Below are 71,574 nucleotides of genomic sequence, written 5' to 3' on the forward strand. Positions count from 1 at the left end.
GCCTTTGTGACTGTGTTTCTGTGGCTCTAGGTCTGGAACCAGCTCCAAGTCAAATATATGTACAAAGAGGAGGCTCGAACCCCACCTCGCTGGGCAGGTCTGGCCGTCTCTCAGCCTCCACTGGAGAGATAAGGAAGCAAAGACAGAGAGGTTAATATAGTCATGTGAACATCAATAGGTTAGTGAAGAATTAACCCTATTAGGCCAACACAGAATTCCTGACTTCTTCAAACCACCAGGTTACTGAATTTCTGCCAAACTGAGGTTTCCACTACCTTCCGGAAGGGCTTGTGATCAGACCAGACAGTCTTCAGCTTGGCACTCTGACACTCTTCGGTTTGTTTGTTTGTTTGTTTGTTTTTATGTTTATTTCTTTTTGAGACAGAGAGAGACAGAGCATGAGTGGGGGAGGGGCAGAGAGAGAGGGAGACAGAGTCCGAAGCAGGCTCCGGGCTCTGAGCGGTCAGCAGAGAACCCGACGCAGGGCTCAAGCCCACGAACCATGACATCATGACTAGAGCCGAAGTCGGACACTTAACCAACTGAGCCACCCAGGCGCCCCTTGATATTGTTCAGTTTAGATTTTTGGTTTTAATTATTGCACGCACCAGAATGCTCATGGCAAGTATGGATATGGCATTGTGCTGAGCCCCAATTTCCATCGCAGCCCTGGGAAGCTGGTGTGCTGGAAATACTAACAGCCAGTAAGTAAGCCCAGCCTGCTGCCCAGTGGCTACATTTCAGCATTGCTTTGTTGCTATCACTCGTCACATATCCTGAAATACCCAGGAGGTAGTGTAAAAACAAAAAACAAAAAAGCAACCAAAAAAGAAATCCTTGACGGTTTCTTGAAAAATAAGCCAACCTGTGTTGGTGATAGAAGGGAAGAATAAGAGAAGTGCAAGTTCATGCTGGTCCCTAAGCCAGAAAAGAGAAGTTCTGGATAAACTGCAGAATAGAAGATTGGACCCAGTGGGGGCTCAGATCCCAAAAGTGACAAAGTTCACCTTCTCTAAATGGTAACTTTATTTTTTTTATTTGTTTATTTTGAAAGAAAGAGCACAAGCGGGGGAGGGGCAGAGAGAAGGAGAGACAGAATCCAAGCAGGCTTCACACCATCAGCCCACCAGCACAGAGGCTGAGAGGGGTGAGATCATGACCTGAGCTGAGATCAAGAGTCAGACACTTAAGGGACTGAGCCACCCAGGCGCCCCTCTAAATAGTCACTTTAAAAAACAATTTATAGGGGCGCCTGGGTGGCTTAGTCGGTTAAGCGTCCAANGAAATCACCAGAGACAACAATGACAGCACTACCCAAACAATTCTAAAGTAAGCAAGAGAAGAAACTGGAGAGAATTTGAAAACGCATTTGATGTGTAGACGCAAACCTTGATGGAAATGGGGAGTAATGCAAATACTCGAGCAGACTGCCACACGTACAAATGTAGGGCTTGCAAAAGTTTCCAGCTGTGAGTATGCAGGAGACTGGATGTCTCATGGGAGGTCTGGCCTCACCCCATGAACTTGCACATCCTTCAATTTTACCCCCACTCCCTTCCCAGCTCTATTGAGATGTCATGGTGGCATGCCACCTAGTGGTAAAAATGATTACTGCAAGTAATTGCAGTGAGGTTTTGGGTGGGTTTTTTTTTTCAATTATTCTTTCTCTCTCTCTCTCTCTCTCTCTCTCTTAAGTGTATTTATTTATTTTGAGAGCGCATGAGACAGGGAGAGTGCCAGCGGGGAAGGGACAGAGAGTGAAGGAGAGAGAGAATCGGTGCAGAGCCCAAAGTGGGGCTCCATCTCACTAACCGTGAGATCATGACCTGAGCCGAAATCAAGTCTGACACTTAGCCGACTGAGCCACCCACGCGCCCCTGAGCTTTCTGTTTTGATTTCATTACATCTTCGTTCATTTACTTATTCATTCAGTGTGTTGCTGTTGTGTGCCTGACGCTGAGAATATAATAGAGAACAGTATCGATACAGTCTTTCCTTCAGGGACCACATAGTCTGGTGAGAGGACACATAAACTACAAGTGTAAGATCATCACATCCTGCAGGCAGCTTAACAGAGCACTGTCAGAGGGCACGTAAGCTAGATTGGGTGCTCAGAGAAGACTTTCCAGAGGAAACGTAACCAAACTTGGGACCTATAGGATGAGTAGAGGCTTGTTAAGCAAAGGAGAGCAAGGGAAGAGATAGCCTTCCAGCTAGAGGGGACCGCGTGCCTAAAAGCTGGGTGTCAAGAGCACACCCAGCTCACGCTGGGCTTTAAGCTTTGTTTGAACTTTGAATTGCACCTCTAAGAGCAGCGAGAGCCGTTTCTTTTCAGGGGGAAAAATTAAGAAACGCCATCGAATTTTAATTTCCCCTCGTCCCTGGCTTACACCTTTCCCTCTTAAAGTCCGTAGTCTCACACCAACCTCATGCACCACACACGCACCCCTGTTCTTCAATTTTTTTTTTGTTTACCACCCAGGCATGAGTTGCTCATCCCACATGCCCTTGATCTATTGTTTCCTTCTGTTAGCAAAGAAGCTTGTCTTGCACCGTAATCATTCTTAAGCTAGTGCAGAGTTTGAGCCCTGGCAAGAATAGGTCTGGCAATGCTGAATTGCTTTCTAGGACCAAAGTCCTGGAGGGGAAGACAGTGGCTACTCTCAGGGGGAGGCCCTGGGTACCTCTGGCATCAGTATCCTCTGGGGCATTTGTTAAAGAGGTAGATCTCCAGGTCCCGTCTCAGGCCTGCACTGTACTCATTCAGAGTAGGGTGGCCCTGCAATGGGCCCAGGTGGCCCTGCTGCTCTGTCAGGGTAGAAGTGCAGGTGCAGCAGCCAATTGCGCAGGCTCTGGGGTCAGCTCCCTCCATGGTTCACTCCCAGTCCTGCCTCCACCTGCGTGGGGCTCAGCTGTTCGACTTTACACCAGTTTCATCGTCTCCCTAAGCCGCTGCTTCCTCTTCTGAGAAAGGAGAATAATAAGGAATAATAGGGGCACCAGGCTGGCTCAGTCGAAAGAGCATGTGACTCTTGATCCTGAGGTCGTGATGTCGAGCCCCATGTTGGGTGTAGTGATTCCAAAAATAAGTAGACTTTAAAAAAGGAGAATAATAATCGTAAAGCCTACCTGTTAGGGTTGTTGAGAGAAGTCAAGGTTATGCATACAAGCTACTTGGTACAGCATCTCACATGCAGGAAATGCTCAATAAAGCTCAAAGAACAAAGACAGTCATGTCCTGGACCCCATTTGACTCATAAATGGGCATGGGGGTTAACGGCAGCAGGCCTGGATAATCAAGGGCTGGGGTCTAGCATTAAACACACCCAGAGGTGTGCTACTTTGGGTAACAGTCATGATTCTTGCCACTCAGAACCAGTGTCAGCACAAAATGGATTTTTAAAATTTACTTATATATTTTGGGAGTGAGAGAGAGCACCAGGGTAGGGCAGGGCAGAAAGGGAGAGAGAGAATCCCAAGCAGGCTCCGCGCTCCCAGCACAGAGCCTGACACGGGACTCGAACTCACAAACCGTGAGATCATGACCTGAGCCGAAACCAAGAGCTGCTCAACGGACTGAGCCACCCAGGTGCCCTGCCCCCGCCAAAAAAGGAATTTTTGATTCATTTAACTGCCAAGGCTGGAAGGTAGATGAATCTGGTTTAAATAATGTCATCAATCAGTCTCCAGCCCTCGGCTCGACTTCCTTCTGTCGAGGGCTTTGTTCTCGTGCAAGCTTGCCCTCCTTGTGGAGAAAAGTCGCCCGGCTGCTGTGCAAGCATAGCTGTGCATGGGGTCGCCCCCCACAGAGACGTAGCCTCTCCTCTGTAGCAGCTCCGGTCCTGGCAAAACTCCTGAGGCTGGGCTTGGATCACAAGCCAGTCAGGGAACCAATCAGGGTGACCGTGGAAATGGAATGTCTGATTGGCCAGGCCTGTATCGTGTGTATTGTCCGGAATCCAAACTCCCTGGACTGAGCATAAGGAGTTCCCTGAATGAAATAGGGGCTTGGTTTCTGGAAGAAGGGATGAGAAGCAGTACAAGACATGTCCTTAGTTAGTCCATGGGGGACACCCCTGTGGCCGGCTGTCCCTGGAGCTAAGTTCGCAGCCCTGGACGGCAGGTGGGAGGAATCTCTCCTCTCAGAGTGGCTATACCACAGGAGGTGCTCGCTGAAAGGGCGTCTCCCGGGGGCAGCAGGCAGAGCTGGTTTGCACGAGTCCACAGCTGGGGTTTCCTAGTGCCCTTCAAGAGAGGTTGTAGAGGACAGGGGCGGCTGGGTGGCTTAGTCGGTTGAGCGTCCGGCTTTCGCTTAGGTCATGATCTCGCGGTTCGTGGGTTCGAGCCCTGGTTCGGGCTCTGTGCTGACTGCCAGCTCAGAGCCTGGAGCCTGTTTCAGTCTGTGACTNATGGGAGAGGAGAAGTGCTAAAATGCCCCCAGCTCTCTCCGGAAGGCTAGGACCCCTCAACCAGGGCGCCCAAAGACCACGGGAAGCTGTAGCCTCGGCCTGTCATGGCATCAGGGATGATGTGCCTGCTCAGCCCTATTTGCCCTTCCCTTCCTTTCTTCCCAGGCCACCCTTCACTGCCACCCCAGCACCCTCGGGACTATGCATCCCTCCTTCCAATGTACTCCAGATACACATCTCTTGGGCGCCTACATTCACTCAATAACTAGATTAGCACCTACAGCGGTCACCACCCTGGGCCAGGAGCCACAGCGAATCCCCAGGCAGGCAGAGCCCACAACCTCCCAGAATGTGCAGATCTAGAAAGTGCGCATTCTTTATTTTTAATTGCACAAGTTATGCACGTACTGATTCTCTTTGTAAGATATTCCAACAGTATATTTACTACTGTGGCAACGTGATTTTCCCCAGCCAGGTCCTCCCTCAAAGTAACCTCCATTGTTCATTTGGTGTATCACTGGCGAAATATTTTCTACATACATGCATCCCAATATGTTCACATGCAGAAATGTATAGCGTTTTGCTTTGTTGACGTTGAAAAAGTAAATCCAAAAGAAAATACAGTGAAGATGCCCTCTGACTCTATCCCCCAGCTTCACAATGCCTTCCCAGAACAGCCTCTTGGGTTCACCAATTTCCAGTGCTTTTTTCCAGATAAGCTAGGACGGAAGTCAGCAAACCTTGTCTGTAAATGGCCAGGGCATAAATACTTTAGGCTCTCTGGGCTTATGGTCTCTGTTACAACTAATCAACTCTGCCATTGTACTGAGAATGCAGCTGCAGACCATACATAAATGAATGAGCATGGCTGTGTGTCAATAAAACTTTATTTAAAAACAAGGCGTTGTGAATTTTATATCATTTTCACAAGTAATGAAATATTCTTCTTCTTTTGATGGCTTTTCAACCAATTTCAGAATCAAAACACCGATCTTAGCTCACTGGCTCCACCAAGACAGGCAGCCGGCTGGATTTGGCCGTTGGACCGTAGTTAGTCAATCCTGGCCCACACATAAAGAACAAATATGCCTTCCCCTCTTTCTTACGTGAGGAGAGTGTACTATACACAGTGTTCTATACCTTAATTTTCTCATTTTGCAATATGTCTTAGAGATCATGACACATCATTTCATATGGAACTTCTTCATTTTTACCTTTGTCATAATATTACATTTTATTCCATGAACATACATTGTTTTAAAAAAATGCTTATGTATTGGGGCTCCTGGGTGGCTCAGTCAGTTGAGCACCCAACTTTGGCTCAGGTCATGATTTTGTAGTTCATGGGTTGGAGCCTCATATTGGGCTGTGTGCTGACAGCTCAGAGCCTGGAGCCTGCTTCCGATTATGTGTCTCCCTCTCTCTCTGCCCCTCCCCTGCTCATACTCTCTCTCTCTCTCTCTCTCAAAAATAAATAGAACATTTTAAAAAGCTTATTTTTTATTTTATTTTTTTATATCTGAGACACAGAGAGAGCACCAGCAGGAGAGAGACAGAGGGAGAGGGAGAGAGAGAATCCAAAGAAGGCTCCATGTTGTTGGCGCAGAGCCCAGTGCAGGGCTCTATCTCACGAACTGTGAGACCATGACCTGAGCTGAAACCCATAAGCAAATACTTACCCGATGAGCCACCTGGACACCCCAGCCTGTGATCATACATTTATCACAATTTCCTTAGCCAATCATTTATTCGTGTGTATGTGTTTTGAGCTTTATTGAGATATAACGCACATGTCATACAATTTATCCATTCTAGGTGTACCCATATGTGGCTTTTAGTATATCCATAGGGCTGGGACACAGCAGCACAACCAATTTCAGAGCATGGTTGTTACCTCAAAATAAGCCCCTCACACGTAGCTCTCATCTGCATCCCTTATCACCCCCCTGGGCCGTGGGCAACTACTCACCTATTTTCTGTCTCTCTTGCCTATTTTGGATATGTATATAGAATTGTCAAATATATGGTCTTTGTGGTAGGCTTTTCTCATCTAGCGTAAGGTTTTCAAGGTTAATTCAGGCCATGGCATGGGTCAGCCCTTCACTCCTTTTAACTGCAGGGTGATGTTCTCCTGCGTGGCAATACCATATTTTAAGTATCCGCTCAGCAGCTCACAGACATGTGGATTGTTCCCGCTTTGGGGCCAGCATGGGTGCTGCTGCCACAAACATTCATGCACAAATTGTTGTGTGAAATGGTGCCATTCCTCTTGTTTGTGTCTCCAGGAGCCAAATCACTGGGTCACATGGTAACTCTACGTTCAACCATTCGCGGAGCCAGCGGTATGTTTTCCAAAGTGGCCGCACGGTTTCATTTTCCCAGCAGCAATGTATGAGGGTTCTATTTTCTCCACAGCCTCACCAACCTTTGTCCTTATCTGGTGTTTGTTTGTTTGTTGGTTTGTTTTTTCATCAGAGCCATCCCAGTGGGTGTCAAGCATGATGTCTGGTGCGGCTTGTGTGTTTTTAGCCAAGTGTATTGTTCTGAGGTTATAAGAACCCATTTCTGTATCTCAGACTTTTCCCCATGTGATTACACGGAGATCTTTGTGCTTGTGAAACGCTATGTACTACGCCAAGCCCAGCTGGACCTGGGGCAGCCACTCCCCCTGACGTCTACCAAGGCTGTTTCCAACTTTTTACCCACTCAAACAACAAAGCAATGAATATTCTTGTGCCTCCTTAGGCACAGAGCACACATTTCTCTTTTTTTTAATGTTTTTTAAAAATTTATTTGGAGAGAGAGAGAGAATGTGCATGAGCAGGGGAGGGGCAGAGAGAGAAAGAGAGGCAGAATCCCAAGCAGGCTCCACTCTGCCAGTGCAGAGCCCAACGCGGGGCTCGACCTCACAAACCATGAGATCATGACTTGACCCGAAATCAGGAGTCAGACATGTAACCGACCGACCGAGCCACCCGGGCGAGCCCAGAGCACACATTTCTCGAGGCTAGTCTTAGATGCGGAATGGCCGGAGGAAGGGGTATCGACCTTTAAGGGCATTGAAGATAGTATGCATCACCCTCTGCAAAATTTTGTGCCACCAATTCACATGCCACATGTGAGAGTATTCATTTCACTACCGCTCGCCAGCTCTGGATTGTAACCCTTCCACTGGTGCCCCAAGCATCTCTCTTCTGTTTGCACTCCCTTCGTCAACGCCAGGTTGACTAGGAGTCATATCCCAACACAGGGCTGTCCTCCTCTTCGGTGCAGGGAGGCCGCCCCTTCTCATCCCTGTGTCTTCCACGCTGTCCGGTGCAGAACTGAGAGCCACAGCTGTCGGTAAATGTGAGTCAGGCTCTGCGATGATTGCAGTCCTACGTGACAAAAATAGGTTTTGCGACCCTACAAAATTCCACAGTGTCTTCGTTCCCCAAGATTGCCCTGTGAATATTAGAGCTTCTGTCTGAGCCGGGTGGTCTTCTAAGCCTTGAAGAAATTGGAAGTCCTCAGCTGGTCTAGGGAGAAATTCTTCAGTAACCAGCAGAGTGATCTGAACACCCAGTCAGACTGGAACACGGCAGTGTGTTCCAGAACAGGTGCTAGGATCCCTGGAAGCAGATTCTTTTGCTTTAAACTTTCTGATACCATCGTCCAAATGGAACCAATCCCCCCCCCTCCCCCCCAGGGGTCGGTAAGAGGCATCCCATTGCACAGACCAGGAGATGGAGGCTCCCGCTGGGGAAGTGACTTTCGACAGGTCACACAGCTAATCGGGAGTGGAGGTTCCGGCTCCAGGTCAGAGGTCTTTCTCCAAACCACATGGAATGTGAGGGGGACCTGGGTGGCTCACTTGGTTGAGCGTCCGACTTCGGCTCAGGTCACGATCTCACAGTTCATGGGTTCAAGCCCTGTGTCGGGCTCTTTGCTGACAGAGCCTGGAGTCTGGAGCCTGCTTCAGATTCTGTGTCTCCCTCTCTCTCTCTGCCCCTCCCCTGCTCATGCTCTCTCTCTCTCTCTCTGTGCCTCTGTCTCTCTCTCTCTCAGAAATAAACATTAAAAAATTTAAAAACAAATAAACAAACAAAAAAGAATGCGGAATTTGAGATTCCCTTCCAAACCCTGCCCTAAGCTCCTATTCTCCTAACTTGACACCATGGCTTTCCCCAGAAGGCAGCATAGAGCAGGGGTTAGGCCCTGGCTTTCAAACCGGACAGTTCTGGATTCCAATCCCAGCTCAGCCTCCCGAGGTCTACTTACTTTACCCTTTGGCCCTCAGTATATTTTTCTCTGACAGTGAATCTTCACTACCTCACAGCATGATGGTCCTGCTTAGTCTGGCTCCCCTACCTCACAGGGTTATATCAGATCAAAATGAGCCAAACACATTGCATGGCATACAGTAAGCACTCAGTCAGTAAATTGTGCCTGTTGTTTTTTCTCTCCAGTTCTCCCCATCTTAGGTGAATCGGATGGGGGGCAGGGTGGTAAAGATGAACTTATCACAAGCAGAGGATTCCTGGTTCAGAATCCACACACTTGGTTTAGTCACATGCCTTCTCGATGTTGTTATTGCATGTGGCTTGGCTTGCCTTGCCCTATGCTGAGTCACCACTTCAATAAACTACGGAGGGACAGTCCACATCCTCACTGAACACCGTGGCATAAGTTAGAAGGAGCTAGAACAAGAGTTCCTCTGAGCTCAACTGTGGCTGCCATTAGAATCACTTGAGGGAACATTTTGAAAATACCAAAGACTGGACCCCATGCCCTGCCCTTACCCTGATCGCTTTGGGTGGGAGTGGGGTCTGCAGCTTAAAACTCCCTAGGTGATTCGAACTGAAGTTAGGCATGAGATCCACTGGTTTATGAGAGTGGTGTTCAAACTTGACTGTCCCCTAGGGGGTCGGGCCCCTGCCAGCCCATTGGCCTGGGAACTTGCCTTTCTAACAAGTTTCCATGTAATATTGATGCTGCCCATCTGGGGGACACACTTTGGTAACAGCTAATCTAGATGAACTCGAGTGGCTTCTCCTACTCGGGTGAGAGGTCCTTTCTTTCCCAGCATCCTTTGCCCTCTAGTAACAGCTCCTGACTTGTCTTTCATGAACTACCCTACCTCTCCTTACCGCTTAGGCCATAGGCGTGAGTGGTATTCACCTTGCTTGTCAATGTTAGGGGCAGGAACATGACTGAATCTAGCCAATCCACAGAATCTATACCCTGGCTCCTGTAAGTGGGTGGTTCGGTGATGGGCATGTCTCTTAATGGAGTCCAGTGAGAGTGAGCCTTAAGGCTTTTGGTGGAATGCTTGGGAAGAGGTGCCAGGCTCGCAAGACGTAAGCCTGGGGCTGCCACCTATTGCCTTTGCAGGGGCAGAGCCTGTCTGATAGTGCAGCAGGCAATAGACAGCAGAAGAGACCGGCAGAGATCAGGTCCCGTGACACCTTCTTCCCCCTGGATCCAGCCACGCCTGACTCTAGGCCTGAATGTTTCAGCTATAGAGGCCAATCAATTCTTTTTTGCTTAAACTAATTGGAGGTAGGTGTTTGCTATGTGCAACTCAAAGGGTCTGAAACACAGGGCTCCTCAAGAGTCTTTCTGCCCAGAATAGGACTCCACCTTCTCTCCTGGGTGCTGCTTCCATCAGGCAATGACCTTCCAAAAGGCCCCGGAACTGAACAGCAGAACAAGTCATTGAGTCCCATCCTCTCTTTGTTTATGTGGGGTGACCTGGGGGCCGAGAGGGGCGAGGACTGGCCCTGAGTCGTGTGTATGACAAAGTCAATGGTATAGCAGCCCTTGGCTCTGTCAATAAATCCACCCATAGCAGTGGGTTGATAACAGCCGCCAGTCCCAGAATGCTGTCTGAGCCCTCCCCTCCCCCCCACCTCTCTCTCAAGGACACCCATGCAGGGACGAGGCTCACTCCTTCAGCACAAAATAGGGCTTCATTGACTTGGCTCAATGTCTCAGCTCCTCTAATTGCAATCGAATAAGCACATGCATGAATGTCATTGTTAGGATCAAGATTATAAATGGAGTGTATGGACACAGGAAACCATAGGAAATCATAGTAGCAGCATATGATGTCCATTTAAATACAAGGCATAATGTGCTCTCACCAAAGTGCATGCCATCTCAGGCTGCATTAATAGAAGTAGGTTTGTAGAAAGAGGGAGGAGATGTCCTTGCCCCTACTCTGGCCAGCCCATATCCTATTCCAGGCAACTTAACAGGGATGTGGATACATCTGATGGCACCCCCAGACCGTCTCATCAGCTGCAGTGGGTTTCTACTCACCATCACCATCCCTGCCCCCGTACGCCCACCCCCCACCCGCCCCAGAGCAGTGGAGCACCATCACAGCTCCTTTCCTCCAAGCATTTTCAGCTCTGCAGAACTCTCTCAACCGTTCCCTGGAGAAAGTATGCCCAGAGGCCGAGTCCTGTTGCAGGTCAAGAATCCTACTTTATCAGCACCTGCAAAAACATTAATCTGATCCTGAGGGCAAAGCTTGACCTGCTCAGCAGCTCCTGGGACCTCCCGACCTAGACTCGGGAGATTCTGCACCCACCCCCCAACCGTGGTCTCAGAGACTGGGGGGATGGGCTGTCTCAATGTCTTCGAGGTCCTGTGCCATATGTCTCCAGCCAAATTTCCCAATTTGATCTCCCATTGCTCCCCTTTACACACATACAACTCAGCCAAAGGCGAGCACAGTTCAATTTTTCAGAAACACATGCTACATTAGTTGTTTTCTGATTACAAGGGGCAGGACGCCCAGTGAGACTAGGTTGACCGAGAAAGGAAAGTGAAATGTACAGAGGTGTCTGGCGCCAGGCCCAGTTGGGTCCAGCAGAAGAGAGTCTCTGATCTCTGTCTCTTGGCTCCGTCTCTTCGCCCTCAGACCGGCTTCACCCAAGGAAGTTGCAAAACAGTCACTGAAAGCTTGTAGTCTCAACAAGCTTGGTAGAAATAAAATTTCTCTCCTCTCAGGAGTTTGAGCCCAAGGCTCAGGAATTGACTCTCGTGGAGCAGACTGGGGTTATTGTCCATCCTAAATCAAGCTCTGGGGCAAGAGGCACTGAACGCAGTGATTGGATAGGCCTAAGTCTCATGCCCCAGGATGCAGGGGAAGAGGCCTCCTAGGAGTTGAACTTGGCACGAGGCTCAGCGGTGCTTATGACACATGGCTTGAGAGTGGGAGGGGGCGCGTCCCTAAGGAACAATGTGCATTCTGTAATCAGAAGCAGGGGAGACAGGGGATGGGCAGGCAACAGCACATGCCCACCGCCACACCTGCCAGTCAGTCCTCCCAGCAACCCAGCAAACTGGTACCAGTCTGACAGAGAGTGAGGGAACCAAAGCCAGGTAGAGCAGCTCTGGCTGTTGGAGGAGAAGTCCTGTGTTTCTTTGGAATGTCTTAGTGGCTACGGGAGAGGACTGGAAAAATGGATGAGGAAGCCGTGTGAAGGATTTTGAACTTTGAAAACGGACCTTCAAAGGCAAGGATCATGCCTAATGAAAAGAGGGCTACTTCTGGAGCATTCTAGAGTATTTGGGGCCAGGAGAGGAATTGTGTTGGCAGACGCTACCCAATACCCTTTGTCCCTTTCCTTTTTTCTTTCTTGAAGAGCCCTGTATTGTTCCTGGGTCCGCTCAGCCCAGCCTCGGGGTGAATCGTGATTGGTCCACACCCATTGTGATGCTCCCACCCCTCTTGCCAACCACTGGACAAGAGATACACATGGGATGCAATTCTGACCAATGATACGAGAGTCTTTGGGGAACCATGTTTTCACTGATGAAAGGACACACACAGGAAGAAACAGACACCCCCCTCCCACTCTGCTGGACATGTCATGTCTTGAAGTACAGCAGTTATCTTGTATCCAAGAAGGAAGCCGCTTGAAGGACAGTTGGTGCCCAAAGAGAACAGAGCAGAAAATGCAAAGAGCCTGAACTCTTGATCATGACACCGAGCCACAGAATTAACCAACACTGGTCCATCCTACTTTGGGACATCTTAGAGTGTCGTATAACAAAGGTCTCTTATTGTGTCAGTGGGTCGCGTTGGAGTCCTCCCTTATTGTAGCCACAGCACGCTAAGTAACTCAGATAGGCTTGGTTTTTTGGAAGTCTCTGAAGAGAGAAGACATTTTCAACACCAGCTATTGAGGCTGTAAGCAAACAAAGTAACTATCCTGGGAGGTGCAGAACCCTGGAAATACGATAAGCTTCAGAGACTCACATTCCCAGATCCATTACTTACTAGCTGTGTGCCCTTGAACCCTTCATTGCACGCATTTCTCTCAGCCTCAGTGTGTTCATCTGTAAAAGGGGAAGAACAACATGTGCTTCGCTGAGGTGTTGTGAAGATGGACACCATGTATACCATTCTGACATACAAAGATAATGGCTATTTATGGAAGGATTGCTTTTATCCGTGCATCACTGGGCCAGGATCTCAGTGATGCCCAGATAAGGACTTACAAGGTGGTGACACGTTATCAGAATTTCTTCAAAGCTTTTTTAAAAATCTAGATTCCTGGACTCCATCCACAGAGGTCATGATCCAGGAGATCTCAGATGGGGGTCTGTGTAGTAAGCAGGACTCTTGCTTTCAAGTAGCAGAAACCCCAAGTCAAACTGGCTAAAGCAAAAAAAAAAAAAAAGAGGGGGGCAGTTTATTGGTTTGTGTATCTGAACAGTCCAGAGGGCCAAACCTCAGACATGGCTGCGTCCAGGTGCTTTTAATATGTCACGAGGAATGTGCCTCTCTCTCTCTGGTCCTTTGTTGTGGTCGGCCTCTGTGATGGCTTCTTTCTTAGCTAGCAGTTCCCAGCTGACAGCCAAAGCCTAGGGCTTCCGAGAAAAGAGAGCATCTCTTCCCCTACAGCTCTGCCAGCTGGCGGAGCTGCCAGCTTTGATCCTGGGCTGAACACTGTCTGTGATTGGCCAGGCCTGGGGAACGTGCTCGCCCCTACACACCTGGGGGCGGGGAGGGGGGCACAACAGAACCACACAGGGTCACACGTGGGGCAGGGGATGGCTCTCTAAGGTAACATAGAGGTTCTCCTCGGGGGAAGAAAAAATGGGTGCGGAGTGAGCTAACACGCTACAAGCCTCAGAATCTGTATTTCTGACCAAGTCACCCATTGATTCGAATTCACAGGCAGGTTTGGGAATGACTGCTGCGTAGATCGCCAGTTTTAGGACTCATTGAAGCCATGGAAATCCCTTTCTTCCTAGGAACTCTTAAACAGGAGCCAGTAAACAAGATTGATCCCCAAATGGTCCCATCCTAGTGGAAGGAGGGGCTTAGAAGCCTCCTGTTATCCCCCAAGGAACCCCTAAGGCATCCAGGGGTTCCCCTGAGCCTCCCGATTTCATTGCTCTCTGAGGTCCCTTTGGCTCTGATTCTCCAGCCCTGCATTTGGTGNTTAGAAGCCAGAGGAGCAAATCAGGACAGGGGTGGCCAGGGGCTGGTTTAGAAGGTGCGTCAGACATGCCACATCGGATGCTTCTGGCTTTGAAAGCCCATCCTGGCCTGAGGCCAAATGGCCTCCTGGGCTCTGCAGAGCCCTGTGCAGCGGGCTGCGTGGGCGTCCAGACCAGCCTGTCTGCCAGGGACAGAGGAGCTGGAGACAGTGCTGCGTCCGCCGTAGCAGAAGGAGATGCGACAGGAACACGCTGGCTGAGGAGATGGGCTCGAGGAGAAAGCCAATTTCACACTTTATTAGTCTGTTTGGGGCCAATTAAGGCCATCCGGAACCTGGGCTGAGGACCCTGCTCTCCCTCCTCCCTTCGCCAAGAAGAAAGGCCTCTGTGGCCTGACACTCTTCTTGTTGAAGGAGCACGATTTTTTTCTACTCCAAACCCCACAGTATTCAAACCAGAAGTTGAGATGCCTTTTATTTTGCAAGAGGCTGCAAAGTGGGGAGGTGAGCAAATCCAGCAAGCACCTGGCGGGGGAGGAGTTGAGCCATGTTGTTTATTGCTTCATTTATCCATCCACCATCCATTCAACAGATACGTACTGGGAGCCTACTGTATGCTGGCAAATTGAACTTGGTGCTTAGTTTAGTAAAACATAATGTCCTCAGGGAACCCTCATTCATCCCCCCAGCTTTTCACCGTTGTCGGACACCCTACCAGGTTCTGGGGGTGCCGGGGAATAGACAGACACACCCATGCCATCATGGTGCTAACTCAGTAGAGAGACCCTCTAGTAAAAAGGCCATTTCAACAGAGAGGGAGAAGGACTCCAGTTAGAGGTGTACACAGGAATGGGAAAAGTTCCTGAACCAAGCAAGGAAGGCTTCCTGGAGGAAGTGATGTGTCACTGAGACTTGAAGGATGATTTCGCAGGGGGAGGGGGAAGAGGAGGAGGGTCACTGAGGAATAGCAAAAGTGGGCCCTTGTATGGGGATCAAAGGGGAGGATGTCCCGTGATGTGATGGGAAGGAGGCAGGGGCTTATCACACTGAGCCTTTAGGTCAGAGTGAGGCGTTGGGGTTTTTTTCCGTGTCGAGCGGGGCCAGGACATTCTCTGCTTTTTTGGAGCGTCACTCTGACTGCTTTGCAGAGAGTGGGCTGAGGGTGAACGGCAAGGGTGGGACCAGAGGACCCATCAAGGAGACAGTGGAGACAGGAAGTGGAGTGACAGCAGGAAGGTTGACTGGCCTCCCTGAGGGGTTGAAGGTGAGGGGCTGAGAGGAAGAGAGGAAACAGAGCTAGTGCCTGGTTGGGGGATCGAATGACTGAATGGGAGGAGAAGGTGGGGGCTTCAGGGTGGCGCTTGCAGGCTGGGTATTTGTTGCTGCTGAACCTTATAAAGAAGCAAAGAAGGGTGACAGTCTCCTGGGGAGGAAGTGATAGAATTCTAATTCCATATTCAATTTTATTAAAAATCACGCGGTACCTGCATACTGTAATACATTAACAAAAACACTTTGTCATTGCAATAGGGCTACGGAAAGGGAAACTGCATCAAGAGTTTCCAGTGGGTGGCTGTGATTCTCCAGGTGGGGGTGGGGACACACGACTCCTAAGGGGCGTGCCATAGCTTAGAATCTCTGGCATTTGTGGGTGGTTGTGGGTGTGTATGTGTGGGTGTGGAGGGGTATGGGTGTGTGTGAGTGGCTGTGGGTGTGTATGTGTGGGTGTGGAGGGGCGGGGGGGTTTGGGAGGGTGTGGGGATAGCTTTGGGTGTATGTGGGTAGGTGTGGGGAGTCTGTGTGGGGTATGTGTGGTGGGGGCGGGGGGGTCGTGCTTGTATTTTTATGTTATGCATACTATTCCACCCCATAGCTTTTTTGGGGTGTGGGGGGAAGTATGAAAAATAATTTGAGGTAAAAACATTCAGGAATTTGAAAAAAGTCAGGGGAAGGCATACTTGAACGCGGGCCCTATCAGCAAGGCCATCTGCCACTGCGCCCACGGCTGCCGGGGGAGCCTCTCCAGGCAATGAAGTAATTCAAGATGGCCGACTCGAATCACCAGAGAGTATTCGAGGACATGGGCACAGTTACATTCCCAGGGGAACGACCTTTGGCCTAAGATATCTACTTGTTTTCAGTTTTGAAAGAGCTCCCATGGTGAGGGGGTATTTTTCAGAGTCTGAGGTGGTGGAGGGTCAGGAACACAGACAGATATTAGAGGAAAGGTGAAGGCATGGGGAGTGTTAGCCCAGAGCAAAGAAACTCGAGTGCAGGGTCACTGCTTGCAAAGTTTGGAAGGGATCCCTGGGAGGGGGTGGCTTCTGCGCTCAGGGATCCATCATTTACTAAGCACTCAATGCAGGGCATCACTAGATACGGTGCCAGATGCTTCCATATCTTTTCCCGTTTCAACATCCCAACAACCCTTTGAGGCAGGACCATTTCCTGATTTGCCCGCAAAGAGGAAAGTGAGGTTTTAGAGAGATGGAGCAACTTGTTCGCTGAGGTCATGCTGCTGGTTGAGTGTTGAGCTGGGGTTTGAACTCGAGAGTTTTGAAACACAAAGCCTGGGCTCCTGACTACCACCATCTCTGTATCTTTAACCCAGGCTACTGTGCTCACTGGATTCAACACTGCTGTCATACACGGTGGGGGTGGGGTGGGTTTGAAGCACCTCTAGGTCCCAGGACTCAACATGAAGCCTCTTGTGTTGGAAGTTCTAACCGTGTGCCCAGCTCTCAATTCTGCCTCCTGCCAGGAGCTCTGTGTCCTTATTGAGCCTGATCCCTGAGTCCCCAGGGCCTGGCACTCGAACTTCAACCCAAAGACTGCGCCCCTACTGCCCACTCTCTGACGGCCTCGATCTCTTCCCTTCCTGGACACCAGGAGAGAGCTGTCCTCAAGTGCCCCATGGGGGTTCTGACCACCTGCTGGACATGTGCCACCTCCCCCACATCCCTAGAGAGTGTGCCCTACCAAGCTCACAGCTCCTTCACCTGACCCACCCCCTTCTCGTGCACCCAGCCCTGGGAGGGCTCAATCCTAACTAGGACTCTGGCGTAGCTCATGAAATGCCTACAGAATGAATTTCATGGTGCTGGGCTGCCGGTGAGATTTGTTTGTGTTTGTGTTTGCATTTGTGTTTGTTTGTTTGTTTGTTTGTTTGTTTGTTTGTTTGTTTTTAGCCTGCAGCTCTTGAGAGCTTGCTATGGTGCCCAGTACTGAATTAATCATGTCAAGTGGATTCCCTCATGTAATCCCTCAAGCAGCCCCGTGAGCTGTGACAAGAAGCTGTGGTGATTACTGTTAATGCACATTGGTCCTTTCCCAGGCCAGAAGCTCTGCTGATATGCCCAGAAGCCCCGAGACCCCAGAATCAAGACAAGCAGCCTCCTCCCTGGCCAGAAGCCCCAACTCCACTCCCTAACTCCCTGACCTGGGGCTCGCTGCCCCTCCTGAGCCAGGGCCAGACTCCAGGCACTGCGACTGGAAGGAGGTGACCCTGTCCACAGCCTGTCTTTGTCTTCATACAGCTGCCTCTGGGCCTCTGCCTGCTTAGGGCCCTGCAGGAACAGCCTCACCTGGCCAAGCCTAGGGGACACCCACTGTCACACCACTGACCCTGGAGTGTGACCCACTCAGCTGCTATCTGCTGCCGAAGACACTCCCAAGAGCTCCAGATGGGAGGGCTGGACAGTCCCCAGCCCCAGGGAAGGTGCAGCAGACCTGAAGATGGTCCCAAGCTTCCCTGAGAGGCAGAGTCACCTGGGAGCTCCATATTTCCACTGCCTGGTCCCCCCCCTGCACCCCTAGCTACTGAGCCACCTATCAGTCACTGTCTGGTCAGAAAGAGAACCACCCGATGCATTTTGAACAGAAAAATCTAATAGAGGGAGGAGGTTACCCAGGGAAAAGAAGGTCCAAGAAACACCCCAGATATTAACAACGGCAAAAAGACACTCCAGTCCTTCGGCTGGAGGGGCACAGGGAAGAGGCCATGTTATTAGTGTCCACTATTGGAAGCTACTGACAGAAACTGGGAAGCATGGCCAGGTCTGTTAAACAGGACTTGAGACCACGAGGGAGGGGCTGTCTGGGAGGCAGGGTTCCAGCCACAAGGAGACATGTTGCCTGAAGCAGAGAGACAGGGAGAAATACCGTGGGTTCTCCCCGCCTCGCCCCTGCCAGGAAAGCAGAGGGCAGGAGGCCTGGGAAATGTAGTTCCCCGCAGCACAGAGCAGAGCAGGGCCGGGGATGGCGGTGAGGGCCGGCAGGCAAACGGCCAACCTTTGGAGGTGCGAGCTGCCCGGGGGCCCGGCTGCGGCTCCCAGGGCTCAGGGCTGTCCCCAGATCTGTGGCTACTGTTTAGCACTCCCTTTCCATTCACAGGCTCCAAGGATGCCCGGGTCCCTGAGGACAGGCAGGTGGGCCCAGGATGGGGAACCCAGAACCACCTGTGATGCGCTGGAAACAGGGGCGCTGCCCGGGGCCTCGGCAGTGATGAGCAGCAGCCTCTGGTGCTCCTGGGCCCAGCCTAAAGTCCGAGCCCAGGAGGACAAATCTTTGCTCCCTGATCTGCTTCAGGGCCTCCAGCAAGCTCTGGTCGCCAGGGATACCCTCCCTGGGAGCACCATGGAGGGCGTAGGAGGGAAAATCCCAGGACAGTGACAGTAGCCTCTGAGGGAAGGGCTGTGCCCAACTACAGCCAGGCCCTCAGGCGCCAGGGCCAGGGGGCTTCCTCTTCATAAGGCTCGCCCCCCCTCCCGTGTGCAGGGAGAAAGGCAGGCCCCACGAACCTTTCCCCAAATGTCATGCCATCTCTGCTGAGGTCCCCAAAATGATGCTAACCGTGTTTACTGAGCACTAATGTGCTGGATGCTGCACTATGTGGTTTTATAGCAGTATCTCACTTAATCTTTGATAGAATTTGGGGAGAGGTGTGCCTGGGCGGCTCCGTGGGGTCAAGCATCTGACTCTTGGTTTCTACTCAGCTCATGATCTCACAGTGTCGTGATTTCAAGCCCTGAGTCGGGCTCTGCGCTGGCAGCATGGGGCCTGCTTGGGATTCTCGGTCTTTCTCTCTCTCTCTGCCCTTCTCCCACAGGCGCTGTCTCTGTCTCTCTCAAATAAATAAACTTAAAAAAAATGTTGTGGGATAGGTACCATGGGGATCCTCACGAGTGGGTCAGAAAACATGGCCCACAATCCAGTAAGTTTGAACATGGTGATAGTAACATTAGTATAAAAGGGAACAAAGCTCCCAGAGATCCAGGGAAGGGGGACGAATGTCTGAGTGAAGCAGAGACACATGAAGGCATTTCACAGGAAGTGTAAAGAGATGACACTAATACTTCAGAGAAGATTCTCCACCCACGACAGTCAATCCACACTCAGGCAGAAGATGCAATGGCGGGAGGGTGGGNCGGATTTCACAAAAAATAAAAACAGACAAAACCCTGGTTTTTGGCTTCTCTTGAAAAATCAGAACGTCTGGCATCACTGGGTCCTCGTTCTGTGGAACATTGGTTGGAGCCAAGAAGCTGCCAGCTCCTTCAGACCGTGGGTGAGTGCTCCGGTCCAGCCCAGTCCCCACCGCTCCCTAAGGTCTTTCACCTGGTCCTTCTCCACTGCGCCATCTGCCCAGCCCCAGGGCATTTCGGGAGGCCCCACAGCAGACTGGAAGGGCCCTGCTGCCACCTGGTGGCCACAGCTCGCCATTTCCTTCATGGCACAGCAGTGAGCCTCCTGATGCGTGATCTGTGAGCCGTCACAGGACTGTTCCATTTAATATTCTCCCCCAGCACCCTGCGAGACCAGGGATTGCACCCATTTTACAGATGAGAAAACAGAAAAGCCAAGTTCAGAAATTACAATAAGCAAACATGAGGGGCGCCTTGGTGGCTCAGTCAGTTGAGCCTCTAACTTCTGCTCAGGTCATGATTTTCTGGTTTGCGAGTTCAAGTCCCGTATCAGGCTTTGCACGGACAGCGTGGAGCCTGCTTTAGATTCTGTCTCCTAGGTCCCTCCCTGGCTCTCTCTTTCTCTCTCAAAAATAAATAAACATTAAAAAAAAAAAACAGATGAGCAAGTTCAAGTGAATGGATTGTTCAGGTTGCCTGCTCTTCCTGATGTTGCCAGAAGTGGAATCCATCTTTTTCCGTAACTCCGGTGCAGGGTACTTTAGGCTTGGCCCTGTCATAACAGGCCCTCTAGTGACTTCTGTACTGGAAGTGAGCTCCTGGTGGAAGGAGCCAGGGACTCCTTGGGATGAGGCAGGACTCTACGATGAGTTCTTTTGGGGCCGAGCTGTGAGGATAGGGCAGGCTGGGCGGCGTCAACAAATTTTTTCACATGCAGAAACATGATAAGTGCATTTGCTACTTGCCTGTGGTCAAGGAGGCCTTGAACTCAGGATTCGTAAGGCCCCAGGCGAAAGGGAAAGAGAGGCCTTCTCAGGCCCGGGCACTTTTCACACCACTATGCCAGCTCCCCAGGCCTGAGAGGGCCTCTCTTTCCCTTTTGCTTTCCCCAATCCCACTGATCCCACAGAGCCCGACCTCTGCCCCGTGTCCTCCAGGAAGCCTCCCTGAGCACCTCAGCGCCCCCAGAACGCCCTCTTGTCTGCGCGCCTACAGGCCTGGTCCATAGTCTCCCTCTGCGACTGACGGCATCCTGCCCTGCCGTACCAGGTAGCAGCCCGACGCCTGTGTGTCTCGCTTCTCCCTGGCCCGGAGATTCCCTGGATGCGGGCCTCCCATCCCCTCTGCAGTGTTTATGTAAGCAACAGTGTGACAGGACCTTGGGGAAAATGCCAGAATGAACTAGAGCTTGTGCCCGTAAATATGACTCTGGGCAGGTCACTCCTCTACTTCAATCCCTTCAGTGGCTCTCCACGGCCTTCCAAGCACAAGCCAGGGCCCCTTCTCCCGCTGACCCCTCTCTGCCAACTCCCCCTGCACCAGCACTCCTCTACACACCGTGTGTCCTAGCTCTACAGCCTTTCAGGCCCCTGATGAAACATGCTCATGCTTACCCCAGGGCCTTGGCATGTGCCCTCCCTCCCTTGCCCAACCCAAGTTACCCATCGAGACTCAGCTCGGACATCACTGCTTCCTTAGCTGCCAGGTCTCAGGGGCTGACCCCCCCCCAGTGCCCTATCCTAACACTTACACTGCATGTTAACAGACTACCGATTTGTCTGCCTCCCTCCCCAGACTGTGGGCTTTGGGAGCACAGGGCCCCCATCTGTCTGACTTCTCGCCGTATCGCAGCAGCTAAGGCCACCTCCTGGAGGCACCAGAGGTGTGTGGTAGACACTCACGAACGGAACCCAGGAGCAAACGAGGCTTTGTTTTTATGAAAATCGGGTATCAAGTGTGCACAGGTCACGCTGCGGTGTCTGACCATCCAGTGGTGTGAGTCCCACAAACCCCAGACACATTTTCATCTTTGAAGTCCTTTATTCTCAGCAGACCACATCATTGATTCGCCAAGCGAGAGGTCCTTAGAGTAAGCAAGAATCCATTCATCTTTCCTTGGTACTGTCATTTCATCCTCACGTTCAAAACTGGGTTTGGGCCCGGAAGGTTAACGTGGATGCCCTCTGTCGCAGGGAGCAAGGGCCACCCTCGTGAATCAGTCTTGTCTGGTCCACAGGCAAATCACCTTAGCAAGGTGAACAGGTAACAGCCCCACCAGGAAATAAATAAGACACAGTGCAATGGATCTAGGCATTTGGGGAAAAAAGGCACATCACAGAGTCCCCTGGAGAAAGTTCTGGCTATTCTCTATCTTTCAACAGGCAGTTTCTTACTTGCCAGTGACTTTTAATCTCATCCTCTTATCTATGAGAAACCACAACCCGTGTGCTACTGAACACATTTTCCTTTCCCCTCACGAGATAGATTTGGTTCCACGTGTATTTCAGGTTTCTCCCTTATGCCTTCCAGAACATCCAATTTTGTTCAGGTCCCTTTTAATGGCACTTAATAAATATACATTCTGGGACCTGACAGAACAGGCTGTCCTATTTCACGTCACCTCTAAAGCCGCCTATTAAAAAAAAAAAAAAATCTAAGCTAGGACAGAGCTCAGATGGGGCACGTCGGAGCTTACAGCCCGTGGCTACTTCTGACCGAATGTCCCCTCTTGTCCACCACTGTGTGTCTTGGGCAGATCCCCAGCCCCGATGACATACTAGAGCAGGAAAGAGAAAAGAAAATGAGCCGAGAGCAACTTAGAGAGTGAATTTGGTGCTGGGAAAGGGCTGGGGACTCCGTTTCTCTTGCGTTTTGCATCTGCCGCTTCCACAGGCTGAGGAGTGAGGGGCAGACTCTCACACAGGCACGTGTATTTCTTAAAAGCCCTTCAAAAACTAGAGCCAACAGCGTTAGGCCCTACAGTTACAACAGCATGGAGATATTCTTGGAAAGAAGTCAGAACTGCCACCAGTTTTTCCACACCCTGTAACTTGGGTTGGTCCCAAAATTTATAATTTGTATTAAAGATTGTGCTGGACCACCCCCTTCGGTGAACGTTGAGATTTATCTTAGCCAAAGTGACAGCCCAGATGATTCAACAGTGGCTGCACCCCAAATTGCCCCAGTGGGACAGAAACTGGTTTTCAATTTCCAGGTTCTGGAAAGGGTTGATCTCACCAAGTTCAAGAGACTGGCCACCTAGAACGCAGTGTTGAGAAGGATCCTGAAGTAGACCCTGAGTTTATGGGAAAGGCCGCCATATTGCTTAACAACGTCTGGCATGGGCCGGGGAATGAGTAGCGACTGCACTAACGCTCCTGGCTGCAGCTGGGCCAGGTGATGCTGAGGCCACCCTGAGACCACTCCTGGGCACCTCCTGCTACCAAAGGCAATTTACATGTATATCACACATTGCAATTCACAAGCAGCTTCCCATCCTTCGCCTCAGGTCTTTCTCACCACAAGCTTGCCTGGGAAAACAGGCTGGGTCCTACGTCTAAGGCCTCACAGCCAACTGACATTACACTGCAGCTGCCTCCAGGCCCTGGAGCCACGGGGGGTGGAGGTGGGGGTGGAAAGGGGGATTCCCCCTGGCTCCCAACTTCCAAAAACAGGAAACCAAGCCATCGCCTGAGCTCCTCCACCCACCGGGCTGTTTGATTACTGGCTGCAGAGTTGCCTCAGGAATTTGCATATCCTTTGTTCCCTAATCCAGAGCACACAGCAGCAGTGTGCAACAGCCTCACACGCCCCACCCTACACACCTTCAAAATCCCCCCTTCCCCGGAACAGCCTCTAAATTTGCCTAAACACATTCCAGGTCTGTGACGTGGCCACGCCCACTCCCAGGCTCAGCCAACAATCTTCGGAGAACCTTTCCACCGGCCCCACCAGCCTGGCTTCCCTGCTAGAAGGGGGCTTCGCTGCCCAGATAGCTCAGCTCCCAGCGCGGAGAAATGAAAGGTGACTGGTCGGCGGTGGTGTCTCCTAATGCCCCACGAAGGAAGTGGACCGTCAGGGCAGGTAGTCCTGGACTTCTCCCGTGTGTCCCTGTAACCCCATCGCACACGGGTGCCCTTCATGTGGGTGAGCCACTCCCAGGGGCAGGACTGGATGAAACCACAGGTAAGATTGGCCAGAAGCTACAGTAAATCCTTTTCAATCGGACCTGCCATCCGGGCTGCTGTGACTTCAGATGGGAACCACATTCTTTGCAGACATAACACGTGGTTCTGCCTGGAGCCTTCATGCTCACCCAGGCCGGGCCAGGTACTCTGCAAGGCCCACCCACCTCCTCTGGTGCCCTTCACCCAAACTTGGCCTGAACTCCCCTCCCAGCCTTGCCTTCTCTTGGCTTCCCTTCCCTCCCAGGGTCACAGCATCTAAGCCTCCCCATCCCTTTGCAATGCAGACTCCGAGGAGGGCACCCTAAGAGGGCAGACTCCAGCCCCACGGAGCGGGGCTTGGGGCCTTGGCCAGGAAGCTGGAAGGCACATAGCCCCTCTGTCCGTTCACTTCCACGAGGCTCCATTCTGGGTTCCCCTTCTTGTCCTGGGCCTCCAGGACAGTCACCAGCTGGCCTGCCTGCAGACTCACTTCATGGCTGCTTCTGGCCACGAAGGGGTACACTGCCACCACCTGAAACACATGGAGAGTGACACAGAAATGGTCAGGGTGGGAAGGCAGACATGCCCAACCCAGAGAGGCTGGAGAAAAAAACAGGAGGGGAGGGCATTTATCAGCCTCATATTTCACCCCCTGGCCTCAGTTTCATCATCTGCAAAATGGAAGTAATAATTTGCTCCCCTCCAGGAAATTGTGGGAATTTAATGAATGATGAAGGCCTGGTACACAGTAAGGGCTCAGTAAATGCACGCCGTACTGATGATTTTTACCATTCCTGTTGTTACTGGGGCCAAGCCCCAGAACAATCAGGAGCAAGGGAGGATGGGGGGGAGGGGGACCCTGCCTGTGTGGATCCATGAACAGAGGAGGCAGCCGATGTGTATGGGAAGATGGAGAGCTGAGCTCACCCACACAGGGCTTCCCAGAGACACTGCCCACACTGGGTGGAGACGGGGCTCAACTGGGGGACCAGACCCTCTTGTGAGATCCTCGGGGGTCCTTGGCTGATAGGTGGGAACGTCTGGCAGGAGGCAGCTTGGATGCACAACTTGCGGCTGGTGCTCCAGACACTGGCCCTTGGAGCCTTCCCAGGGATGCGCCATGAGCCGCAAATGTCAGATTCCACAGGCTTCTGTGCGGCCCCCCGACAGCCCACTTCAGGCTCCTCCCTGGCCTGAGATACCCCCCACCCCGGGCTATTCACTGCAAGCCTCTGGGTTCCCACCCTCAGCCCCCAGACCCTTGCTGCTGCTCATCTGTCACCCATGAAGCTCTTCCTGTCTACCTGGGAATGCGGCCTCCCTTTACTGAGGTTCACATATACCCTGCGGCCCTTCCTGTCTCATCCGGCCCTCACAGTGACCCCCCAGAGCTGTTTTTCCCTCAACCACCCTGTCCCTGCAAAGCCAAACCCTTCCATGGCATCCCGTCGCTTTTTTTGTGTTTTGAGATATACTTCAGACACCATAACTGTCTTCTCTCTAAAGTGTGCCGTGCAATAGCTTTTCAGATGCTCAAAGGCTGTGTGACCGTCGCTACCGAGTCCAGAACACTTTCATCATCACCTCAGAAAGAAACCCCCTCCCGGACAGCAGTCGCTTCCCATTCCCCAGCCGCAGTCCCCGCCAGCCGCCGATCCACTTTCTGTGTCTATGCGTCTGCCTGTTCTGGACGTTTCATAGAAGCAGAATCATACAGCACATGGCCTTTCGTATCACACCCCACGTGGCAGCATGTGTTGCCATGTCCCTCTTTGTTATGGCTGAGTAATAACCAGCTGGATGGCTGTGCTGTATTTCGTCCCTCCATTCATCCACTGGTGGACCTTTTGCCTGTTTCCCATTTGGGGCAGTTATGGATAAGGCTGCGGTGAACATGCACGGACGGCTCCCATTGCTTTGAAGTGAAGGCTGACACCCTCCCCAAGGCCATGAGGCCCTGCTGGCCTGGCCCTGCCCGCCTCCCAGGCAGCACCTCACCCCTGCCCTCCTCCTCCCCGAACACACCTGCTTTATTCAGTTCCTCGTGAGCCCCATTCCTTGTCCACACACCCCCGGGCCTTTGCACTCCCGGTGCACGCTCTCTGGGGAGCTCTTCCCGGCCACATCCCAGCACAGCCCCTTCCGCCGATTAATCCCCACTCACCCTTCAGATCTGAGAAGCAGCATCATTTTTCTGAGACAAGCCTTTCCTGAAAGTCTCCCACACCTGGGCCCTGGCATTTATCACTGCTGTAGCTTTACAATTATCCACATGATCCTTTCATTACTGGCTCAGATTATAAATCTGAGGAAGGCGAGGACCAGGATTTACTTTTGCCCATGACGACGTCTCTCCCCTGAACAAATATCTTCAATATTTGTTGCTTGGCAAATATGGAATGAATGAATGAACGAGTGAAGGAACGCATCCCACTTGCCCTGCTGATAGGGAGCAAGGGGTTGTTGGTGTGGGAGGGATGAGGGGTTCCTTCTTCCAGGTCCACTCCTGACCGGGACACCAGTGTGGCCACTGACCACGGCCCTGGCCGCATGGGATGGTAGCCTCTCTGAATAGGAGGGAAATCAAAGCCCCACTCCAGATGGCCACGCGGGGGCAGATCCCACCCCTCTCCCAGACTCACCTGGGTCACCGTTGGGACAGAGGGGACTACGGCTGGGGTGGGCTTAGGTGTCAGGTGACGGGAGTCCTTGTGAGGCTGCACCTGCTCTTTGGCGTCCTCCTGACTGGGGATGCCACAGAACAGCTCCAGTTTCCCAGCTGGCACGTACCCTCGATGCCCTACAGGACACACAGAACGTTACTGGGCTGCAGACCAGCCTCCCCAACCTTCAGTGGTAGAGGAAGTTACCACCGTGTCATGGAGGTGAATGCCTCTGACACAGCTTTCCAGCACCACAGACGACCTGAAAAGGTCATCTAGGAACCTCACAAACCCGTCCCTATCCTCCTGCCACTCACTGTTTCTAGCTTCTACTTGCACACCCCCACCAACAGGGAGCTCATTCCCTACCGAGGCAGCCTACTCTGTTGTGAACAGCTTTGACAGAGATAAAAAGATCTTCCTGGGGCTGGTAGGAAAACTGGTGCTGGGACCAGTGCCCCCCTGCGCCTCCAGCGGAGGCCCAGAGCAGGGCTGCTTCATCACCCTAGGATAGCCTCTTCCAGGAGGCTGGAACTGCCTTTCTCTTCTCCAAATGCCCCCAGTTCCTGCTCGAGAGCAACTATGCCAGCGCCATTCTGGCTGCTATATGGCTGCATGTGACCAGCATTTCCCAAGGGCCTGCCAGGCCCCGGAACTGGCATTCAGTTGTCTAGTCTTCACCTCCAGCCTCCAGGTCAGCACTCTCGTCTCCATCTAATAGCTGAGCCAACACAGCTTAAGGGGCTCCATAACTTCTGAGGCCACGCAATCACTGAGGTGTCAGGCTTGGGATTCCGACGCCGTGCTCTTGATCCCAGGGGCCTGCTGTAACACCCAGGCGGCTGTTGTTCAACTTGAGTCACGAGAATGCCCTTCCCCGATTTCTGCTTGACGGTACTGTTTTCTGAAGTTTTTGATAGACTTCGCTTTAAAACTTAGACATGGTCTATCAATAGTATAAATAAAATAGAGGTTTCTGTACGGGTCCTAGTTTTTCTCAAACACATAAAAACATTTTGGGAACAATTACAATAAACAATCCGCAGAGGGAAAGCCGTCTGCAGATCCCCACCCAATCCTGAGTCACCCGCACCTTGTGGGTCACATGCCCCTTTTGGGAAGATACTGCAGGCCATCTTCTCCTGGGTTCAAAGTGCCCCTTGCCTCCTGCCCGTTGTATGCCGGGGCGCCCAGAGCCAAGCAGCACACCCGAGGGCGGGACCAGTGCACAGGAGACAGGACCCTCCCCCATCCCGGATGGGAGCCGCCTCCCACGTGGCTGGGATCCAGGCATCCCCTCTCCGTGTATCTACATCTTTTGGGGAGCTGCTAAAGTTCTCTCCTTGCATCTCTGTCTACCCGCTGGTCTGTGAGGTCCCCAAGGCAGGGTCCTCGTCTTCTCTGCACAGCGCCCAGCACACAGTAGGTGCTCGATAATGGACGCAGCAACATGAGACTGCCTTCCTCTTGCTGGCATGGCACCTACCACACTGAGCTGGCTGGGCCCCGAGCCTGGGTTTGCGCAGCCAGGCTCCAGCCCACACCCGCGCCCGGGTCTCCCCACTGGTTGCTGTTGGGTGGTTTTCCCAGAGGGAGGGGAAGAGCCCACGAAGCCCCCACGTACCCCCAGTGTCCACCAGCCAGCGACCGCTGTTGCCTTTGGTGTCCTTGTTTTGAAGGAGAGCCACAATTTGGCCCCGCAGCAGCGTCAGCTCCAGAGTCCCAGCCCCGCTGATGTTGCTTGTCGCCTGGTACAGCTTTTCCGGACCGTACTTGCTCAGCAGCGCCTGCACCTGGCGTTCAGCCCCCGGAAGGAATGGCTGGGGGGCGGGAGGGACAGACAGAGTCGGCGTGTCAAAGCCGGTGCAGTGTTTGCCCACGTGCCGACAGCCAGGGGTCCTGGGCCCATCCTACCCCCGCCGCTGACGGGCACCCCAGTCAGGCAACGGTCTCCTCGCTAACAGATGGCCGGATCACAACAAGAACACACACTCTTAGCATCCGGAGGGATCTCAGAAAAAACCCTCTAATTTAACCTCTAAACCCCTCTCGGTCGGAACTTCTGGGATTTTCTAAAATCCTAATTCAGGTTCTGAAATTCCTCCGTTACAGAACTCTAGGACTAGGCCCTAAAGTCTGGCCCCAGCCTCAAGTGGAATCGTCCCGCAGGAAAAAGCCCAGCAGGGCCCTTTCAGCCTGAGTGAGCAGGACCGCGACCTCACACGGCCGACCCGGCCTGACTCGTGTGGCGCTGTGTCAGCCAGCACAGGGCGACATGTGCAGACCCTGCCTCACACGTGAGGGAAGGGAGTGCGGTCTTTTATTCCTTAAGTATTCATTGAGCACCTACTGTTTACAAGGCCCAGTAAGTAAACGGGGCAGTAGCAACACAGAAGGCAGCTTTGCCTTGATGCGAACTGCCACCTAGCTGGGAAGAATGACTCAGTGGCACCTTCCGCTCATCCGACAATCTCCTGGCATTGCCTTTGTTTTCCTGCTCATTGTTTCCCGCAAAAGGATCACCACAAAGGGACTCGGGGATGACTGTCCCCCTTTTGTAAAACAAAGAAGAAATTTAAAATGCTCAATATGGATTTACTCTCTGACTATATACCATATTTCTATCTGGTTATTTCTGGGAATGGGGAGGTGCTTGGAAAACAGACGGGGGCATTTGCACACAGACTCCGCCATTAGCCCTCCTCCAGGGGTTCGCCAGCCAGGGTCAAGAACCAGGAGAAGCTGATGTTTCTAAACAGGCCCTTCGGTGGAAGTGGAGACAGGGTAGCTTTTCCCCCCCAGAATGCTGCTGTTAACCTGAGTATAACCAGTGGTACAGACACATTTGCCTTCTCTCTCAAGTCTGAGAGACGCCCGGGCAGAGAACAGCAGTATTCCCTGGAGGGGCCGAGGGGAGCCAGGGAAAAATGTCACTAGGACTGCGTCTGTCCTGGGTGACCACCTCCCATCTGTGGTCCTGCACCCTTANGGAAGGGGCATCTCTTCTCTTCCTACCAATTTGCAACACGTACTGGGGTTATGATGTTCCCATTCGTTTCCCTTTTTTATTTCTCTGTGTCTTCTTCCTACCATCATCTTGGAATACTTTCCCAATAAGAATGTTATTGTGTCTTTTTTTTTTTTTTAATGTTTTTTATTTATTTTTGAGGGTTAGGGAGAGACAGCACCAGCAGGGGAGGGGGAGAGAGAGAGGGAGATACAGAATCCGAAGACAGGCCCCAGGCTCTGAGCTAGCTGTTAGCTCTGAGCCTGACGTGGGGCTCAAACCCACAAACTGTGAGATCATGACCTGAGCTGAAGGCGGATGCTTAACCGACTGAGCCACCCAGGTGCCCCTGTTATTGTGTCTTAAGTAGAAAGAGAGAGAAGGTTCCCATGACCCGTGATTCATCCCAGGGCCCGCTCTGTGATTTTCTGCATCTTCCTCTCCCCACGTTGCACGGCCCCTGCCACTCCCACCATGAGACCCGTGTGGGGCAGTGCCAGTGTGGGGGAGGGAGGTGGGGAAGGCTGTGGCCCAAGCAGAGTCAGCACCTCTTGGGAACGGAAAGCATCTTTGATAATCTTTGACCTTCCCTGCATTCCAGCCAGGTGCGCAGGCCACCTATATGGGCCCGCTCTGCTGGGCTCCTTTACTTACCCCTGTGTCTCCGGAGCCCCCTTCTCCCTTCTGGGGAATCTTGGCGCTGTCTCCTGACCCTTCGCTTCGCATTTCACTTATGACTGAACACCTAGTTTCAGTTTCCTCAAATCCAGGCCTGTCCTTCTCGGGGGACCCCTTCTCCCTTTAGCTACTTCAGCTCCATTCAGCACATTACAAAACATGCAGCCGAAATACTGTCTTTTGTGGTTAAAAAGCCCACAGCAAAAAGAAATTTTAAATGATTTGTTATTCCAACTTCTTATTCCATCCTGAAGGCTGGTTATGAATGCAGGTCAGTGAGACGGTGGGGAAACGGGGTAAGCTTTGATAAAAAAATGTGGTGTTCTAGGCTTTTGGATGTTGATGCCACTTGCCTGCTATTACATCCAATTTCACTCACTACTCTCCGTTCTGCTCATACACGTATTGGCCACAAAGAGCATGTGTGTATGTGGGTGTGAACCCCAACACCGGCCCCCAGGTCACAGACAGAACACTGGGCAAGGAAGAGGGAAAGGAAATAGGGGATGGAGCCACACCCCATGCTGGCAGTGAAGGACCCCACGGTCTGCGGGACAAGCAGGGGCGCTTACCTGTGTGGTGGGAGGCGGCAGCACTTTCTTGAAGTTCTCTTGAAAGGAGCGAAGCTGGTGACCAGTCTGGCCCAGCACATCCTCCACCAGCTTCCTGAAGGCTGGCTCAGAGAGGTGGCGGTGAGGCAGCTGCGTGGGGCAGACACTGTCATCAGAGCCCGCTCTGCAGCCTACACCCAAGCCCCAATGTGTTAAGATGGGCCTTTTTGTCTTTATCAGTTGTCATCTTTTTGTCTGCTGACCGCCCCACTCTCTGTCCTTCAAGGAAGCGTCCCTCAGTGAGGGTCCCGCCAGATTGCCCACTGTGGGGCTGACGCAGCCTCCCTTCTCCCGTCCACCGTGATCAGCCCACGAACTGGACAAGGGGCCCACGCAAGGCTCAGCAGACCCCGCCCGCAGATTTAGTACATGAAGGCTGAGAATGGCGGAATAGCATTTCCTCTAGCTTCTGAGATGTAAGGGTATCTGAGATGCAAAGCTGTCTCTCCCACTGTGCAGAAAAAGGGTCTGCCTGAGCATGATGCCAACCCAGAGAAGGACACAGGGCTGGGAGGGGGAGCGAGGGCCAGAGCCCCGATGACGTGATCTGTACTGGAGGCAGCCTTCCCCGGGCTCATCCCCTCCTGGGCCTCCCAGTCATTCAAGGCAAGACGCTGTTCTTTATGCCTCAGCTGGGTTGGAACCCAAGGAGCGATGAGTAACGCTTCATGCTGGGTCCCTGGCCCTGCTAGTCATCTCGAGCGTTCTTACCATGCGACCTAGGAATGAGCAAGACCCCACAGCTACCAGAGACACGTCCTCTCTGATTGTCACCAAACTCTCTGCCCTTGGTTCTGACTTGGAGCCTTGCCCCCACCCCCAGGATGCAGACAGACTGAGGCTCTACTATACAGGCCCCACCGGACCGGTCCAGGGGGATTGGCCATGGGACACGGACCGGAAGCTGGCACCCATCCCCAACAGGCCCAACCAGGAAAGGCCCCCACTCTGCATTTATAAAGATGATTTCGCACTACTGGCATCAGGTAACACCCCCTGGTCCTGCACATCCCAGTCTGAATGCCAGGGGCTGGTAGCCTTGGAGAGAAAACTAGAGGGCGGGAAGAGAGCGACAAGATCATCTAATCAGATGTACCCTCTGCCTTCGAGACAGAGAAATGCTTCTTTTGCAGCTGGTTCAGGCTTAATTAAATTCAATGAGTGTCTGAGATAGAACTCTGTACTAAATGCTTGGAAGGCCAAAAAGAATGCAAGTGTCTAGTCCCAGCCCTCCTCAATAAGGAAAGACAGCTTCATCCAGCACCCCAGCAGAAGGCAGGCTCTGCAGAGCACTTGGCAGAGTGCATCCGAAGGGCTGGCAGAGTAGAGCAGGTGGGGAGATGGGCTCTCCTGGACGGGAGAGGGGGTTCTGAGAGCTTCATGGGGAGAGCTTTTCATCTTTCACACGTTTGGGGAGTTCCCTCCATACACCAGGTACTATGAAAGGCATGGGGGACGATGGGGCATTCCAAGCCAAGGAAGGAGTCTGTGCAAAGGGCTGGAGTCACACTTTGAAGAGGTGTGCTGGAAGGGGGCTATGGGTGTGCGGTGGGGCATGCATGCTTTAGAGGACGTCTCATGCAACACACTGCGTGGGGGCAGCTGAGCTGGGGACCACGAAGCACAGGAGACAGCATGTGGTATGAGGAGTGCGGGACGTGCCCCGGGGGCCAGAACCACAAGCCTCTCCGCTCTGATGCTGACATCAGAGAGCCTGGAAAGCGGCTGAGCCTTCCTTCCTACGTCAACCCCAGTTTTCAAAAATCAATGTTTGCCCTTGGAAGTTTGTCTAAACTTCTTTGCAAGCTCTTCTAACAGGCTGTCAGTCATTCTTTCAGAGCCCGGGCTCCGGGGTTGAACGGCCAGGGTTCAAATCCTGCTATCAGCTGTGTGGCCTTGGGCAAGCCGTTTAACCCCTCTGTGCCTGGGCTTCCTTTTGGAATGAGAACAATTGTGAGGATTACGGGAGGAAATACATGGAAGGTACCCACTAAGTGCTCATGAGGAGGCAGCAGCTAGAGGAGTCATAGGCATGGGCTTGAGACATTTACTCCTGATGGTGCAGAAGGGGCCTGGCCTCTGTCACCAATGTCTAATACTCTCCAAGCACTGGCCCCAAGGTCTGCTATTTTCCCAGCAGAGCCTCCTCTGCTTCTGAATCCCAGACCCCAGGAATGGCCTAACATCTCAGTTCTACCCTTGTTTACATGATCTGATTCCATTAATGGAGGGAGAACGAGCATCAGAGATCCCGAAAATCCCCGGGGCCTCTCCTAAGCACCCGATGGCCTGTTTGGAAGGCCCCATCTCATTGCATCCCAGCCTCTGCAAACAGCTGGCTGAAGGGGCTCTGGGGCCTTGCCTGGCTGTTCTTACAGAGGATCCTGGTCCCAGAGGCCTTACCTGGGCCAAGCTGCCCTCTGCCCTCTGCAGCACTTGCTTCGCAAGGTCCCTCTGGAGGTCCACGAACGTGCACAGGATCTGGCCCAGCCACCGCACGGCCAGCTGGTTGAGCTGCGGGAGTTCAGCCACTAGTAGGGAGTTGAGGGCCTGGTACGTGTGCCGGGCCTCCTGCTCCTCATACGTCACGCTGCCTGCCTCCAACAGCTTCTCTTCCACCCTCTCAAAGTCCAGTAGTTTGTCCAGACGCTTCTTGATGAGGTTGTGCGGGCCAGCCAGGGCCCTAGCCAGGTCACACAACGGCTGCCACACCAGGCCTTCCAGCCGCCGCTTCTGTGGGGACAGGTGAGCTGGGCGCCGGGGAGGCACGCGGCAGAGGACAGGCACTGGGAGAAGGGGTTTGGGAGGCAGCTAGGGCTGGGCTCTGGTCCCACCCCCACGGGCTGGCCGTGACCTTGTGTCACGTAACCTTTCCAGGCCGCGATGTGCCCATCCGAAAAACGGGGACAGGGCGCATTCGAGCTTAGCGGAGTACTTGGTGCTTCTTGGCATCTATGCACAGATCTGAAAAGATTCTGTATAGCATGAAAAGATCATGAATGTAATCTCTGGGGGCTCAGATCCCATCCTGTCACTGACCATCTGAGTAACTTGGGAAGTCACCCTCTCTGATCCTCTAGCTCTCATCCACAGGCAGAGCGGAGCTCTCACGAGCATCTACCCCATGAGCCATGCTGTGAGTGTTCAATGAGATGAAGAGTATAAAGGGCTCAACAGCTTATCTGCTCGCCAGACAGCAATGCAAAATAAACATGAGCGGAGGCGATTTTCATCAGTAAAATGCATTAATAAGAAGCCCCGCCCTGCCCTGCTGACTACTCTGGGCTGTCACAGATGTTACAGCTATGGAAAGGGCCTGCTTCTAAATATTCCTTTTTTCTTTTTTTAAAGATTTCATTAAAATTTTTTTTTAATGATTTTAAAAGAGAGAGAGAGAGAGACAGCATGAGCAGGGGAGGGTCAGAGAGAGAAGGAGACACAGAATCTGAAGCAGGCTCCAGGCTCTGAGCTAGCTATCAGCACAGAGCCTGACGTGGGGCTTGAAGCCACGAACCCATGAGATCACGACCTGAGCCGAAGAAGTTGGACACTCAACTGACTGAGCCACCCAGGTGCCCCTAAAGATTTCATTTTTAAGTGATCTCTATACCCAGCGTGGAGCTTGAACGCACAACCCTGAGATCAGGAGCTGCATGCTCTACCGATGGGGCCAGGCAGGTGCCCCCTAAGTATCATTCTTAATAGGCTCTGCCACCTACCCGACAGGAGGGGGGGAAAGGAGGAGCTGCACTCACAAAGTCTGGGAAGGCCTGGAGCTGGAGGTCTCCCATCAGGCTGCAGTACTGTTCCACAGGCCCCCCGGGGATGTCCAGCTCGTATTCCTGGGGCCTGAAGCGGAGGAAAGCCTAGAAGGGCAGCAAAGGGGAGACAGTCAGTCATAGCCCTTCGCAGCCATCTTATGCCTTTACCCCCTCCAACCCCCACCTCTACCCTCGAAGAGGCTGTCCGAGCTCTCTGCACACCTACTGTGACATGGAAGCCCACGGCCTATTCCTTGCACAACTTGGGTGATTAGAAAGTTCTTCCTTAGGCTGAACCAACATCTTTGTCCCTATTCTAGCACTTCCCAAACTTCATGTCTTTGCACATCACCTTTGCAATTTTACTGCCAGGTCCATGTTCTGCGTATGCTATTAACCCTTGAAATCAACTAACCATTCCTATTTGTATCAATGTATTTTAAAAAGCATCCACCCACCTATGACACTACCATAAGAGGAAACCCAGCAATATCTACCATAACTAGGCACATGAGAATAATTGCGATAAAAGCAATGTCATTAAGTTCTGTCTGGACATTGCAGCCGGGAGAAGGCCCCCAGCCCGAGACTCGCTCTGCCTGGGCTAAAGACATACCAGCAAAAGCAGCTTCTCCTGGGCTCAGGGGATTACAAGAGGGACTTGCACGCTTGTTACGGGATTGCGTGTCAATGCTGTGTCTGTCACATAAGCTGGAGTCTAGGGAAACGCAGCCGAATGCTTCCAAATATCCGTCCGACCCTCTGCAAAGCCAGATGTGTCTTTCATGTGCCTCTGGTTTTTCTCTCGTGGCTTCTCCATCCTTCCTCTTGAGAGCCTTCCCCTCCCAGCTCGCTGCACTATGGCAGACTCCTGCTGCCAGATCCTTCTGCTGGGGGCCCAGGATGCAGCAGGAAGAAGCAGTGGGATCCGCCCCACGCAGAGGGCTCTGGAGCTATGAGCCCCCTCATTGTACACACTCCCCATAAGGCCACCCCAAATCCCATTATCCAAAGAGCCTGGTATCATCCGACCAAGCTGCTTTGCACAAATGGACATGACTGAGAGCAAGACCACGGCAAAGCGACAGAGTGGATGGAATGGTCAGCATCGATGACAGAAGTGAAGGAGGATTTTGGCACCAGGAAAATCATGTGGTGGAGGGCACGGTGTTCCTGCAGGCTGCGTTCAGCCTGTAGAAATATTTTTCCTTCGGCCTGTATAGCATTTAAATTTTCATATAATGTTCACATGGGTACATCATGAGATTCCATCTAAAAGTCTGAATTTCCAGGGGGGGGTTTTCCCCCCTAAAATCAGAACCGGCTACTCTAGGTCCACAGTCCCAAACAGCAACAGCTTCCTGGAGCCAAGTAAGAGCTGTCCCTTTAGATTTTACCCATCCATCCATCCATCCATCCATCCATCCATCCAGTCAGTCAAAGTCTAAATATTGTTATGTATTTAACTCTCCTGAAAAGTCTCATAAACAGCCTGTTAGATATTAAGCCTTGAACACCTGCACATTTCACTCAGTAATCATAGTACCTGCCCGACTCCTTCAGGCACCTGAGTTTGTCACCTGCTCTAGGTGCCAGAATGGCCAGGTCCCTCTAGAGGACTCGGGCCCCAGTGAGTTTTGACTCTGCTCAGTGGGAAGCTCACTCCCTAAGAGCTCCATGGACCTGGCAGCTGCGGCCTGGGGAGTGCTTGCCCTGGGCCTTCTTCTGACCTGCAGCCGGTGACCAGGTGACCACCTCCATTCGGTTCCTGCGGCTCGTGCCTCTGCCAGCTTGTCAGATTAGCCCTGCCTGCCTCCTGCCTGGGGGGCCCAGCCCAGCCCACCCATCGTTAGCTGCAGGACCCTCACCTCCAGATGATCCAGGTAAACAGCCACGTTGTTCTTCAGCTCTGTCACACACAGCGAAACCAAGTGGAACCCCTCTTCCAAGTCATCGAATTCCTTGTCTTCTGTCTGGGAGGGGAATTTGGGAGAGCTGAGAATATCCCTGGGGTGGGGCTGGGGGGTGAGGCAGTGTGCACCCACACCCGCATCCCCAGGTCCTCATGGGGGACCCCCTCACCCAGCCCCGGCCCTCAGAGCCGGTTCTTCCAGCCCCAAAGCCCGGTGGGATGGTCACAGGTAGTGAGTGCAGCTCAATGGTTTTGTACTCAGACCATGAACTCAGATACACAAGCCCCTGGGGCCCAGTTCACTTGCTTCCTAGCTGTGGGACCTTGGGCAAGTGTTTTACCTTCTCTGGGCCTGTTCCGTCATCTGCAAACGGCATAATAAAAACACCTACTTTATTGTGTGGGTCAAACAATGCCTGGTTCAGAGGAAGTATCTGGTCAGCCTGAGCTGCTGCTGACAGCTTTTCAGAGCTGGTTCCTTGTGAACCCAGAGATCAGCTCTTCTACATGCATAAAAAAGTACCCAGAGAAAGAGTAGCACAGGCGGCCGTGGAGAAAGCCCTACCCTGGCTCTTCAGAATCACGTGAGGGCACCACCTTAGCTGCCTCCTGGCTATGCTGTGCCAGGCACTCCCTGCAGCCCCTTAGCCTCAGCTTCCCCATCTGTGAAAGGGGTCTAAGCCACCTGCCACACCCACTGCATAGCCCTGCTCCTTGGGATGGCTGGGATGGGCCCTGGAGCTCACCTTGGGCACGAGCCCCGCCTCCTGCTTCAGCAGCTGGCTCAGCCTGGTGGTCTTCTTGGAGAGGGTGTGAGTGTTGATCCGGGCCAGCCTCTCCCGGAGCGTCAGCTGCCCCACTTTGGTGTACTTGGAGGCTGCACCGACAGAGGACAGAGAAGGCATGGGAACCAAAGCTGGCCCAGGAAAGCAGGCATCCCTGACACAGCTGGCCAGACACCCACCCCGAGCCCTCTTCTCAGACATCTGCGTCGCGTCCATTACAATGGCAAGCTGCCGAGGAAAGGCACGGGGCTCGGCGCCCTCCCTCCAAGGTGAGCCCCGGGCCGAGGAGCTGCTGGACTTTGGCAAGTCGCCACTTCTTGGGGCCATTTCTTCATTTGCATATGAGACCAGCCACCTCATGGGATGCCTGGGAGGGTCACATAAGAGGGTGGGTCTGAAGGTACTTTGTAAAGAACTCAAGTGGGAGATGATTTGTCTGGGGCTCCTTGGTCAGTGTTAGCCAGGCCAGGCTGGGACGCACCCGTCCCCAGTCCTGGTGTACGACTTTCCCCTGGTCTGCCCCCCACCAGCCCCGGGCCTGAGTTTGACACTCAGCTCTGCCTCTTACCAGCTCTGTCAGCTTTCATTTTACCTGGAGTGGATTGTAAGGCTCAGCCCAGATAACGAATGAAAGACGTATCGCAGTCAGCGCTGGTCAACGTGAGCTAAATTCGCACTACTGCACCATGTAGGTCATGCGGTTGTTTTCACTCTACTTGAGACACTGCTTTCTTTTCCAAACCCTTCTGTTCAAACAGCCTGAGAGACCGAGTTCTCCACCCACTAGCTGCTCTTCCCAAGGTATATACACAGCTCTTGGCCTCCCCGGGATTCATGTCTCCTCCACAGAACAGCAGCCTCCCTGTTCCGGTGCAACTGATCTCACTTTAGTTCAAGGGGTGGTTGCTAACAGGGATAAGCCAATTTGTATCCTCCAACCCCCTGGCCACAGTGATTGGGTCCAAGAATGATACATAAGCCAGGCCCAAGCCAATCAACTCATGGTGTTCCCCTAACCACGGTGATTGGTTCCGGGTGAGCACATGACCCAAATGGGTCCTATCAGTGTGAAGCGCCAATTTAATTTTATGACTAAGGGGAGAAAGGCCCTGTCTTCCCCTAGAGGGTGTGGTGTGCAGATGTGAGTCGTAGAACTACCACCATGAGGGAGGCCAGCCTCAAGATGAAGCTGACACACAGTAAAGACCAGAGACAAGAAAATTAGAGGGAAATGGAGCCAGCGCCCTGATTAAACCCTACCTAAAGTCCACATTACCTCTGGACTTGTGTTTATGCGAGCCACTGCATTCCCTTTATTAATGAAGACAGCCTGAGGTGAGTTTTTTGTATCTAGAAGCATTCCACTAATACAGCCCCTAAGACCCCCAAGCCCTTACCCACTTCCTTGCGCCTCTTATACTCATTGATGTTGGTGTTCACATCTTGGAGGGCAGAGGCAGCCCTCTGAAGTACAGGGTAGGCACTGGCGTCAGGGACCGTGTTTTCCAGGATTTTCTGCAGCAGCAGTGGGTACTTGGTAATCCTCTGCAGAGGGGCTACCAGTAAGAAACTGAGGCCCGAGGGCCCAGCTTGTGGCCTGCAGGAGAAGACTGGCATTAGGTAGGTAAAGCCCAGCCTACGGAGCACCAGGAGGACTGGGTTCTGGTCCCAGTTCTGCCATTGAACTTGCTGTGTGCTCTCAGGCAAATCACCCTCCTTCTGTGGTCCTTGGTTTCCTCATCTGTAATGTGTGAGGTCTAGATGTTAGATGGGCACCTCCTAGTCCTCACTTTACCTCCTTCTGGGCCCTGAGTCCCCTTCTGTACTAAATGTCCTTTCTCAGCCTCCTTGGCCTCTCAGCGGCAGTCACAGCTGACTGCTCCCTGCTCCTGAAACGGTTTCCTCTTTGGGCCCCACGGATGCCCTTCGTCCTGCTTCTCCTTCTCCATGGGCCATTTTCTTGGCCTCCTCTGCTGGCCTTGTTCCAATGCCAGAGTGCCCTGGGGCCTTCTCTCCCCTCGGCTCACCCTCTTACTGATTTCACTTAGTCCTTTGGCTTTAAGCACACCCCAAACCCAGCTCTGCATTTCCAGTTTCTGTCCTGAGCCCCAGACTCACACAGTCAACCTGCCTGCTTGACGCATCCACTTGGTGGCGTCCCCAGCACAACTCTGTATGCTGGACGTCCTTGGTATATTTTGTTCAGTAAAATGGTTCTGTTGCTTTAAAAATCAAAAGTTTTATGGGGCACCTGGGTGGCTCAGTGGATTAAGCTTCAGACCTCGGCTTAGGTCATGATCTTGTGGCTCACGAGCTCAATACACACGTTGGGCCCTTTGCTGACAGCTCAGAGCCTGGAGCCTGCTTCTGGGATTCTATATCTCCCTCTCACTCTGCCCCTCCCCCAATAGTACTCACACACACACACACACACACACACACAAATAAAACATTTAAAAATTTTTTTAAATCAGAAGTTTTAGGGGCGCCTGGGTGGCTCATTCGGTTAGGCACCTGACTCTTGATTTTGGCTCAAGTCATGATCTCGCAGTTTGTGGACTTGAGCCTTAATTGGGCTCCACACTGACAGTGGGGAGCCTGCTTGGGATCCTATCTCTCTGCCCCCTCCCCTGCTTGTGCACTCACAAGCTCTCTCTCTCTCTCTCTCTCTCTCAAAATAAAGAAATAAACATTAAAAAATAAAAATCGGGGAAAATGGGTGATGGGCATTGAGGAGGGCACTTATTGGGATGAGCACTGAGTGTTATATGTAAGCGATGAGTCACGGGAATCTACCTCCAAAACCAAGAGCACACTGTATACACTGTATGTTAGCTAACTTGCCAATAAATTATATTTAAAAAATATATGAACTGCTAAAAACACTCGCTTACCCGAAATACAGACCCCAGCCTCAAGATTTCTTCCAGGGATAGATACAAATCTCAAAAACCTTTTTCACAAATATTAATAACTACAAAATATCTGTATCTGGCTGTATATTTACGTACATTGTGTCTAGTTTGAATATATGGCACTTTCTACCTCTAAGATATTGCTAAAATTACCTGGTAAAACAATTCTATTTAACCAGCTTTAAAAAAATTAAGCACTTATATAATTTTAGTATTCATAACATTTCTAAAAAATAGGAGCACCTGGTTCGCTCAGTCCAGTTGGTAGAGCATGCAACTGTTGATCTTGGGGTTATGAGTTCGAGCTCCATGTTGGGTGTAGAGATTACTTAAATAAAACTTTTGTTAAAATTCTCAAAAATAGAATAAAAACAACCAAAGTGAATTTCAGGTTTATGTGATCTGGGACAATATTTGGTAATCAAGCTAGTTTATCAGTTTACTTAAAACAGGCTTATCTTGGGGCATCTGGGGGACTCAGTCAGTTAAGCATCTGACTTCGGTTCAGGACATGATCTCATGGTTCGTGGGTTCGAGCCCCACGTCAGGCTCTGCGTTGACCCCGCAGAGCCTGGAGCCTGCTTCAGATTCTGTGTCTCCCTCTCTCTCTGCCCCTCACCCACTCACGCTCTGTCTCTCTGTCTCTCTCTCCAAAATAAACATTTAAAAAAAAATTTTTTTAAAAGGCTTATCTTTAGAGTCATCAACATTAAATATAAAATATTTCTTCTACCCAGGTCTACTAAAATAAGCACATATTATTTCTATTACAAAGTTTGTCAATAAAAACAGTATAATAAAACTTAAAAAAAATTAAAAAATTAAAAGTTTTTTAAAAATCACAGGAACTTTTATGTCTAGGATGCATGTATTTAAGGGTAAAAAGTCGTAATGTCTATATTTGTCTTTAAGTGGCTTAGTATAAAGATAGATGAAACAAAATGTTAACACTGGTTAATTTTTGGAAGTGGTGTATGTTTATTACATTCTTTCATTTTTCTACAGATGTGAGCATTTTCAATAAAAAAGTAAAAAATAAAACAGGTGTCAGGTGTCAGGATCCCTTCCAGACGCACTATTTGGTGAATGGATGACCATTTCTAGCCCCTTTCTTGATGATGTCTGGGATTTAAAGAAAGAGTGTTCAAGTCAATGGCGTCTGGGAAGAGGTTCCAACAGTCTTCCCTTGATCATGACCAGTAGCCCTCAGGCCTGCCTTGCAAGCTCACGGGGATTTCAAACCTCAGTGTCTACACAGGCCTCCTCCATGGGGACTCACAGATGCTGCTCACAGCCATTCTCTCTCCCCCTCTCCATGGTACCAGTGCCCCTGGCTCTTCCTCCAAAGAAAATATTTCCAGACCAAATGTCCAGGGAAGATCAGTAATGAAGCTAAAAATAGGCAGAGCAGGTGGGCGCCCCTTCATTAGCTGCAGGAAGCTGGTGCCAGGGGGAGGGAGGGAAGGGTAGAATTACCTGTCAGGACATGCCTACGCTGGCCATCTGCTCTCACTACGGGTTTCCTAGCACTTGGCTGACCACAAGCAGGGGAGATGGAAAAAGTCACCAGATATTCACAGAACTCTATCCTCTGGGCTTACTTTCCATGGGGAAAGGGCCAGTTGCCTCCTGGGGGCAGCTGTTACTCCACAAATAAGAGGATTCAGGGGGGTCTTCAAAGAGATGATCACAGCTCTTCTCCACAATCATCAAGGAGTCATGACAGAATTACAGCAGCCTTTTATGTTTATAGCTTTTCTAAGGTAATCTGGAGAAAAATGTTGACACAGCCTTTCAGATAGGCAACAACTGAAAGGTAATCCAAAAGAAGAAAGGAAGGAAGGAAGGGAGGGAGGAATGAAGGAAAGAAGGAAGGAAGAAAGAAAGCAAAAGGAAGATAGGAAAAAAGGAAAGAAGGAAGGAAGGAAGGAAGGAAGGAAGGAAGGAAGGAAGGCAGGCAGGCAGGCAAGCAAATCCCGAGCTGGTCGGGTGTGGGAAGGGGAGACAGGCCCGCTTACATTCTCTCAGTGGTGGCAGCAATTGGTAAGATCATTTTGAAGAGCAGTTTGGCAATCTGTGAAAAGTACAAATCCTTTTTGTTCCATCAATTCTATTCCAGATATCTACCCACAGAAATGTCAACCCAAGCAAGTGAAGATAGACGTAGGAGCTACCCACAGCTCCATTTATCACAGCAAAAAAATTGGAAACAAGCCAGATACCCATCAGCAGGATCTTGGTTAAATAAACCACAGTCTGTGAGCTGCCCTGGAAAGGAGCTCTGTGTGGCCATTAACAGGAACATGGTGGAAGTATTCCTAGTCATGTGAGACGATATTCACGACCATGGTTAAGCGAAAAGGTAAGTTCTAGAAAAATATGTAAGTCAGAGCCCCTTTAAATTTCTTCCTTCCTTCCTTCATTTCTTTCCATTCATCCATCCATCCAACATTTAGACTTCTGCATGTAAAGTCTGTCTGCCTGTCTTTAAATAAACAGAAGAAAATCTGGATGGAAAAGGTTAACTACCACGTGGAGAGATGGGAAAATGTGAGACCCAGGGGGAATGGATTTTTACTTTACATGTCTGTGTATTGTTTAAATATTTCTTTTTTTCAGTAAGCATACATGACTTTTATATTTATTTTTTAAAGTTTATTTATTTACAGGGAGAGAAAAAGAGAGAGAAAAGCAGGGGAGGGGCAGAGAGAGAGAAAATCCCAAGCACTGAGCAGAGCCCGACACAGGGCACCAGCCCACGACTGTGAGGTCATGGCCTGAGCTGAAATCAGGAGTCAGACACTTAGTCAACTGAGCCACCCAGGTAGTCCACATTACTTTTATATATATATATATATTTAATGTTTATTTATTTTTGAGAGAGAGAGCACAGGCGTGAGTAGGGGAGGGGCAGAGAGACAAGGGGACAGAGGATCTGAAGTGGGCTCTCTGCTGTCAGCAGAGATTCGGGGCTGGAACTCACAAACCGTGAGATCGTGACTTGAGTCAAAGTTGGGCACTTAAATGACTGAGCCATCTGTCAGCTCAGGTCATGATCTCACAGTTGTGGGATCAAGCCCCATGTCAGGCTCTGCCCTGAGCATGGAGCCTGCTTAAGACTCTCTCTCACTTTCCCTCTGCCCCTCCCCAGCTCATGCGCTCTCTCTCTCTAAAATAAAAATATACAAATAAATATAAATAAAACAAATCAAGCTTGCCAATGAAGGAAACCCAACACTGCCTCAGCCATCATTCTGAGTGCGTGCTTCATGCTGGACCCATCTGTCTCTGCGAGCAGCTTCCTCCCCACTGACAGCTGTACAATTAGAAGCTGAACTTCCTGTCTACTGCAAGGGCGAGCCTGTGATGCCCTTGGCCCTCAAGGGCGGAGCTGCAAGAAGAGACAGGGTATATCGAACACCTCACCCACGCAGCCACCCAAATAAAGGGTAGGAGGCAGCATGCATTTTGGAATCACAAAGAACCTGATTAGGAGGAATCACCCGTCCTTAACTGGATGAGAAGGGACCACTTAGGGCTGGTGTGGGGATTCTAGTCAGCTAAGCTCCAGAAAGAGTCCCATGATCATGAGCACAAAAAAGGCAGGATTATTGTTTCGAGAGAGAAGAGACGGAAAGCAATGCTGACTGGAAGATGGGCATTTCCAGCACACCACTGGACCAGAGGCTCTCCCTGAGGACACTGTGGAAACCTGCGGGCACCAGGCAGCTACAGGAGCTTAGTGGGCAGGGACCAGGCACGCAGGACATCTGCAAGGACTGTCAGCACAGTGAGGAGCACTGCTGTGTCTCCTACATCCCTCTGAACATTCAGAGACTGACGGAATGCCTCAAAATGTGCTGTGATTCCCAGAACTGAGATCTTTTAGTGATCCTTGAACTCCATCTAGTCACGTACCACAACGCTGGAAATTCTTATGACGCTACCTTTCGGAAACGAGACCCAGATCATCTGCAAGAACGTCACACTTCCTCACTTGCTCTGCCCCCTACGTCACCTATGTCACTTCCTTCTTTTTCTTATCATACACAGGGAAGTCGACTCTGCTATCATTGCTACTCGTCATTGTAGGGGACGCACATTCTCTCTGCTCTCTCCTTTTCCCATATTTCTTATGCAGGATGGCTTCTGACTTTCCTCTCCTTGAATCCAAACTTATTTTATTATAAGTGGGTGCCAGTATCTGATTGCTCCATTAGGTTTTCTAGGGTAGTGGTGCCCAAGTGTTTGCACACTGAAAGCCATATAACTTTATTGGACATTATTTTCCTTTTACTTCTCCCTTTTATTAGAATTGGGCTATTGTATGGATTTTTTTTAATGTTTATTTATTTTTGAGAGAGAGAGTGCATGAGCAGTTTGTTTAAGAACACAGTCTGGTGAGGCTATGAGGAAACAGGCACCCCTACCTTGGTCATAGGAATGTAACTTGGTATAGCCTTTATAGAAGGAAATTTTGCAATATTATGAAAACAATCCACACATAATTTCTTTGACCTAGCAATCCATGTCTGGAATTCACCTCCCAGAAATACTTGTACTTGAGTAAAATGACATATGCTCACATGTCATACACTACCCTTAACATCAAAAGAAAAGAAATGAACAAATGCCTGTTAATAGAGACCAATTAGGGGTGCCTGATGGCTCAGTCAGTCAAATGTCTGAATCTTTATTTCAGCTCAGGTCATGATCTCACAGTTTGTGAGATCGAGCCCCGTGTTGGGCTCTGTGCTGACACTGTGGAGCCTGCTTGGGATTCTCTCTCTCTGCCGTTCTCCTTCTCCATGCTCTCTCACTCCATCTCTCTCTCTTTCACTCAACATAAATATTTTTAGAAAATAGAGACCAGTTAAATGAACTGGGAAACAGCCATGTGGTGGATGACATTCACAGGATCCCACATGCATGTATTGAAATGGAAGAATATTGGGGCACCTGGGGGGCTTAGTCGGTTAAGCGTCCGACTTTCGCTTAGGTCATGATCTCGCGGTTTGTGGGTTTGGGCCCCGCATCGGGCTCTGTGCTGACTGCCAGCTCAGAGCCTGGAGCCTGTTTCAGTCTGTGACTCCCTCTCTCTCTGACCCTCCCCTGCTCACGCTGTCTCTCTTTCTCTCTCCTAGAAATAAATAAAAACATTAAAAAAAATTAAAAAAAAAAAAGAAATGGAAGAATATGCAGGATATGTTGTCAGTGAAAAAAATACAAATGTTCTTTTAAAAGGCAGTAAAATAAGGGTATATATTTGTACTTGCATGTGTATGCATATAGGAACTTTGCAAGGATCCATGAGCAATTTAAAAGTGGCCACCTTAACAGGGCTGGGAGTAGTACTTGGGTAGATGAAGGGACAGGGCTGGGAAGATTTTTTTGCTGCCTAAATGTGGCTGCTTTAAAGCTTCTGGACCATGTAACTGTTATCCATTCAAAATTTTAATTAAAAAATATATTAGGGGCGCCTGGGTGGCTCAGTCGGTTAAGCATCCAACTTCGGCTCAGGTCACGAGCTCACTGTTCGTGAGTTCAAGCCCCACATTGGGCTCTGTGCTGACAGTTCAGAGCCTGGAGCCTGCTTTAGACTCTGTGTCTCCCCCTCTCTCTGCCCTTCCCCTGCTCATGCTCTGTCTCTCTCTCTCTCACTCTCTCAAAAATGAATAAAATATTTTAAAAAATTGTTTTTAAATATATTTGTTCTCTACATATTTCCATCTAGAGCCTGTATGCACTGGGGCCAGCTCTGGGCAGCGTGGCCACCCAGGGTGGCTCCGGTCCCATTTCGTGGGGTGGTCTCCAGCTACATGCAGAGAGGCTCTCCCAGGTGATACAAACCAGCTTTGCACCCCTGCTGCCTGGAGCACGGACTTCCAACTGTGCCATCGCCCTTCCCATGGCAGGCGTGAGTGCTGCTCACCAAGTGTTTCTGCTCTTCGGCCTCGGGACACATGCAGGCTGGAAGCCCCGGCCCCCCGGTGGTCGAATGAAGCCATGTGATTAGTTCTGGCCCATGGATTAGGAGAGGTGACAGATATCATGTGTGGGTGGGAGCATTTAATTACCAGCATCAGACCCTTCGCAGCTCTTTTCCCTTTGTCATTCTTAGCGGCAACCATTCAGACAGTTGCCACCATCAAGCACGGGCCCCCGAGTGAGGATGACACAGAGAAGGGCCTCAAGGCAGTGGTGCACAAGGAAGGTACGGACCTTTGTTGTTTGAAGTCACCGAGAGTGGAGAGCTGACTGTCCCTGCCTTGCCTGACTGAGCCCCTCCCAAAGCAGCACGAGCAGCACCAAGGAGGGGTGGGAGCTTACTGGCTCCTGACCCAGGGTCAACGTGCTCATGGTCATTCTACTCACACCACTGCCTCAAGGACGCCCTGGATCTCTCGCTGCAGCTCTGGCTCCTTCCGGTAGGTCTCCACCAGCAGCAAGGCCTGGTCGTAGCTGGCACAGTAGACCTTATAGACTCGCTCCAGCTCCTCTTGGAATTCCAGGAATAAGTTACCTGATGGCAAAAGAGCAACAGGGAGCCCTCAGAGGCATGTCTGTACACACCCTTGCTTGGGACACAGAGGTGCCCGGTGAGACAGCTAAGCCCTCAGCTCGGGAGTGAGCTCGGCGAGTTTGCTCTTCTTCCCGAGTTTCTGTTTCTTCATCTCACTTTCAAAAGACTGCTATAAGGACTGAGTGACAGGATGATACGGGGCTCGGGCTGGTGCACGGTAAGTCTTAATAAATGGTACGTATAATTATGGCAATAATATTAATAGTTCTCGTATCTGTACAGCGCTTTACAGTTCATAAAACACACTCGTGTTATACCTTTACAATTGTATCCTTAAAATTACCGTGTGTGGCAAGTACAACTTCAAACCCCCTGTTTATAGAGACCTGCTATAGCAGAACACGCATGGCCTGTGGAGTCAGAGAGAACTAGGGCGAGATCTCCAGCCAACTCTTCCTCCAGGGCATAACCCAGGGCAAGTGCTTGACCTCCCGGGCCTTCCATTTTTTCATCCATAGATTGGAATAAAAATAGTATTCACTCCCAAGTGGTTTTTTACGAGGATTAAATCAAATAACTCAGGTAAAAATACTCTGACACAAGCTTTACTCACCAAATATTTACCAACTGCTTATTTATGGCCTAAATGCCAGGCACTTTTCTAAACTCTGTGCAAAGCCCCTGCCTCATGGAGCTTATATTCTAGTGGGGAGGACAGACAATAAGTAAATATATTACATTCGTCAGGTGGTGATGATACCAAGAATCAAAACAGTGTTAGACTGCTAGGAACTTATCCAAGGGATACAGGAGTGCAGATGCATAGGGGCACATGTACCCCAATGTTCATAGCAGCGCTCTCAACAATAGCCAAAACATGGAAAGAGCCTAAGTGTCCATCAACTGATGAATGGATCAAGAAGATGTGGTTTATCTATACAATGGAATACTACATGGCAATGAGAGAGAATGAAATCTGGCCATTTGTAGCAACATGGATGGACCTTAAGGGTGTTATGTAAGTGAAATAAGTCAGGCAGAGAAGGACAGATACCATATGTTTTCACTCATATGTGGAACAGGAGAAACTTAACAGAGGACCATGGGGAAGGGGAAGGGGAAAAATAGTTAAGGAGAGGGAGGGAGGCAAACCATAAGAGACTCTTAAATACTGAGCATAAACTGGGGGTTGATAGGGGTGGGAGAGAGGGGAAGGGGGTGATGGGCATGGGGGAGGGCACTTGTTGGGATAAGCACTGGGTACTATATGGAAACCAACTTCACAATAAACTCTAAATTTTTTTTTTAAATAATAAATGCAACTTTGAATTCACAGAAAGGAGAACCATCAATCAATCAATCAATAAATCTTAGATCTAGGGCGCCTGGGTGGCTTAGTTGGTTAAGCGTCCGACTTTCGCTTAGGTCATGATCTCGCGGTTCGTGGGTTCGAGCCCCGCGTCGGGCTCTGTGCTGACTGCCAGCTCAGAGCCTGGAGCCTATTTCAGAGTCTGTGTCTCCCTCTCTCTCTGACCCTCCCCTGCTCACGCTGTCTCTCTCTCTCTCCTAGAAATAAATAAAAATATAAAAAAAAAAATCTTAGATCTATTCTTTTGTGAACCAAGAAAAAAAAAAGCGCTAGAAAGTAGTAGGAGATCTAGTTAAGGATGGACTCCATAAAGGTGTGCATGCTTGTCAGAGACTAGAAGTGTGGGGCCCTGGGAATGTGTGGTGGGAGCAGCAACCCCAGCTTCGGTGGCGGCGGGGGGGGGGGGGGTCTGCAAAGGGCTTAAGGCAAGACAGCACTTGGCCTAACGGCAATAGCCAAAAAGGAAGAATGGCCAGAGCAGAGTGAACAAGGCCACAAAGCGGAGAAAATAAGCAGAAAACTCAAGCCGGATCCCAGAGGGCCTCAAAGTAGGTAAGGGTGGAACGACGGGTTTAGATTTTATTCTAACGGTGGCAAGAAGCAACCAGAGGGCTTTGAACAGGGGTGATCTTGTTTCTGTTTTAAATAGATTACTCTGGTGCTCAGTTTCAGCACCATATATACCAGAGTTGGAATAACAAGGAGGAGATCAATGCACAAGAATAAAAGGCAAATCTGTGAAGCAGTCCAAATTTTTAAAGCAGAAATTTATGAGATTGGTTATCCGCAGCAAGTGGATGGAAAGGGGTGGAAAGAATGAGGGCATAGGGTAGTAGGGATGAGAGGGAGCATGGACTGGATGGGCTGGAATTGTAGGTATCAGTATGAACTCACAGTCTTAAATATATAAAGAGGGAGAGAGAGAGAGAGAGAGAGAGAGAAATATAGATAAGTGCATATGCACACATTAGTATATATACATATATTTCCCAGTTCTACTAGTTGAGGGGGGTAATGACATCGCAGGGATAATGAGCATACCTAGAGCCTAGAACTTGGTGTCTAAATACCATTCCCCCAAAATAGGAACCAGGGCTCCTGACAGAAATGGCTGATTCCAAGGATGGGCCAGGGAAGTACAAGCTGAGCCTGGAACGTCTTGCGGGGACTGAAAGTAAGGATGTGCTCAGACATTATTGGAGGCCTAGAGAAAGGACACAGGAGCCAATGTGAAGGAGCTCCCGATGGCCAACACTGGTACAATTTGAGCAATAATGATGGTGCTGGATTCTGACTCATGGAATAAAGTAAATGCCCTAGACTCCATACTAATATAAGTAACTGAATAAATGAATGGGTGAGAAAGTACAGTTCTTGCTTATAGAAAAATTGCAATTAAATGGAATACTACATGGCAATGAGAAAGAATGAAATCTGGCCATGTGTAGCAACATGGATGGNGGACAATAAACTATTAAAAAATAAATAAAAAAATAAATTTTTTTAAATAAAAAAATGTTAAAAAAAAGAAAAATTGCAATTAATAAATATAGAAGGAATAAGGGAAATAGAAAATTACCATGAGGACACCAGTAATAATTACTACAGGCCAGAACCATCAATGGATGCTAAAAGTAATGCTTAATTAAGTTTGAGATGAAATAGAACATTTGTGTAATATCAAAGTTTTCCTATTTATTAATTACAAGGGAAAAAATAGTAACGTTATAGTGGAAAAACATAGAAGATACTATCTTCTATCAATCATGTGATCAAAAGTACCATTATTTTAAGTAATAACATATAGTAACATCTTGTGTCCCTGCTCTGAGGCACTAAGAAGGACAGGTCATTAACCATGATCTTATTGCCTCATTTAAGAATGAAATATTGGGGTGCCTGGGTGGCTTGGTCGGTTAAGCATCCGATTTCGGCTCAGGTCATGATCTCATGGTTCATGGGTTCGAGCCCCGCGTCGGGCTCTGTGCTGACAGCTCAGAGCCTGGAGCCTGTTTCAGATTCTGTGTCTCCCTCTCTCTCTGACCCTCTGCTGCTCCCGCTGTCTCTCTCTCAGAAATAAAATTTAAAAAAAAAATGAATGAAATATAAAGTGTTTATAAAATATTCATAATTTAGAAAATATAAACAATACATATATAAGCTGTTATAAAATCTATACAATCTTTTTAATTATAATAACTGACAACTTCAAATTGAGGGATGTACTACAACGTGGGTTGGACTTTTCAGAAGTGTTATGGTCCCAAAAGACAGACTAAAAAAGTCTAAGGGAACATCACAATAAAATGAAACGTGGTACCCTAGGTTAGATCCTGGGCCAGAAAAAGGACATTCATAGGCAAGCTGGCAAAATGAGAGTGAGGTCAGGAGGGTTAACAGTGTTGCACTGCTGTTAATTTCCTGGTTTCAACAACTGTATTGTGAGTATCTGAGATGTTAAAATTAGGGAACGCTAAATCGAGGGGTATTTAGCACCTCTGTATTATTTTTGCCACTTTTCTGTAAGTCAAAATTATTTTAAATTTTATTTTTCTTTTTTACGATTTAAAAAATTAAAAAGAACTTTGAAGACATGCGAAGAGCCAAACACAATACGACAAATATTGTAGAAGTCCCCTTTTATGAGTTACCTGGAGCAGTCAAGCTCACAGCGACAGAAAGTAAAATAGAGGCGACCAGAGGCTGGTTATTATTTGGTGGGTACAGAGTTTCAGTTCAGGGTGATGAAGTAGTTCTGGAGCTGGGCAGTACTTAATGCTTGCACAGCAATGTGAATGTACTTAATGCCATTGGACTCACACGTAAATATGGGTAAGATGGTAAATTTCATGTAATGTGTATTTTACCACTATAGAAAAAAGTTTCAAAAATGATTTCTTAAGAACCCTGCACACAAAGGTTTATAACAGCTTTATTCATAACTGCCTACGCTTGAAAATAACCAAAATATACTTCAGGAAGTAAATGCATACACTGTGCTGTGTCCATACAGTGGAATTTCATGCAGTGATTAAAAGAAGAAAAGAAATGAGCTATCGAGACAGGAAAAGGAGAAAGTGGAAATGCACACTGCGAAGTGAAAGGGGCCACTCTGTGAAGGCTGTGTACTGTACGACTCCAGCTAGATAATACCGGAATGGTTACGATGACTGTGTAGAGCCTGACGGAGAAGGGACACGTGGGCGTAAACCTCACACCTGTGTCCCTCCTTCTCTTTTCATCTGTTGCTTGACAAAACTTGTAGGTCACAGGTTTTTGAGTGGAGGTGGCTGGGGAAGGCAGAGGGGAGGAGGAGGTGGAAGAGGAGGAGGGGAGGGCGCCCCGCACAGTGACCACGCTAGTCCCTGGCCTTTGCATCACCCATCTTCTACCCCTTCCTAGACATGAATGATGACGGGGATTAAAAATAACAAATATACAATTTTTAAAATCTATACTCTCTGTAGTATGTTGCGTAAACTAGGGGTTAAAAGTGGTTAAAGGAGGGGCGCCTGGGTGGCTTAGTCGGTTAAGCGTCCGACTTTCGCTTAGGTCGTGATCTCACGGTTCGTGGGTTCGATCCCCGCGTCGGGCTCTGTGCTGACTGCCAGCTCAGAGCCTGGAGCCTGTTTCAGTCTGTGACTCCCTCTCTCTCTGACCCTCCCCTGCTCACGCTGTCTCTCTTTCTCTCTCCTAGAAATAAATAAAAATATTTTTTAAAAAAGTGGTTACAGGAATGGCTGTTATAAAGCTACCTCTAGTACCCGCAAGAGTCTTTGGTTGCCCCTCTAGGGGGAAGGGACGAGGATAAAGAGAAATGTATTAGCCACGAAAGGGGGTGGGGAGCTGTGGACCACAGGATGCACAGCTGACCCTACTGCCTGCTGAAGCTACATCTTGGGCCTCTGACCTTGACCAGACCCCCCGCGGGGTCACACGGGGACACATGGGGTGATGCCTAGCCTAGCATGGGTCCCGCCCTTGGCAAAGACTCCCACAGCGAGACTGCCACCCAGGACTGGTCCTCTTCTCCAGTGCTGGTCCAGCCAATCCTCAGAGACAACTCCCTCAGGAGAAGCCCCCAGAAGGAGGGAGACCAGAGGAAAGAGCACACAAAGCTGCAGCTAGGGAGAATCTGCATGGCAGGAGATCAGCCAACTACAGAGATCACCCCTGCTGAGAGCCAGCCTGGGCGTAGCCTCGAAATCTAGGGAGGCTCCCACATGTTCCTAAACCTGGGTGCGTCGGCAGGAATGTGACTGATGGCCAAGAAAGCGTATCATAGCCAGTGTGGCCAGGGGCAGGGGCATTCTGGCAACTGAATGACAGAGGAAGGCGGATTCCCAGAGAGCAGAGCGAGCCAAAGGAGCAGGAATGCCAGGAATACAAAAGTAGAGACTTCTGTTCCTCTTGTCCTATGGTCACAGATTGTAAAGAAGTCACAGTAGTGAAAAAGTTCCTCCCACTATCAAAAGAACACTCTGCTGATAGCTGGGATCAGTCAGAAAGAAAAAAGAGAATCAAGGCTCTTGATTCTGCCTTGACAAGCTGTGTCCCTTGGAGCCTCCCGTTTTTCTTTAGTGAGATGGGGACAGTAATAACAGTAATCAGCAAATAACAGTATCTTGAGAGGAAGGAGCTAGTACGTGGTAGATGCTCTGAGTCGCAGCTGACACATTTCAAAGAGGCAGAAAGGAGGCTCAGAGACATGAAGGAACTTGTGGGCGACAGAGCCTTGCCAGTCAGGACTCCAAACCATTGGACCCGCACCTCCCAGAAACAGCAGTCACCAGCCACATGCGGCTTTGGGGCCCTTGAAATTTCAGGATCCCAACTGAGATGTGCTGTCAATGTAAAAGACACCGATTTCAAAGACTTAGTACAAAAAAAAAAAGTAAAATACATCATGAATAATTTTTATACTGATTATATGTTGAGATATTAGTTTGTGGACATATTGGGATGAGTCAAGTGTATCATGAAACGCAATTCCACCTGCTTCTTCAATTTTTTAAATGTGGCTACTCAAACGCTTTCCATTACATTTGTGGCTGGAATGACACTTCTGTGGGACTGCACTGAGCTATAGCACGGTGTCACATGGCGACACCTCCCTGGGTAGGGGCCCTGGTGAATGCCAGAGCTGTGCTGGAATCGTTGGTAACGAGGGGGACCTAAGTCATCTGTTAAAGACAGTCATGCTTGCGGCCCAGAAACCTTTTTAAATGCTGTGGCTACAGGATTGCGAGAAAGGCTCTCCAAGCACAGCTGGACTGGGAATAAGGAGCCGGCAGCAGCTCAGGCAGTCCTGACCCAGCGCATAACACACCAAAGAGTAGGTGGTGATTATTAACAGAAACAAGGACATAATGATGAAAGTTGAGAATAGCTTCCCAGGTACTTAAAAAAAAATCTTGTTCTTAAATTTTGTATTACTCTGTCTTTTTTAGGAAATCGTAACTCATTCACATTGCTGTTTTAATAAGGAACTCTATTTTCAAGGGGAGAATAAACACACGATACACAGGTTCTAATCCCATCTCTACTACATGGACACTGCTCAGGGCAGTAGTTAAGAGCACTGGCTCTGGAGACCAACTGCCCGAATTCGAATCCTGGCTGTGCCACTAGCCGAAGGGCCTTGAGCAGGTTACTTCCTCTCTCTGTGCCTCTGTTTCCTCAACTGTACAATGAGTTAACAGCATCTCCCCTTCAGGGTCGTTGTGAGGATTAAATGAGTTAATACATGTACATCAGGACAATGCTAAGCATTTAATAAACACTCAGAAAGTAGGCTTTCTAAGAAATTCGTATATTTGTGGGCCGCCTGGGTGGCTCAGTCGGTTGAGCGTCTGACTCTTGGTTTCTGCTCAGGTCATGATCTCACAGTTCGTGAGTTCGAGCCCCGCATCGGGCTCTGTGCTTTGGACCCTCTGTCCCTTCCACCCTCTCTCTACCCCTCCCTCCTCACATTTCTCTCTAAAATAAACATTTTTTTAAAATGATACATAAATTTTTAAAAAATTGTATATTTGTTATTTTTAATCCTCGTCATCATTCATGTCTAGGAAGGGGTAGATGGGTGATGCAAAGGCCAGGGACTAGCATGGTCACTGTGCGGGGCGCCCTCCCCTCCTCCTCCTCCACCTCCTCCTCCCCTCTGCCTTCCCCAGCCACCTCCTCTCAAAAACCCGTGACCTACAAGTTTTGTCAAGTGACCTGAAGCAGCAGATGAGAAGAGAAGGAGGGACACAGGTGTGAGATTTACACCCACGTGTCCCTTCTCTGTCAGGCTCTACACAGTCATCCTAACCATTCCGGGATGAGCACACACCCACCCTCTCTCAGCCGGGCGACAGTAAGGACCCCACTGGGCTCATGTCTCCACTCTCACCACCCCCTCACAAGCCATTGTCCACAGCAGCCAAATAGGTCTTTGAAAAACAGGAGTTGATTGTATCACTTTCCTGCTCAAAACTGCCCAATGGTTTCTCACCACACTCGGAATCATATCCAGACTCCTTGCCATGGCCTAGAAGGCCCTACATGAGTTGGTTCTTCTCTGCCTCTCCCATCTTATCCCCTGACACACTCTCCTCACTAAGTCCCCTGGAGCCACATTAGCCTTCTTTCTGTCTGTCCTTCAAACCTTCTAGGCTTATCCCTGTCAGGGCCTCAGCACAGCCACTCTCTCTGCTCTCCCTCCAGATCTCATAGCTGTCTCCTTCCCAACAGTCAGGTTTCAGCTCTAATGTTCCCTTCGCAGGAGGACTACTCTCATGCCCCAAAGTTACTACAATTGTTTCTTTTCTTCAAATTACAAATTATTACCTAAAACCCTCTTATCTATATGTTCATCTTCTGTCACACTCACGGACCTGTCAACCCTTCAGAATTCGAACCTGGACTCACTTGTTGATGCTATGACGCCAGCACACGACAGTGAGCAGCAGGTGCTCAGTAAATAACTGAGTCTAGTAACTAATGAAAAGCTCAGCGGGGCCACTGACCAATTAGTCCTCCTTGTCTCTGGGCCCCGGTCTCCTTTTCTGCAAAGTGACGGGATGGGGCTGGATATGATCTGAGAGTCCCACCAGCTCTGACATGCTGTGTTCTGGGAATCCCCCAAAAGAAACCCCCCGTTGATCTGCATTTCCCTGGAATTCTGGAGGCGGTTCAGCAACGGCCACATGCTGAGGACAGTCCCCCGGGGAATCAGACAGCTGTCTTGTCTTTCCCTTACCAATTAAGAGCACTTGTTCCTCCTCCCTGGATGCCGTCTCTTGGAGATTGTGAAGAAATCTGCTGTTCACCTCAATGACATCATCGATGTTTGAGAACAGGACATCCAGATCCCCCTGGGGCAGCTAGAAGAAACAGAGGACTCACAGGAGTCGCTGGGGTTTCGGTAGGGTGACTTCATTCACAGGCTTTGGAGAGCAGTCCAGAACCTCCGCACCTTCAGAGTCCCACGACTCTTGGGAAGACTGCCCGGTGGAACGTTTGCAAGGCTCTGAAAAATTGTATAAATCTGGGGCGCCTGGGTGGCTCGGTCGGTTAAGCATCTGGCTTCGGCACAGGTCATGATCTCTTGGTTTGTGGGTTTGAGCCCCATGTCGGGCTCTGTGCTGACAGCTCAGAGCCTGGAGCCTGCTTCAGATTCTGTGTCTCCCCCTCTCTCTCTGCCCCTCTCCCCACTTGTGTGCTCTTGCTCTCTCTCTCAAAAATAAACATTAAAAAAATAAAAATAAATTTGAAAAATTGTATAAATTAGGTACTCTTATTACTCTGCAAAAATAGAGGAGGGGATGGAGTGCTCAGCATGGAATAAAAGCTGAACAGGAATTTTTTTTCCCCTAGATCTGTGGACAGCTATCATTTTTCTGCCCTCAGTTTCCCCATCCATCATACAAGGGTGAGAAGCTGGCCTTCCTTCAGCTCTGACATACTCGGCACCCACCACCATTACCTTGAGATGTATTCTGAACTCCAGCCACTATTAACTGGTGATACCACTGTGAGATGGAACGCAAAACAGTATGTGCATGAGCACATATAGAACATTGTGTGTGCATGTGTGTGTGTGTATGTGTGTGTGTGTGTGTGTCTATCCTGAATGCAAAATCAAGTAGGAAAAGCTAACTGTAGAAAAATATCTAGAGCAGGCTCTTATTTTTGTCAGAGTAAGTAACAATCCATATCATTTGTTTAATGCCTACAGAGAAAAATCCTAATTTCTGGAGGGTCAAATATGACAGGCCTTTCACCTTCCACATTTCCTCCTTGAGTATTTCATTCATTCAAGAAACACTAACTGAAGTCTATTATTTATGAGTCTAGAACTGGGGATATACTGAACTAAATAGTCTTTGCCCTAATTGAGCTTATGTACTAAGGGATACTTAACATCCTATGGAGAGAGCTTGTATTATTTCTGAAATCAAGGGAAAAAAGATGTAAAAACCCATCATAGCGAAAACTTCTTCAGGTTACCATCTTCTAAGTGAGACAATTAGAATATAGGTCAGTGTTAGGGGCACCTGAGTGGCTCAGTTGGATGAGCATCCGGCTCTTGATTTCAGCTCAGGTCATGATCTCATGGTTCATGAGCTTGAGCCCCGTGTCAGGCTCTGTGCTGACAAGCGAGGAGCCTGCTTTGGATTCTCTCTGCCCCTCCCCCCCCCGTTTCTGCCCTCCCCCCTTCATATGCACACATACTCTCTCTCAAAAATAAATAAACAAACATTTCTTTAAAAAGAATATAGATCAGTATAAGAAATCTGTTCTAAATTTGATAAAGGGCTATTTTATCCATTACCTCACTTAATTCTCTGAGGTGATTACTCCTGTCCATTTAGTAGGTGAACACACTAAGGCCCCAACGTGCTAAAGGCTTTGCTGGAGGTGGCATGGCCAATGAAGGCAAGTACCGGGGCGTACATCCAGGTGACTTCACGTCCAGCATGCCCACCCCTCCATCAAGCCTGCCCCTGGCTGGAACCGATGTTTCAGAAGCCAGGACCCACATTTGCCCCTGGAAAGGGAGGCTGTGTGCAGCCCCACCCGAGTACCTGCTGCAGGCGGCTCCTGATGTCTGAGGCACAGAGCTGGAGCATATGCAGGTAGGAGACCTCGGTGTCAAAGAGCTCTCTGACAGCCAGCCTCTGATGCAGCAACAGTCTGTCCCCAGAGACCCGGTCTTCTCCGTCGGGACTTCCTGTCCTGGAGGATGGCTCATCGGTCCCATGTTCGGCCATGTCAGCAGGTTCTAGAAGAGGCAAACACATCTCAGCTCACTTCCAGGAGATCTACTGGAACACGCTGTCTCTAATCCAAAGACAACCATTCATCAAGTGCCCTAAAAACATCTCTAGCTTGCGTACTGCAAGATGAACTATGTATTAGCGTTTGTGGGCAGAATCTGAATAACCTTAAAAGGCGGAACGCAGCTCAGATCATTGTTGACATTTTCCAGGATCCAGACAATGTGCTTGCTTAGCTTTTCTTCTATTTTTTTCCCTGTGCTCTTGACCCGGATTTCTTTATCTGGCTCAGCCAAGTCTCTCGCACCCTCCATCGCACCCTCCATCGCACCCTCCATCGCACCCTCCATCCCAGGGGTTCCCTCCTCTCTACCCCCACTGCCTCATTCAGGCCTCATGACCCTTCCCCTGGGCTATCTCCACAGCCTCCAGGAGCACCTTTCCAAGTCCAATCTCTTGCCCTCCTGCTGCTCCCCGCTCATTCATCTTGGATGTGCTTCCAGTTTAAACTTCCTGAAACGAAGCTTGTGATCGTGGCATTCCATGCTGTGGGGCTAGAACAGCTCCCTGCTGCTCTGTGGTCCGGCTCCAACCTCGAGTTTCCTTTCACAGACGTACTCCAGCAAAACAGGGCTACGTGCTGTCCTCCATGCCTGCACACTCACATCCTGCCTCTGTGCTTTTGCACCTGCTGCGCCCCTTCCCATGACACTATCCTCGGACAGTCATCCTCCCTAAGGCCTTTCCTGATCCTCCCAGCCAGATGGACTTTCCCTCACTGAGACTCCCACGGCCCCTTTATCTCTAGGTTTAAAAGTACAAATGGCAAAACTGTGGACAACATGGCCTGAAAACCCCCTACTACAAGCCACCTAGAGATGCTGGACCAGGTATAACCAACTTCATTTTCACGGCCTTGTAGGGCTTGCATGGGAATAAAGGGAATAGCAGGGCCCCCAGATAGAGGGAACTAGAAACCAGAGCGGGAGGAGCTGGGGCCCAAAGAGGAGGGGTGGGCAGGGAAGAGGGCATGGCCAATCTCGGTCAACCAGGGACTTAGGCACTGGTGTTCAGGCAGGAACAGGAGATGAGTGGCTTCACAGAACTGGGACCCTCAAAGACGCCAGTGAAAGGGTGGATCCAAAAAAAAAAAAACATACACACAAAACCAAAAATCCCCCCACTCACACAGAAGATGAGGTCATCCTGGCTTGCATCCAACATGAGGACCAAAAACTCCCCTCTGAAAATTCATAATAGCAGCCCTGCCTTCACTGGGTTTTAGGTTCAGAGTGATATTACACATGTGGTCCAAGTAACCCAAAGCCGAGAAGTGAACAGGAACAGCTGAAGACCAATGCTACTCTGAGTGTCCACAGAAATATAACGTATCCTGAAGAGCACGTGCTTAGCCTAGGCCATGAGGTACGCCAGCAGACAACCCTGTCCTGAAGATGTGTTGACAATCCAACATTACAAGAACTCCATGAAAATGAGCAGGATTAGATCCCAAGAACATCAGAGTTAAACTATCAGATAAAAACTATAAAAGAAGCAGGAAAAAAAAAACCCATATTATAAAAAAAGACCTGTATGACTTTTTAGAGCAAATAAAACTTACAGTAATTAAAATTTTAACCTTTGAAATTGAAAACCGGAAGGGCAGATGGTTTTTGAATTTTGTTAATGTTTATTTATTTTTGAGAGAGAGAGAGAGAGACAGAGTACAAGCAAGGGAGGGGCAGAAAGAGAGGAAGACACAGATCGAAAGCAGGCTCCAGGCTCTGAGCCGTCAGCACAGAGCACGACATGGCACTCAAACCCAGGAACAGTGAGATCATGACCTGAGCCGAAGTTGGACACTTAACCGACTGAGCCACCCAGGCGCCTCCCGAATGGGCAGATTTAACAGACGTCCAGAAAAGAGAAATGGCAAGAGGGCATACAGATGTGAAGAAATTATCCAGACTGCTAAAGAGAAAGAAGAGCATGGAAAATAGAGAATTTAAGGGATGTGCATATTGAAATAAGAAGGCTCATGCATCAAATCTGAGTTCCAGAAGACAAGAATAAAGAGAATGAGAACAGGCAGGGGGCCTGGGTGGCTCAGTCGGCTAAGCGTCTGACCTCAGCTCAGGTCATGATCTCTCAGTTTGTGAGTTTGAGCCCTGCGTCGGGCTCTGTGCTGCCAGCTCGGAGCCTGGAGCCTGCTTTGGAGGGAGAGTAAAAACAAAAAAACACAAACCCATATCCTCATCTTCCATAGCAGAAAGTCAAAGAACAATACCTAAATCAAAAAGCTCAAGAAATAACAGTACATACATGCTATTTAAAACAAGGAAGTGAAACAAAACAACAAGGAAGTAAATTTTAAATAATCAGCAAAAAATGATAGAAGGAACTGCCTGGTCATGCCTGAGGCAGGAAAGAAAAGGAATAGGCTGTTTTTCATAACAAACATTGTAGAATCATCTGCCTCTGTTTCTCATAACAAATGTACAATCACCCATCTCTTAAATTATATGCTTTCATAGCTTTAATATGAACTAAAAACCAAATGTAAGAAAAAGTGAAAGTTCTTCAATTTTGCTGGATATGAATATTCAAAAATAAAGCATATTACTCTATATACCAACAATATTTTTAAATGCAAAGATAAAAAGATTTGATAATATAATGAAAACATTTATTTCTTCTGAGATAATTTAATAAGAGATATATAAGATCTTTATGAAAAAGATTATAAAACCTTATTGAACTTATTGAATTGAAGAAGTCATTGTAAGTAGGGATACACTATGTTCATGGATAGGAAGACTCAATATCATAAAGAAAAGAAAAAAATTTTCCCCAACCAGATTCAATTCCAAATCCAATAAAACTCCCAGCACAGTTTCACTTTTTGTTTTTCACTAAAACACAACAAGATAATTCTAAAATATATGCAGAAGAGTAAGGCTAAGACTAACTAAGGCAATCCTGAGGAACAAGATGGGGGGACCTGTCCTATCAGATATTTAGATCTACTTGAAAGCCAATAGTAATTAAAAAGGGTGGTGTTGATATAGGGGCAAACACATTAGTAGAACAGATTAGAGAGCCCAGAAATAGACCACAGTAAAAATGGAAATGTTTTATATGACATAAGTATAAGACTAAGAAAAGGATGGTCCATAGGATAAGTAGTTTCCCATATAGAAAAGTAAATCAATGTAATCCCACATCACACCTTTAACTCCAGATGGTTAAAGACCTAAATGTCAAATATGAAACTCTAAAATTCTTAGAAGAGAACATAGGAAAAAATATTTTTTAATTTTTGTTTATTTATTTTGAGAGAGAGAGAGTGCACATGTGCCCAGGAGGAAGGGCAGAGAAAAAGGGAGAGAGAGAATCCCAAGCAGGCTCCATCTCAGCTCAGAGCCCAGTGCAGGAGTGGATCCCACAACCCTGGGACGATGATCTGAGCTGAAATCAAGAGTTAGACACTTGGGGCGCCTGGGTGGCTCAGTCGGTTAAGCGTCCGACTTCAGCTCAGGTCATGATCCCATGGTCCGTGGGTTCGAGCCCTGCATCAGGCTCTGTGCTGACAGCCAGCTCAGAGCCTAGAGTCTGTTTCAGATTCTCTCTCTCTCTCTCTCTCTCTCTGATCCTCCCCTGCTCATGCTGTCTGTCTTTCTCTCCCAGAAATAAATAAAACCTTAAAAAAAAAAGAGAGAGAGAGTCAGACACTTAACCGACTGAGCTCCCGTAGGAAAATATTTTTGTGTTCTCTGAGGATTTCTTTGACAAGACATAGAAGAAACCCCAAAGGAAAAGATTGGTAAATACTGATAAATCGGATGACTGTAATATTGAAATGTTCTGTTTATCAACAATTCTACAATCAAAAGGAAAAACGAGGCCTCCAACCAGAAGATATTTGTGATGAATACAACCTACAAAAAGTTTAATTATCTACACACAATAAAGAACTCCTATGAATCACTAAAACCAGGCAATTTAAAAGAAAAGCAAAGCATATTGTTGCCCACACAGTACATTGGTTCATTCAATGTCAATTTTAACCTCCTCCTACTAGGTCATCCTGTAATATGGAAGTGGGATAGCTAAACTCCAGCTCCCTTGCAGCTAAGATTCCAACCTGTGTTTTCAGCCCCACCAATCCAATGGTCTCACGTGAGCCCTGAATTTAGAACTGAGCTAAGTAGGAAGAGAGGTGATGCTTCAGGTATGAATTTAATGGGGCAGGTACTGCACTGCTTTCAAATCATCAATTCTGGCAAAAAACTGTGCCTAAAGTCATAGAATTCAAAAGCCAGCAGTGGAGAGCGGCATCCCAATTCTCCAATTTCCTGATTGTTGCAGAGGGTAGCAATGCCTTCGGAGGGGTCATTCCTGTAGCATGGCCTTGGAATTCATTCCTACGGGCCTGCTCTGTGGTCAGCTTGTCCAGCCCCTCCACTGCTATGGTTAAGCACCTAATACACTCTTTTATATCCCCTACTGGTTAAAACAGAATGCCTTGTGTTTTCTCCAATTAAACTGTGGATGATAGGGGTGTGAACAGGTAATCGACAAAAGAAGAAATTCAAATGCCTAACATACAAATGAAAAGATTCACTTGCAGGGCACCTGGGTGGCTCAGTGGGTTAAGCATCTGACTCTTGATTTTGGCTCAGGTCAGGTTCTCATGGTCCTGAGAGCAATCCCAGAGTCGGGCTCTGTGCTGAGAGTGGAGCCTGCTTGGGATTCTCTTTCTCTCTCAAAATAAATAAACATTTAAAAAAGATGAAAAAATTCACTAGTAACTAGGCAAATATGAATCATTAAAACTGCCTGAGATACCATTTCATGCCCATAGGATTGGCAAAATATAAAAATGTTGGTGAGACTGCAGGGGAATGGGGAAGTCTCAGGTACTGATACAGTAATGTAAATTATTGCAACCACCTCAAAGAGCAATTTGGCAATTACTAGAAAATTAAAAATGCTCATACTGTCAGGCCAGTCAGTTCTACTCCTAAATCTATCCTTCTTCAAGAAACTTCTTCACATATACGCAAGAAATGGGGACAAGAATGTTCACTGAACCACTGCTGGTCATGACTGGAAATTAGAAACAATCTAGATATCCATCAACAGGAGAGTGGATAAATAAGCTGCAATATATACATATCATGGGATTCTGAACAATGGTGAAAATGAACAAACTATAAATTCATGTATCAACATGGATAGCCTCACAAACACTGTAAAGAAAGGAAACAAACAAACAAAAAAAGAAAGTTCTAGAACGGGGGGTGGGGGGGCAAAAAAAAAATGAATGAACAAAAGAAAGTTCCAGAAGGGTACATAGATTATCTATTTTCTAAAATTCAAAATACATAAAACAACGCTAGATAGTGTTTGGAGATATATACATTTGGAGCACCAGTATTAAAAATTTTGTGGAAGTAGGGTGCCGGTGTGGCTCAGTCAGTTCATTAAGCATCCGACTTCCAATCAGGTCATGATCTCACAGTTCGTGGGTTCGTGTTGGGCTCTCCGTGCACAGAGCCCGCTTCAGATCATCTGTCTCCCTCTCTCTCTGCCTCTCCTCTGCTCACATTCTCTCTCATCTCTCAAAAATAAATAAACATTTAAAAAAAAGTTTAAAAAATTTTTGTGTGTGTGTGGAAGTGATTAGCAATAAATTCAGGATGGCAGTAACCTCTAGAAAGGGAGGCAGAGAAATAGAATTTAGGACAGTATCAAAAATGACTTAATGGCATCTGAGGGCTTGGGGTTTTTTTTAGTTCCACTTTTACTTTTGAGATAGAGATGCACATGCGGTTGTAATAAGTAGTACACTGGGTCCATGTACCCTTGGTCAAGTTTCCTCAGTGGTAACATTTTGCAACAATCTCACAGCCAGGATACTGGCATTGACACAGGATCCTTTTTTACCCCCTTCCCTCCAGCTCCATCCATCCTTAACTCCTGCCCCCAGGAACTCAGTTCTCCATTTCTATAATCTTGTTATTTCAAGAATGTGTGTAAACAAAATTATTACAGTGTGTAAGCTTCTTAGGACTGACTTTATTCAATTAGCACAACTCCCTGGAGATTCCTGTAGACTGCTGCATGTATCGATAGTTCCTTCCTTTTTGTTGCTGAGTATCTGAGAGGTTCTATTTGCTTAGAAATAATGAAGCACATATGGCAAAAATGTTAAAATTAAACAAAAAATAGGTGGTAAGAACATGGTATTTGTTGTACTGTTCTTTGTTCTCTTCTGGATGGTTAAAATATTTCCTAATATTTAAAATGGCACATGTCCCATTCAAACTTGTACTGGGTTATTTAGGGTTATTTAGAACTGGGCTTCATCTTCCTGGCCAGACACTAGGCACTTAGAGACCAGATAAACACCCATTCCTGTCGAGCCCTTCCCTATGCCTCACAGTACTGAAGATACTTGCATATGTCAGTGGTCCTTTGGGAGGCACGAGTAGCAGCAGAAGTTTCTGTCCTGGGCCATCAGATACTATGTAAACTGACTGCGGAGAGCAAAGGGCCCAGAAAGATCTCGGAATGCATCTGTCTGATGCACAGCTCTGCTCCAGCTCCTGAACGCTGCCTGTGGCCTGCTGACCTGCCCCGGGCCTGATCGGCTGACACTCACTATCCTGTGCATAGGTTCTCCCATCCATGTACTAACCAGGCCCGACCCTCCTTAGCTTCCGAGATCAGACGAAATCGGGCGCGTTCAGGGTGGTATGGCCATAGACTGTCCTGTGCACAGGATTCTAGGTTCTCTATTCTAGAGAATAAACTATTCTCTAGGTTCTCTAGAGAAATCCCAACAGGATTTAAGGAGAGCTACTCAGGTCCCGCTACTCAGAACTGTGGCTAAATAAACAAAAAGCACAAATAATACTTTATAGAGAACTGCTAACTATTCAAAACAGCATTAACTTGCACCCAGATTAATTGAAACCTAGACCTCTAAGCAGGTCTGGCAAAGCCTGTCTGTAACAGCATTTTGTAATCCCTTATAGTCTGTGTGATTAAAAATATTATTACTTGGCAATGAAAAGGAATGAAGTACGATATGTGCTCCAACATGGATGAATCTTGAAAACATTATGCTAGAAGTCAATCAAAGGAATCAGCCATAAAGGACCATGTACTTTATGATTTATGTGAAACGTCTAGAACGGATGAATCTGTAGAAACAGAAAGCTGATCGTTGGTTTCCTAGGCCGAAGGGATAGTGTATGGGGTGTGGTGGCTACTGGGTACAGGTTTCTTTTATGGATGATGAAAATGTTCTAAATTTATTGTGGTGATGGCTGCACAACTCAGTGACTATACCAAAAGCCATTGATTTGTGCATCCTCAGTGGGTGAATTATATAATATATATTATATCTCAATAAAGCTGTTACCAAAACAGTTATATAATATTAACTACTGGTTAGGATGTGCACAAACTGGATTTCTCATGTATTACTGATGGGAGTATAAAGTGGTACAGCCACTCTGGAAAACAGTTTGTCAGTTTCTTTACAAATGAAACATACACTTAGCAGCAATCATACCTCAGGGCATCTATTCCAGAGAAAGAAAACTTATGTCCATACAGAAACCTGTGCACAGATGCTCATAGAAGCTTTATTTGTAGTAGCCAAACTGGAAACAATCAAAATGTTGTTTTAATAAGCGAATCCTTAAAAAGAAAAATGTGGTGGATCCAATACTTGGATGGCTCTTGAGAGACCAGATTAGTGGTTAGAGATAAGGCTGAAGGGCAGGTGGGTGTGACTGTGAAGAAAGAACACGAAGGAGAACTCCATAAGTCACAGAATAAATAGTTCTGTGTCTTAATTGAAGTGGTAGTTATACGAATCTATCACATGACATAACATAAAACAGTCATTCACAAATAGTATACCGATGCCAGTTTCCTGGTTTTGATATTGTGCTATATTTAAATAAGAGATAACCACTGGAGGAACCTGGTGAAGGGCGTACAGAAACCCGGCCGCTACCTTTGCAACTTGCAGTTAAATAAGTCTGTCTTATTCCTGCCCGTAAGTATTTCAAAATAAAAAGTTAAAAACAAACAAATATTACATAGCTTATGTTTTCCACTATCACTGTAACTCTCTCTGGACAAGTAGAGCTCAAAGGCCTGGTGGAGCAGGCTGGGTGTCCCTGTTCCATTTCCTGCTCTGGCCTGATAAGGGGACTTGTCTCAGAGAACATGCTTAGAAAGCATGGCTTTTCTTACAGTCTAGTCATGCCCACTCCTTAGATCTCTTTCATGCCCTGTAGTCGCCAACTCAGAACTAAAATCTGTTTAGCATATAGGTGGTGCTAAAAAAACAACAACCCCCAAACCTCTGTTGATGAGGCGCTTGGGTGGTTCAGTTGGTTAAATTTCCAACTCTTGATTTCGGCTCAGGTCATGATCTCCCAGTTTGTGAGATTGAGCCTCGTATGGGGTTCTGTGCTGACAGCATGGAGCCAGCTTGGGATTCTCTCTCCGCCTCTCTCTCTGTGCCTCTCCTCCACTCAACCTTGCTATCTCTCTCTCTCTCTCTCTCTCAAAATAAATAAATAAGCTAAAAAAATAGTTTTCAATGCCTGTTGAATGTTGTGCAGCCACAGTTTTTGACCCCAGGGTGTTGTGAAACAGCTCCTTCTGTAGCACACGTTCATTCAATAGCTTACTTGCTGAGAAGCAAACTGGTGCAGCCACTCTGGAAAACAGTATGGAGGTTCCTCAAAAAATTAAAAATAGAACTACCCTATGAACCAGCAATTTCACTACTAGCTTTTTATACAAGGGATACAGGTGTGTGGTTTCAAAGGGGCACATGCACCCCAATGTTTATAGCAGCGCTATCCACAATAGCCAAAGTGGGGAAAGAGCCCATATGTCCATCGAATGGATAAAGAAGATGTGGTGTATATATACAAGGGAGTATTACTCAGTGATCAAAAAGAATGAAATCTTGCCATTTGCAACTACGTGGATGGAACTAGAGGGTATTATGCTGAGCAAAATAAGTCAGAGAAAGACAAATATCATGTGACTTGACTCATATGAGGACTTTAAGATACAAAACAGATGAACATAAGGGAAGGGAAGCAAAAATAATATAAAAACAGGGAGGGGGGCAAAACATGTGAGACTATTAAATACAGAGAATAAACAGAGGGTTCCTGGAGGGGTTATGGGAGGGCGAATGGGCTAAACGGGTAAGGGACAGTAAGGAATCTACTCCTGAAATCATTGTGGCACTATATGCTAACTAACTTGGATGTAAATTATAAAAAAATAAATAAATTATAAGAAGAATAAACAAACAAACAAATATTTGGAGCAGCTACCTTATGCCAAGCATTCTCCTAGATTCTGAGGATACAAAGACCAAGAAAAGAAATGGCTCTACAGTAAGGATGGGGTATTTAAAATATCTGGTTATTTGCCCCAAGTTTCTTTCCACTCAAAGCAGAAGGACCAACTAGGTAAATGTTATGGACATGCTGATTATTTCATCCCTTTCAAGACAGAAGAAGTGACAAGGGAAAATGGTGCACCAAATCTAATTCTAACCAGGGCCCCCCGGCCGTCTCTGTCGGTGGAGCACAAGACTCTGGATACCAGGGTTGTGAGTTCGAGCCCCATGTTAAGAACAGAGATTACTTTAAAAATAATTTTAAAAATATATGATTCAGACCAGTCCAAAGAACTGAACAGAGCCATGGAAGTACGTAGATCCCTGGGGAAAGTGAAACTATCACCTTGAAGTTCTTTCAGAAGGTAAAATGTCACAGAAGACAAACTTGAACACCCATCAGCCTCCCACCCCAGGTTTTAGATAGAGATCAATTTAAACATTTAAGATTAAAAAAAAAAAAAAAAAAAAAAGGAAGACCTGTGCATCTGGTCTGAGACTCTAAAGAAGCGGGTTCATGGAAGACTGTCAAAGGTGAAGTTCAAGCATCATGACAGCAAAAAGCTTCATTGAAAAACAAAGGAAGGAAACACCTACAGAAACAAGAGTAGCCACACTAGGATCCTGCCTGACCCGGTGGCTGGTTTGTAAAGACACACACAACAGTCAGAGAGGAAGGTCCAGTACAAACAGCTTCCAAAACTCTAAACACCCAGAAGGATCTGGGATGGATAAAATTCTAAGACTAACTTCCAAAGCTCTGCCCCTACTATGACTGTCATGTCTATTTTAAGATTCGTGTTCAGGAAAAGTAAGAAATGGGCACTCTATTTGATGGCTTTGCTTTCCTCTTCCCAGTCCTCAAGAGGGACTTCAGGAAGCAGTCAGTATGAAGGCTTAGAGTCCAGACCCTGGGGCCAGAAAACCCGATTTCAAATTCTGATTCTGCAATCAATTGGCTGGCTTTTCTGGGATAATGATATAACGTTTTAATATATATATATACACACACATATGTATACATTTAATATATACATTTAATATATATATACGTATACAGTTTATATATATACATTATATATATAACATATATATGTGTGTGTGTGTGTATATATATATATATATATATACACACACACACACACACACATACACGTTTTGGTTACAAGGTTTCCTAAAAGAATCCATGTCAAGTGTCTCAACTGAGTGCCCGGTGTAAGGTAGGCTAGAAATACTGTAGCAGTTGCTTTTGTTACTACTAATGTTAAACTGTAAAGGACCGCATTACCATGGATCTGGTGGATAAAGAAATGCCTTAAGGACACTTGGCTGATCATATTCAAGCAGATGGCAAGAATGGCTGATCATGAGGACAGTACTAAGTAACAGGAATGATACCCCAGAGCCCGACTCAGGATGTGGCTAGCACAAACCAATGGAGCTGAGAATTGAGGCATTGTGAGACTGAGCCCCGATGACATCACTCAGTTATCGCCATGATGGAGACTGATAGCCTTTTGTTTTTTTTTTTTTTTTTTTATGAGCGNTAGGCTTGGCCGCTCTGAGCTGGCTTTCTGCCACTTGAGTAAAACAGACGGCCTGCTAGCCCTTAGAAAGGCAAACCGAGATCACTGCAAGCCAGCATAGGTTGAGAAAAAATAAAAACAGAGTAACAGGTCATGCCAGACTATCCTCATTGCCTTACTGAAAGGCAACTAGACCAGTGGCTCAAGGAATGCTGCAGGCTAGGGCAACTGGCCCAGCAAGGTGATGACGTTTTTCTAGACAGTCTCTCTCCCTCTCAATCTCTCTCTCTCTCTCTCTTTCTTGTGGTTTTTTTTTTTAAAGATTTGTATTTTTTTTAAGTTTATTTATTTATATTGAGAGAGAGAGATCAGGGGAGAGGCAGAGAGAGAATCCCAAGTAGGCTCCGCACTGTCAGCAACTCAGGGCTTGAACTCACGAGCCACACGATTATGACCTGAGCTGAAACCAAGAGTCCGATGCTTAACCAGCTGAGCCACGCATGTCCCCGCGTCTCTCTAGGCAGTAAGAAAACGGTGATGGAGGGGCTCCTGGGTGGCTTAGTCAGTTAAGTGTCCGACTTTCGCTTAGGTCATGATCTCGTGGTTCGTGGGTTCGAGCCCCGCATCGGGCTCTGTGCTAACTGCCAGCTCAGAGCCTGGAGCCTGTTTCAGAGTCTGTCACTCCCTCTCTCTCTGACCCTCCCCTGCTCATGCTGTCTCTCTCTCTCTCTCCTAGAAATAAATAAAACATTAAAAAAAAAGAAAGAAAGAAAGAAAGAAAACGGTGATGGAGGCTGGGACTGGGGGTGGGGGCAAGTCATAGGACAATAATATGAACTAAAAACTGATGAAACTACACTATTCAAAGAATGTGAATCAGTGCCAACCTCTGGGATCAGCTCAGTTTCCTTAAGGGCATCTATCTGTTCTTCCAGTGCTTTCCATCTCCAAGACCACCGGAGTCTACATCTCCACCACCTTTCTCCTGGACTACCACTAAGTCTCCTGACTGGATGCAGAGCACCAGAGTGGAGTGGTGTTTCAAAACCATGAAACTGACTGCTTGGAGCCCAGACAAGCTTTCCCTGATTCCCATCCTCCTCCCAAAGAACTATTTGTTTTACTGGTTCATTCAATATGACCTGTAAGCCCCGCAAGGGCAAGGATCACATCTGTTTTATTAGTGCCTACTCCAAATCTAGCACACAGTAGGTGCTCAATTAATTGAATGAATGAATGACGTGGATGAACCGGCAGAATAATGATCGAATTGCCAATGGCACTGTAACAAGTTGAGTCAGACTAGTATAATCACATACAGCTCTCGGGGGCCACCAAAAAGTTTAAGGTCAGGTGAGAGACAGCAACTTCCCAAGAATTTTCTATAAGTAGAATTATAGAGTGTGTGCTCTTTTTGATCCGGCCTTTTTCTTCTTTCTTTCCAGTGAAATTATTTTGAGATCTCTCCTAGTTGTGGCACGTACCGACAGTTCATTACTTTTTAAATGCTGAGCGGTATTCAATGCATGGATACAGCACAGTTTACCCATGCACTGGATAAACGATTGGTTGTTTTCTATTTCTCTATCACAGTACAGCTGGACCTAGGGATAGAATGTCTAGCTCACGTGATAGGTGTCTATATATTTAAAAAAAATTTTTTAGTGTTTATTATTTATTTTTGAGAGGGAGAGAAAGAGAGAGCGAGTACAAGTTGGGGAAGGGGCAGAGAGGGGAAGACACAGAATTGAGGCAGCCTCCAGGCTCTGAGCTGTCAGCACAGAGTCTGATGCGGGGCTCCAACCTGCGAACTGTGAGATCATGACCTGAGCCGAAGCCGGATGCTTAACCGACGGAGCCACCGTGGCACCCCTCAAACTTTTTAACAAAATGTCAAACGTTTAAAAAGTGGTTGTACCATTTTACATTTCCACCAACAGCGTATGTGAGTTCTGGTTCCTGCACATCCCTATCAGTCATCCTCTAGTCAGCCTCCTTAATTTTAGCCATCCTATTAGGTAGCAAGTGATCTCTCACTGTGGTTTTGATGTGCATTTCCCTAAAGATGAATTATCTGGAGCGTCTTTCCAAGTGCTTACTTGCCACTCATATGTCTTCCTTGGGCACCACGGTATGTTTAAATTACAAAAGAAACGTTCACTCATTACACACTTTAGACAAACAGAACGGAATGTTATAAACAGTATGTAATCCCCCACCGCCAATCCCCACCCGCATCACACACACTGATAATCAAAGGTGCCTAAGAACCATCAAGAACCCTTGTCAGGCAGGCCAATTCTTGCCCCCATTCTTGAAGATTTTTTTTTTTAAGTTTATGTATGTATATATTTAATGTTCATTTGAGAAAGAGCGTGAGCAGGGGTGGAGGTGGGTGGCGGGAGGCGGAGAGAGAAGAAAGAAAGAATGCCAAGCAGGCTCTGTGTCATGAGATCATGACCTGAGCCAAAAAACCAAGAGCCCAACCAACTGAGCCACCCAGGTGCCCTGCCCCCACCCTCAAAGGTTCTGGTTCAGGAGGTCAGAGATGGCTCATTTCAACGAATCCTTAAGTGATTCTGATGCCAGTAGTCTGTAGACCATTTCTTGAGAAATTCTGCTTTTCCTACTAAAGAATTGTTGAAGGAATGAAGACAGCGAGTCTGGAGGGAGAAACATGAAGGGGCTGCGTGGGCTGTGTTCAAATAAGGAAGAGCCTTGGCCTGAGGCAGCGAGCATGTCTGCCTGATGCTGTCCTACAGGGCACCAAATGTTTGGAACCTAAAAGTCAAATTGGAAGAAACTTTCTAGTGGGGCACCCAGGGGGCTCAGTTGGTTGGGCACCCAACTTCGGCTCAGGTCATGATCTCGTGGTTCCTGGGTTCGAGCCCTGCATGGGCTCTGTGCTGACAGCCCAGAGCTTGAAGCCTGCTTCAGATTCTGTGTGTGTGTCTCTCTCTCCCTGCCCCTCCCCTGTTTGTGCGCGCGCGCTCTCGCGCGCTTTCTCTCTCTCTCTCTCTCTCAAAAATAAATAAAAGCATTTCAAAAAAAGAAAGAAAGAAAAAAGAAAACACGTTCTAGGAGCGCCTGGCTGGCCCAGTTGGTAGAGCAGGTGACTCTTGACCTTGGGGTTGTGAGTTCAAGCCCCACAACAGGTGGGCCACTTACTTTAAGAGAAAAAACAGAGTTACTGGGAAACAAAATTGGTCCACAGAGCCAGGAAGGGAAGGAACGTGCCAAAGTCACCGAACTTGCAAAAAAAAGGACTTCTTCGGGTTGAGAAATGACTGGCAGAAAGTGAGGCAGAGAAGGGGTAAGAGGGATCGCAGATACACACATACACATTCTCTGTTTCCAAGGAAAAAACTCTCCTTTATAAATACCCAGAGAGGCTTGTAAGCCACCAGACAGGTAGTGTGTGTCTTAATCCAAATTAAATAGCAGCTATTTGCCCTCAGCCAGATTTCCCTGACTATTTGCAAGGCCTAAAATGGTAGAGAAAGGAGTACACAGTATTTTGTAGGAGCAGTTCTTTTTATAGCTAAGTAGGCCTGCCCAGGCCCTGTCCTCACAATTTTGAATCCACAGACTTTAAAACTCTTAATGAACAACCAACAGCCTTTGGACAATCAAGCTCAACAAACGCCATTTTGCTTCAGTTACAGCTCT

The 71,574-nt window shown here is 48.5% G+C and overlaps 1 protein-coding gene across 1 annotated transcript; it reads right to left on the reverse strand.

Annotated features, from left to right (window-relative positions):
* Window positions 1–21,295: 21,295 nt before the first annotated feature.
* ARHGEF37 (Rho guanine nucleotide exchange factor 37) lies at window positions 21,296–56,922 on the reverse strand. The gene is made up of 12 exons (XM_077769023.1): window positions 56,737–56,922; window positions 54,909–55,032; window positions 46,149–46,296; window positions 38,256–38,455; window positions 36,820–36,950; window positions 36,030–36,134; window positions 34,156–34,266; window positions 32,804–33,133; window positions 30,362–30,490; window positions 27,729–27,924; window positions 26,084–26,241; window positions 21,296–23,973 (listed from the first exon to the last, which is right to left on the reverse strand). The coding sequence occupies exons 1-12, from the start codon at window positions 56,920–56,922 to the stop codon at window positions 23,764–23,766; spliced, it is 2,028 nt and encodes a 675-aa protein (XP_077625149.1). The 3' UTR covers window positions 21,296–23,763.
* Between the last annotated feature and the right edge of the window lie 14,652 nt (window positions 56,923–71,574).

This window comes from Crocuta crocuta, unplaced genomic scaffold (genome assembly GCF_008692635.1).
Source record: "Crocuta crocuta isolate KB4526 unplaced genomic scaffold, BGI_CrCroc_1.0 scaffold340, whole genome shotgun sequence".
Lineage (NCBI taxonomy): Eukaryota > Metazoa > Chordata > Mammalia > Carnivora > Hyaenidae > Crocuta > Crocuta crocuta.

Coding starts and splice junctions, on each gene's coding strand:
- ARHGEF37 (XM_077769023.1), bottom strand. CDS start 56,922: ATGGCCGAACATGGGACCGATGAGCCATCCTCCAGGACAGGAAGTCCC. Junction 55,033..56,736: donor TCAGGAGCCGCCTGCAGCAG/GTACTCGGGTGG, acceptor TGTTTCTTCTAG/CTGCCCCAGGGGGATCTGGA. Junction 27,925..30,361: donor TGCCGCCTCCCACCACACAG/GTAAGCGCCCCT, acceptor CCCGCCCCCCAG/CCATTCCTTCCGGGGGCTGA.